This window comes from Psittacula echo (assembly GCF_963264785.1).
Source record: "Psittacula echo genome assembly, chromosome: 5".
Lineage (NCBI taxonomy): Eukaryota > Metazoa > Chordata > Aves > Psittaciformes > Psittacidae > Psittacula > Psittacula echo.
In genome coordinates, this window is record NC_137739.1 from 67,022,974 (window position 1) to 67,095,062 (window position 72,089).

Genomic DNA, 72,089 nt, shown 5'->3' on the forward strand with positions numbered 1-72,089 from the left:
ATAGAATAGTTAGGGTTGGAAAGGACCTTGAGATCATCTAGTTTCAACCCCCCTGCCATGGGCAGGGACACCCCACACTAAACCATATCACCCAAGGCCTCATCCAACCTGGCCTTGAACACCACCAAGGATGGAGCATTCACAACCTCCCTTGGGCAACCCATTCCAGTGCCTCACCACCCTCACAGTAAAGAATTTCTTCCTTATATCCAATCTAAACTTCCCCTGTTTAAGTTTGAACCTGTTACCCCTTGTCCTGTCACTACAGTCCCTAATGAATAGTCCATCCCCAGCATCCTTGTAGGCCCCCTTCAGATACTGGAAGGCTGCTCTGAGGTCTCCACGCAGCCTTCTCTTCTCCAGGCTGAACAGCCCCAACTTTCTCAGCCTGTCTCCATATGGGAGGTGCTCCAGTCCCCTGATCATCCTCATGGCCCTCCTCTGGACTTGTTCCAACAGTTCCATCTCCTTTTTATGTTGAGGACACCAGAACTGCACACAGTACTCCAAAATCTACTGTAACACCTGCACTGGTGAACTGTCCAGTGCCACACAGGGCAGTTCTGAGCTAAGTTCTCTAGTGTGAGTAAAAGTAGTAGCAATTAGGAGGGCTATTTCATGCCATCTGTCCTGGGTTCAGCAGTGGCAGTCAGTTTTTTTCTCCTTCTTAGTAGCTGTTGCAGCACTGTGTTTTTGACTTTTGGCCTGGGAACAAAAAACTCATAACACCGATGTTTAGACTGACCAAGGACTTTGTGAGTCTCATGCTCTGCCAGGGAGGAAGAGAAGCCGGGAGGAAGCGGGGACAGGACACCTGACCCAGACTGGCCAAGGAGGTGTTCCATACCACAGCACGTCATGCCAGGGGATGTAACTGGGAGCTACCCGGAAGGGCACGTCCCCTTTTCGGTCGGGCTGTCTTTTCCGGCGGGCGGTATCGTATTCTCTTCCCTTGTTATTTCTCTTGTCGTTGTTATTGTTGGTGGCGGCAGTGATGATTTGTATTATACCTTAGTTGCTGGACTGTCTTTATCTCAACCCGTGGGAGCTGCATTCTTTTGATTCTCCTCCCCGTCCCTCCAGAAGCGGAGGGAAGAAAGGGGGGGGGGGGGGGGAGGGGGGCAGTAGACTGCGTGGTTCTGATTTACAGCTTGGGCTTAAACCACGACACCATCTCATAGCCTAATGCTGCAAACTCATCCAGACTTACAGGACACAGCTGACCCAGCTGCCTACCTGGGACTACATAAGTCACCTCAGGGCTCGGGGCTCAAATAAGTCAGAAACTCTCTAAAATGGGAATTCAGCTGTTCTTCAGTTGTGGAAAAGGTACAAGGAGCCCTCAGAAAAAGCCTCTACATCTATTTGAAGTGCTGACCCAACAGAGGGCAACACCTACACCACAAAGCAGATCCATTTAAGCCAGCTGGAAGAAACAGATGCAAATTGGAGGAGTCCTCTGGCTCACATCACTACCTGTAGGGAAAAATAACCCTATAACTAGCAGCAGCAGATCTCCAAACCCCTTCACTACTCCTCTGGATTCACAGACAGATTCCTACCAGACTCATGTGTCAGCAGGTCATAAAAAGTTTTGAGTTGCCTTTTCTTTTTCCGGCATTCTGGAGGAAGTTGTACTAACAATGAGCCACTGCTTGACAGCTCTGAATCCCAAGCTGTTGGGATACAGTGTGACTTCCAACATATTGCTTCCAGCCCCCACCACCCACAGGGAATGGCCTGGCAGGAGAAGCAGCACAGCCTGTTAGGAGGAGCCTCTAACAAACAGATTCGTTATTCCCTGCTCTCAGCTAAAGGGCAGCACCTACATCAGTCAGTGCAAGGAAGCCAGTTTAGCTTCTGGCAGGCCAAGAGATCAGAAGAGTGGTGATAACTTCATACATTTTTTTTGTCACTGTGTGGCCCAAGTTAAAGGATGCAGAAGGAAAGATACCACATGCAGAAAGGATGGAGGATTTTGTCTTGAACTGCAGCTTCAAACCCATGCAGCAAAGCTAACCCTAGAGGACTGAAGGAGGAGGAAAAGCATTAAACGCCACCAGCTGCTGTCATTGGACCTGGCTTTGCTCCAAGGTCTGTCAGAGCTGAGATTGATTAGGATATATGGTATCCTGGAAACAGTTGGTACCTTCAGCTGGTTATAAAGTCATTTGAATTGTCTCGTTACCACCGTAGCAACCATACTCACAACCACAGCCTCCAGGAGGGAATCTAGGCTGTTGAAGAACAGTCCTGTGCCTATAGACCACATTTGATGATGCTGCAGTGATCCTTGATCTAGTGCCAGAAGGGACCAGATTTGGAGTAGGAAGAAAAACCAGTACTGTAATACATAGCAACTCACTATAGTCACTAACATTAAGCACAATGATTTAAATGAACCTTTGGTGTTACACAGGGAGGCCTCTGTTATGTCAGTCCCTACAGGTCTTATCCCATGAACAACACTTGCAGTGTTGCACACCCATGTGTGGGCTGTACGGGGCCACAGTCTCTGCACGGTGGCAAGGAATGTGGCCTCAAAAGCATGTCAGGGAGTGAAGCTTGAAGGAATGAGGAAAGGGTGTAGGTAGGAGCTCTACAGCCAAGGAAATACAGGTGTTTTAATAAAAAGTTACTCTCCTCTTTCCAGTAAGTTCTTGATATTTAATATCAGAAAGCTCTGTGTGATTCTTTATCACTTTCCCAGCCCAAAGCCGTAACATCTGAAGCCTCTGACTCTCATGCTCAGTGCATGTCAATACACCTTACCTTCTCCAGTGCAACCAATGCCACTGCATGACCAGATTTTCTGACCCAAAAGCCCTTGTACCAGGCAAGAACGGATCCCTTTTGCTGCTCCCTGATTTGTGAGATCTGAGCCTGCCGCTGAGCAGCTTGCCCATGCCTGCTTGGACTGAGGAGCTCCGCTGCTTGCATTTTCCTTCAGCATATGTAGCCATGGGACTTTATGTCTTATGAGATGCTTCACAAAAGCACCTCTTAAAATAATCAAATATCTCCAAATGAATAGGAAACTCTCCTCTCCCCCATCTCTGCAAGGACATTACTCAGTCAAATACAACCAGAAAATTGAAGGACTGAGAATTTTCAATCAGGACTGGAGTGATTAATTGTCTCAGAGCACTCACAAGGTGATCTGCACAACAAAGAAGGTATGACATCTCACGATTCATAGGTGTGCCCGCGAGAGGAGAGAGATGGGAGAAGAAAGGTCAAATTTACAACATTAAATTCAAAGATTAATAAAGCCTAAGCATCATGCATATTTATCTGATCCCTTCACTTCGGCTGAGGTAGCACGTCTGTCCCTGCTTCTGATGTTACTCTGCAACAGAGGCGAAAGAAATTGGCTGATTTTATCTATAGCATTTATGGTTTTGGTAAGACACACCGTTGTATGTATGTTGTGTGGATGGGCAGTTGCCTGTATCAGTGCTCAGCTGGTGCAATAGCTTGTTAAGGCATGAGAGAAAAACAGTATATACACCATGAGGAAGCAAGGTGATAGCTCCATCTGTTGCACAGAGCTCTACAGGAAGATACAGAAGATGCACAAGTATGTGTGCAAGCACTGCTGCAAGCATCCACCCTGTGGAAATGACACATCTAACCTGGGTACCTTTGACCATAAGAACAAGTCAGATTTTGGCAGAGGCTCAGGATAGGGACTTCTGTGATACAACAGTGCTGGCAATGGGGGCTTGTATGTGGTTCTCTCCTGAGAAACTAAGAGATGGCCACATACAGCTAGTGTCACCCAGGGCCTCAGCATCATCACATCTCACCGAGCCTCCTGACCATGGGGTTTTATCTTGACTTAGTGTTCAGGATGAGTGCCCTTTTCACACCAGTCTTACTCCAGATCTGAAAATGCAAACCGGTTCTCTTAGAGCTAAGAATTATTTCCATGGTGTTTATTTAATAAAGGCACCTATTCAATACTTGGGGTCTCCTGGCATAATCAATTATGAAATTAAATTCAGTTTCTTCAGTGTTATTCCTGCAAACTGACTTGATTCAGTTTGCAGGAATAACACTGGCTGACTTGACACTGTTCATCATCTAGAGAGCCTTTGCTGTCCAGCACATTTGAGAAACTGCAGTGGGTTTCAGAAACCACAGTATGGGACTTCCAGGATCCCACTTGAAGGATATCCCATCCACATCTTCTGCTTTCCCAAGTGGTGTCTGGCCAACTTGCCCATTGAGGGAAGTGAATTCCCCACTTGAAGCCCCAAAGGTTGCAAATGGAACTCCAAAGCATCCCTGGAGAGCACCAGGAAGATGTTGGTGGCTTTGTCTGAACATTTTCAGTAGCTGTCATGGACACGTTTTGAGGTCAGAGGCATGGACCATATCACAAGTGTTTCTGTGAGAGAAGAAGAGTCGCGTTTCCTCATCAAATACAGCCAGTGGAGGTACTGCTAAATGAGGATCATCAAACAGCATCTGCAGATTTCTCATGATCCAAAGGGACCTCAACCACCTCCTCTTGTTGCCCGCATCATTCCTCATTATCCCTGCTGCTCTATCTGGGTAGTGTCCTAGCCAGCTGCTCTACAATCACTCTCAGCTAGCAGCTGCCTGTTGCCCAGTGACATCCAAAGAAAGGAAGAGAGCCCTCAACCAGTGCCCAGCCCTCAAAGGCCCTGACATGCTGCTTGGGAGGAAGGACAGAGAGGCTCTGAGCCTACCTCTTACCTGAAAGCCCCTTATGAAGAGGCACAACCGCCCACTTCCACACCACGATCTCTGCAAGGAGCAAGAGCAAAGCCCCACCACATTGCAGGGCACCGTGTAGGCTGAAGGCAGGCAGCACATCCCACAGCACCCACAGGGCTTGGTTCAGCCCGCGTGTGGGAGAGGCATATCTGCCACTCGGGACTATACAGATCCTGTGGTGGAGACAGAAGCTTGTTCTTTTCTTCCTTGTGGCCACAAACAAAAATAAATAGTTGTTTCCTCCAAACTCAAAATAGCTTCAAACCACCTTTTTTTTCCCAGCAGCAGTCAACTGCTGTCCCTGCTCTCCTCCTTGCCTTTGGCAGCTTCTGGTGAAGCAACTCAGGAAAAAGTGTAGGCAGGAACCTGCTTGTGGGTTGTGGAGAGCAGAAGCAGAAGCAGAGGGAAAGTTCTCTCGGTGGTAGTGAACCGTCCCCACCAACCTCCCCACAAGATTCTGGTGCCATTAGACATAGTAGGCAGCCACAGCAGCAACAGTTCATCTGTTTCACTCAGTGGAGCAGTTTGCCCGGCCCCATGGCTGGATCCTGCCATGTCCCAGCCACCACCTGCACTGCACATGATGGGGTACCTAGGCTCCCTAATATCACCCTAAGGTTCTAATCACACGGACACCTTCTTCCTAAAGATATCCTACAGTTCCCAGTGTTATTGGGAAGCCAGGTTTAACATCCACCCTGTTAATCTCCCCTTACAGCTGTTATCCTCAGACAAGAATAACTCACTATTATGAATCTGGGAATAAAACTGCCAGAAACAAATGGCCAGCCCACTGCCATGGCAGAGTTCATTCTCAGAACACTATCATTATACACTGAAAGTATATATTGAATGTATAGGTTTAAACTGGTGGCTACATTTTATGCACACTTGCAAAACGAGCATGTAAAAAGCACACACTGTGTAAAATTCACAGTTCAGGAACAGCTCCTGAAGGAGAGCCGACACAACCAGTTCTTGGGTGATGGTTGAGTTGGGGTAACCCTGACACTGGAAAATACCCAAGTAGACACACTCTGTATAGAGAGTGTGCATACATCTGTATACATCCTTTGGAAGGAGATGCCTTCACTCCCAAATGGGTTCACTGGGCATGGGCCTAGATCCCTCCTGTCCATTGTCCTGGGTGAATGAAGAGCTGAACACAGCTCTGCCACCACTGTCCCACTGCACTCATTCAGTTACCTTTCAGCATTGCTCACAGAAACAGGTGGGTGTCTTGCCTTAAATCACCAGCAGCTGACATTCTTCTCCCCACCAGCCAAGATGAATCACCCTGAAATGGTGACCCAGCTCCTTGTTTCCTGACAACTAGTTAGCCCAAGCAGAGATCAAAGAGGAGGTTCCACATTGCCTCCTCTTCCCGTGCCTGCTGCTGGCTGGGCAGAGGCTCCAGCGCTTGCAGCCGTGCCTCCCCTGGATGCTCCATGTGCCTGCTGCTGTCAGTGCATGCTTGCACTGGTTTTGTAGGACCTCACACAAGCCAAGTGCTGGAAGGGCCTGCCCTGGTTGACATCCATCTCCCCTTTTGTGCTCACACTCCTCTGTCATGCTCTCATGTGTTCATGCTGGAAGCACCGCTCTTGGGAAATGAATGAATGGAAAAGCCTGTTCCAGCAGCCATGTTGCATGTCCCTCCTTAGAGCCCCACTGCCCCTGGGGGCAAGTGAAGACAGGGCCCCTGGGGCTGTGTCTCTACAGGCTGAACCCACATCTCCAATCACTGAATGTGCAGAGGAAGGCAGGTTTTGGCCCCCCTCGCACCTGCACTTGAGGTGTTTCCCAGGTGAATACATAGCAGCAGGGAGGACCATGCTCTTCCATAACAGTCCTCCAGGGCCACATCCCTTCACTGCCACTGCTTCCTGGGCTTTGGCCTCAGTGCCTCACCCCACCGCAGGTATCCTCTGCCTCTTTCCCCGGCATCACAGATACAAGCAGAACTGCAGCTGCTCTCCTGACAACCTCTATCCAGTGGGTATGAAGTGGGATTCTGGCAGCCCTCTGCTACAGAGGAGCCCATTATTACTGCCCCAGCGCTGTGGCCCCTCTGGGCGAGGTGGTGGCGGAATGCTTCTGCGGGAGAGGGATGCAGCTGGGAAACCCATCCTGGGGAGCAGCACCCGCACCCCTCAAAACACCCTCGAAAAATAACCAGAAGTTTGTGCTGCTGAATTCAGCGTTTTCTCAGCAGGGAACGAGCCCCGTGTCATCCACACACCCGTGAGCAAGGCGAGGGGGGAACTGCTCGGGGCACAAAACGCCGGGACGGAGAGGGCTGCGCCCCGCTTTCCCCCCGCGGGGCGGCCGGGGCGCGGCGGGGGGCTGAGCCGTACCGGGGGGCCGTGGCTGCGCGCCGCCCCGCCGGCGCTGCCGGGGGAGTGGTTTCCCCGCGCTGGCAGTGGCGGGGCCGGTCTGCGGGCGGGGAGGTGCCGCGGCGGCGGTGCCAGCGCCCGGCCCGGGAGGATGCGGACGCGCTGACGGAGCTGCTGGCTCCCCTCTGCCGCCGTGCATGGGCGGCGGGAGGCTGCCGCCTCGCCTCGCCTCGCCTCGCCTGCCCCGCCGGTGAGCCGAGCCGGGCCGGGGAGCGGGGGGTCTCCGCCGGGCTCGGGGAGGTACGGGTGGAGGGGCGCGCCTGCGGGTCCGGCGGTAGCCCGGGGAAGAGCCGACACCTGTAAGTCCTCTGCTGGCAGCGCCGCGGAGGCACGAACCCGCTTCCCGGGCCGTGCCACCACCGCGGGGCAGAGCCGCCGTAGCGGAGCCGGAGCCGGGCTGGGCGACGGGAGCGGGGCGCGGGAGAAGGCGCGGCGCGGTGCGGTGCGGGGAGAAGTCACTTCTTCGCCTGGCTAAAGGGGTAACGGGGGAAGAAAAGGCAGAAAGTGAGCCCTAGCCTTGGCTTGTTTCAACAGATTCTTACTCTTCTGAGTGAAGGATGTTCAGGAGAATTCACTGAAAAACTGGTTCTCCTTTAAAAAAACCCAACCCAGCAACAACTTGTTCGGCAGCCGACAGCGCTGTGTGAAGGAATCCTGATGAATGAGCATAGCACTGAGGGAGCTGTTGTTTTGTGGGCTGCGATCGACTCAGCTGTTCATTTATTCCAGTTCTGTTTTTCTTTTTTCCAAGGCAACTTTTGAGGCGAGGAAGCGGGTAGGAAAGCGCAAGTTTAACACAGTGAAGCTTTTGCTTGCAGCCTAGCTGAACTGGGTAAAAGAGCACTGAAATCCTGGTTTTGCCATCAGGTAGCAAATACTACGCATACGATTACTTGTAGAGAAAGAACAACCTTACTTTGCTCTGTAAATGAGGACTGTGTTTCACTCTGGGCAAGGAGTGTGAATATTTTCCATCTGCCAAGTGAACATACCACAGAAATTTTCTTTTCATCTGGGACAGAGCCGTGTTTGTAGATCTCTGAATATGCCTACAGTGACAGAGGGGAGTTAGGTGAGCCTGGATATAGCATTAACCCCTCAAGCCACAATAAGCAATAGACAGAGGGAACATTTGTTTCCATTAATCTTTTCCTGACTGGGATCTTTATTGCAGTTGTATAGGCAGTGCAGCAAAGGAAGCCTTCCCAGCTGTAGGCTCAACTCTTACTGAAGGACCCAGAAGTTGGTGCTCACACCTGTCCTCTAGCCTGGCTCCTGGCACAATGCGTCCTTATGAGTAGCCTGAAATGAAAGTGAAGCAGGGAAATCTGCCTACGCACAACCAGGCTCAAGCCAGTGTTTTCCATCTCTTAGATTTAATGAGCAATCAATTTTGTGCCCAGAAAAGAATCCAGCTCACAGCTCAGGATTTCGGTAATTAATATCCCATTTACAAAACAATATTTTCAGAGTCAACATTATTATTACAGAAAGAAAACAAGCAAACAGGGAATGGCTTGACCTGGTTTCCTTGCTTTCCCAATCTAGACTGACAATTTGTCAATCAAGTGGAATTTTCTCCAGCGTCTCTGGCACATTACTTTAGCAGAAGAAATGAATGTGCAAACATAGTTGCTACTTTCCCTCCTTTCTCACAATGATCTCTTTGTATTAAGCAACAGGCTTTTGCATAGATCAGGTATCAACCCCACAGTGTTACAGGCTGAAATTGCTCCTTCTCCCTCATTTCTGAAATTACACCCCTGCATTTGAGCCTATTTAACCACATCTGTCTATTTTGGAGGGGTTGGTCAGAGAAGCCTTGATCCGGGATGGATCCTGTGTCATGTAAGGCAGGAGGCACCCTGTCAGGACTTCAAGGAGACCAGCATCTGCCTCAGCAAGAGCCCTTCCCTTTGCTCCTCAGACATGCATACATTCTCCAGAAAAATCTGTAAATGAATCCATTTCCTGCATTTCCATCTTCAAATGAAGGCTTTAGTGCAAACCCCAGGAAAACTGCCAACCAATAGCTACCGGGTAGAATGAAAAAGACCAATTGATACCAACAGGTCCTTCAAACCTTGTCTCAGCCCCCTGTTTCAGCCTTTGTCTCTCTTTGATCACAAGTCCTTAGGGACTGGGATCACCTCTCCTTCATAGTTTGGAGAGAGCGTGACCACTGCCATTCTCTGCAGAGCAGAGAGATACCAGTACTGGAAGAAGCTGTGGTCCAGCAGGACAATCCTCTGCTCTCATCAAGGTGCATTGACTGATTCCACAGTGTTTTGCCCCATAGCGCTGTGTCCCTGTAGGACTAGGAGAAAATAGTCCAAGTCCAGCTCCACTGCTGAGACCACTGCAACTTCTGTAAGATGTAACCTGGATTTTCATCTGAATTCTGTCCCTTCTGTGCAAATATTTAGGAGACCTCTAGATCCAGAAGGTGCATATTAATTGGTTGGCAGGAGGACTCATAGCCCTATTAATGCATATCTGCTTATCTGCTTTCAGCATTAATGACTCATTAAAAAAGCAAACATACTGCATTTTTTTTTCATCATTTCATTATTTTTAGCTGTGTGTTGTCCTCGCCCTCTGTCGTGCCCCTTCCTACTGCGACAGCACGCGCTGTTCTCATATCCTCCATCTCAGGCTGAACCTCCCATACTTGGAAATTCAATTATGGTGACAGACTTTTAATTCCTAGAAAAAAACAGCGCCGGGTTGTGATGTCATGACACCTGCGGTTATGCCCTTAACTACCAACAGGGGACATTAAAAGTCTCTTCTTTGTCTTTGTACTCTTAGGAGTGTCTTTTGGGTTTTCGTTTGCTTGTATTTTAAATCTAACACTTTTGCTGTGTTGGCTTTACTAAGTTCTCTACTAAATGCTCAATATTGCATCATATTACAGCACTAATAGCACCATATTCTAATTTTCCCAAAGCTACAAGGGAAGAACTAGTTTAGCTTTTAAATAAATATTGTTCCACCTGACAGTACCTAACCTCTTATCTTACTCTGTTACCTAGAAATAAGCCCAGGTGTAGACTATCTGGAGTATTCTTTCACAGCACCAGAAAGACATTAGACATTTCACAATCCATTTCCCATGGCATTTCAATGTAAGAATCTCCTAGTCTGTGTTGATGCTCTAAGATAACCTTTTTTCCCCACTTATTTTCTGAATTCAGGACCTTCCAGAAATACCTAGGGAATAGCAGATAGAGCACAGGAAGCTAATTTTTGATCTGTCACCAATTCCGGGATTACAGATGTAATGATGAGAGACAATTGTGGCAGGAAATATGAGGAATGGGAGAATCGTGATCTTCCAGAAACAAAACCATTTATATCTGAGACCCTTTAGTAACAAACAGTTGCTCTGCATTAGAAGGAAGGATATACTGATTTGTAAGGTGCTGACTTCATAAGGTTGTTTTGAGAAACTGAAACCAATGCAAGACTCACTGTGTGAGTAGAGCTCAAAAGTACTGCGCTTGGCACAGGCACATTCTATCCCAAAAACAAGTTCTCAAATGACAGAGTATTTGCACAGCAAAGATACCTCTAAAAACATTTAACAGCTTGTTGAGGCTTATCTCTAATTTCGATGGGGCTGTTTTCTCAATGAGGTTCTCTCACATCAATTAGCTGCTGAATAGGATGTTAAGAAAAATAAATCCAACTTTCTCTTGGCACATGGTTCCATGAGGACTCTGTGGAGATTTCCATGATACCAAGGTCTACCAGCATTCAGAGGAGTTGGCTTAGTCATTCTTCCCATCTGCTATGTTTCTTCCTCCCTCTGCTGCTCTGCACATGCTTCCTGGCTAGCTACTCCTCATCCCTACCCCTGAGCATCCTGGCTGGCTGCCCTACTCTTCTCCCTTGTCGTACCTATCCCTTGTGGCATCTTCCACGAGGAAGTTCAGGTAGTTTACTGCTGAGATCAAAGAGCTGAAATAAATTAGCTTCTCTAAAGCAGCCAGGAGAAAGAAAAAGTTTCCATCAAGGAAACACCCATAGCAAGCATCATCGCAAACATAATTTGAAAAAAACTGAGTTAAATCATGCCCAAATCATGAGATTACTTTAAAAACTGTGGTAGTTAAATGCAGGTACATTTTAGTTCTTTTTCCTTCTTTGACCATTTATGAGTGAAGTTTCTAGCTCCTTTTTGCAAACAGGGTCGGTAGGAACTCGGACAACTACAACAAACGGAATTTGAGGCTTGTGTGTAGTCATGGTGCTCCAGGAGCTGGGGATATCAGAACAACGGTTTCCCAATGTCTCTCTGTGCAACATGAGGCATCAAGGAGGCCGAGTTAGAGTGACCTGCCAAGTGACTGTGGCCTCTGCAAGCCTGTGTTTCCTAGTGTTGGTAGTCTGCAGATGAGTGTTTGAGAAATTCCCCAGGGTGATATTTACCCCAGGAGCTACTTTGGAGCAGGAACAGTAAAAACTGCACTCACTGCGAAGTTAGCCGTGAGAGGCAGCACGATCTGGAAATAGCAGCCTCCTACCCCTTTTCACTCTCCCAAACTACGTGCTGTGTCTCGTGGTGAAATGCCTGCTCCTCCGCATTGAGAGTCATTTCATCTCGCTGCTTCCTGAGAGAGATCGGCATCTTCTGCAGAGCACATGCTGCTGAGGAGAGGAAGGCAGTTTTGGCCTGCAGAGAGCAGAACTCAAGTACTGCGTGGGTGGCCAAAGACAAGAGCTTCTGAGATGAGGGAACAGAACAGATCTCTAATCTCCAGACTCTGACACATATCGCACTTCTCTCAGTTGCTTAGGGAAGAGATTTGCATCCAAAAAGAAGTGGGAGGTTTAAATAGCAGTTCATACACACACACATTTATCTTCTGTGGTCCATGCGGTAATCTACATTTCACTAGTCCCATGGAATCCACAACACTTCATAAAGTGCATCCATTACAGATGTGCAACCAGTAGAAACAAAGAAGCCGTCCAAGTTCCTATCTGCAGTGTCCAAAAGCTGAGCTCAGTAGGCAGTCATGGAAATTGGAGGCTGAAGGGTATCACTGAGGTAAGTGCTTACTCTGCGTTGTGCCAAGATGCTGAAGCTAGTGTCCCACCTTCAGCTGAGCTACTGGGCATGGTCCTATCTATCTATGCATGGCCCAGGACACCTGTGTGTCCTGAAGCACTGTAGGGCCTAAGCTGTAGTTCCATCCTCCTGAGTAATATGAGACTGAGACATAAAAGAGTTGGATCCACAGAAGAACCTGGCCCTAGAAAATGCCAGCTGACATTTCCTTGCAGGGATGTGCACCTTCTGGTACCGTGTGAGCAGCCACTTCATAGCTTCATCCACCACAACAACTGTAGCTCTGTCCTAGATGGCCCACTCATCCACCCCAGCCGAACCCAATCTGCTCCAGCAGAATGGCCCAAATAAGGCATCCTTTCTTCTTCTGGGTGGAAGAAGCCCTTGGACCTGTTTGTTTATTGGGAATTGCTGAGCAGGGTTTAATGTGGCACATCAAAATTTTCCACTTTGCAAAAATCAAGCAGTAGACCATCGCTTCTCTTGCCCAGCACCATTCTTATGCATGCTCTGTCCCAGTCTTCCTTGTAATCAATAGCAGGGGTTTCTTTTTGTAGCACACACAAAGACTAAACTCCTTGAATGAAGAAAAGTTTGCATTTATCCAGAGGCTTTACTGGGGTAAAGAGGGGGGACCGGATGCCCAGGGCTGAACTCCTGGTTTGTTTGAGGTGCTATCTGAAATCAGTGGGAATCACGTGTGCATTGAGATTGCATGGGTGAGCTCCCAGATCTCGGTCTTTACAGTCCCCCCGCACAAGGCTGAGCCTGTGAAGCCTCATGGGGAATGTCTCTCCAGCACAATAAACATGGGTCTGGTAAAGCCCTTCAACTGTCCCATTGAAATAAGAACAGGAGGGCTCCCATTCCTGCAGTGCCAGAAAAATGATAAATTTGAACACAGAACAAATTTTTCAAGGCCAGTTCAAGGCCAGTTTCTGCTGCCTATCTGCACTGAGTTGTTAAAAAGTGCACCTTCAATGTGGTATTGTTAGGCTGTTATCGTCATAGTTCCATGAGTGCTCAGTGGGGGAACGGTTAACACGGGAAGTCCATGAGGGGAGGAGGCTGTCTCACAGCCCCTGCTAATCTCGCAGCAGCCCTAGCACTCTGTGGTCAGGTCTCACTCTGCCAGTTGTCTCTATCACTGGGGCAGCTGGGGAGGAGGGGTGATCCTTTCAGAGTAGGAGGCATCTCTAAATAAAAGTGACCCGATGCTGGAGGTGCTGCTGCCTCCCAGGGAAGCATTTGTGGCTCAGCACCTCTCAAACACAGGGCTGCTTTATCAAGCGACCGATCTGTGGGCTGCCAGGGTTGCAGTCTGTGGCCTGTTCCTATTTCTGTTTGCCTGATGAAACGCACTTGCCTTAAAAACATGTACTCTGCAATTCACAGTCAATTTACCCCAAAGAAAGTCTTTGCCTGCTGTGGAAGTCCTCTCCCTGCATGGGAAAGCCAGGCAACATCTTGCTTCTCCTCCCTAGCACTAGTTGTTCTCCTGTGGGTGGTGAGACCACCCCACCAGGAAGGACCGTGTCCTTGTGGTGTAGAAATTCCAAACACACAATGTGTCCCAGATGCTTTCCAAAGTGGGAGAGAAGGCACCTTTTGGTGCCTGGGCTTTTGGCCCATGCCAAGCAGCACAAGTGGATATCCATCTGTTTGTGTGGGATGGTAGGCTGAGGGCCCTTGACCTGGGCAAAGGGGCCACCACGGAAGCATTGCTTGGTTTCACTGGTGAAACCAGCTCTCTTATCATTCCCTTGGTAGCATCTCCTCACATTTTGCATAGTTGCTAAGGTTGCTATGGCTCCTAAAGAGGCAGAACAGACCAGCTCTTTGGAATAGCCACTGAATCAACTGTTCTTTATTGGGAGGTGTAGCAGAGCTCTCCAAACCCAGAGTCACTGGTGTCTCAGATCTGAGGCTTCTTGGTCACTGGTAATAGCAGCACAGCTGTATTGATACTCCTGAAGCCAGGGAAGAAGATGGTTATCAAGCTGAGGCAAAGGAGGGCAAGTTATTCTGAGGGCAGAAGTGGAGTAGATTGGGAGAGGATGCCTTGAGCAAATGGGCTCCAAGCCGGACTAATCAGCAAAGTAGCTGTAAAGCTGGGTAAAAATAAGAAGGGACAAGAAGAGATAAGCAGAGAAGGGTTTTGCTTGAGTTATTTCCAGACTGCTTCCATTGCAGTAAAGGTTCGTCGCACAGTTTCAGCAGCCATGCCTGGTTTTTGAAAGATTAAGCAGTATCATAGAAGGAAGGATATTAGTTTGTGTTTCCTCTACTTTCAGCCAAAGAAGGTAATCACATCGATTATGTAGCTAAAGCGAATATTTCCTCTTCAGAGAATAAATGCGTTCTGGTAGGTTTATACACTGGAAGCACTTAACTCTTCAACAGTCTTGACTTGGAAGAAGCTTTTCTGTTTTTAAATAAGACTGTGGGGCTGGGAGAAGGGATTTCTTCCACACTGCAGTTCCTACAAGATTTTTTTATTACAGCTTTGAAGTAGCTGACTCCTAGGGGCTGACATCTCCTCTCAAACATGGCATTTGGCATAGGACAGAGTTGCCCAAAACACTGGAGGGGAGATTGGTCTTGAGTCAGTTCAGTCCAGAAGTCCTTTGCTGAGACTGGAAAAGCAGTGGATGTTGGTTTAATTCATTCAGTACTCTGTGGATCCTTATATGCTGCTAGCCAGGTATCTGAAGATACCTCTAAATAGCGAGTGGCCTGGTTTGAATTCCAGCCAGTGGCCATGTGGTGCCTGGCTTGTCAGCTCTTACACCATTTTGTCTCTCACTGACAGATAACTTAGTGCAGTAACGGTTCTTATTAAACACAGCCTTTTCTAAAGAAGAGATTGAAGGTAGGCAAGTTTGTGCTGAATTTTCATAGGTTTAATAGCAGTGGTTTTTTAACGGGTAGTGGAATAAAAATATTCCCAGTGTAGATAGCATGGTACTGGATGCTCTCTGGTTGCCGTCAAGAGACAAGCACTGAGTGTAGTCATTAATTTTTAAGGTACAAAACATTAGTCTCTGAAGTTGGTTTGATTGTTGGTTAGGAAGGAAAATTGCCAGACAAGAATTAAATCTTCTGAATTGAATCCTGGGGATGGAGATGTGATTTCCTGCTTCCCTAGTTTGTAATAGGCATGGCTTATGGCTTGTGAAGAAACTCCAGGATGCAATGCAGTTTTTTCACTGTCACTCTTTTTGAATAAAATCAGTGTGCTGTTAGTCCAGTGTTATAAATCTTGGTAGGAAGGCTTCCAGAGCAGGTAGATTTGTTAAATCACTTGGGCTGGAATCCAAAACACTGGAAGATACAAAATATATACACTAGTGCTATTCACTTCACTGAAAACACTTTTTTCCTGTCCAAGGAAATAGCTGTGACTGGCATGAATATATATTTGGCAAGCTGTAGGGCTAAACAAATTTCTCAGAAAATCATCTTTGGCCAAGATACTGACTATATTTCAGCACTGTAACTCCTCAAGCTCTTAGCAGCTAAGACGTCCTGATAGAGAAGTCATCAGAAATAAGTGATTCACACTTTGAAATGATGCAATCCTTACCTCTGCTCACAAGGATTCCTATCCTGATATCAGTCAAAGTATTACCTTCAGTTTAAAGTGGACCTTTGCAAAAATCACTTCTGTGACATCTGAAAGAAACATGGTAATGTAATCCTAAGGTATCCTTCTTTCAGCGTATTTCATCTTCTTTGTGTCTTGCCCAGTAGCTTCTTGAGCAAGAATCTCTTTCTTTGCTGTTTTGAATTGTTTCTCACTAAGCACACTTATCCTGCCAAATAAGTGTATGCATTTTTATTTTCTGATTTTCCAACTATCATAAAAATTCCTGTATGGGAGAATTTCAGAGTGTCCCAGTTTCAGCAGTTTTTATGTAGTTTACACTAAGGAATAAGGTTTAGCATCACAAAGAGTCTGATTGCAAGGTATTTCAGCTAAGAGATTTGGGTGCTTTTGGAACATTAATTGCCTTTGTAATTCACAAGGTACACTACCAGCTGCATCCTTAGTGAGATCACATCCCATCTGGCATAGAAAATGATACAGACCTTCACAGTACGAGTTTCTGCAGCAAGTTTTCAGCAGTACTCTTTCACACTGGTCACTGCCAGCGTTCTCACTTTGGTTGCATGCTCTGACTCTTGTATCATCTCTTTCAGGCACTTTAAGGATTTGACAAGAGTTCACACAACACTTTGTCAGCGACGTGAACTCCTGCAGCAAGGACAGTTTATGAAACTGGCATCCATTGATGTGATTGAAGGTAACATGCTCTCTTCCGTCATTGCCCTCCACTTGCCACTTATCCCCTGCAAAGCCTCATGCCCTGGCCGGGTGGCCCCTTTTGCTGCCTGTCCTGGCTGGTGAGGTGAGAGCAGGATCAGGCTTCAGTTTGGTGCATGTCTGAGTATCCTCCATGTTTATCCTTGCTTCAGGTAATAGCTCTTACTAACCATGACTCAGCCAGTCCCATAAAATGTGGATTTGCCCCTCTTCTGAACGAAATCTTTGCTTGCCTCATGCAACCTGCCTGTTTTCCATAGCCACGTAAGTACTTCATGTTCTTGAATCCTGAAGCTGGTCTTCGTTCAAATACTGTTTTGCCACCAGGAATTTCACAGGTCAGTCCTGCCCTCTGCTCAGAAGCTAAAATAAAAGTGTGTGCATTGTTTCTGAGCACTTTCTCATGGTAAATGGCTTAGCACTTATCAACCTATATATTGCTCTGTCACTGACCTTGTTAGTGCCATCACAAATAGCAGAAAGTGAGATGTGTGTTCGCTCCATGCCTCTGGAAAAGATCAGTATGGTGTGGTCCTGCAACTGCAGCAGTTGCATTTAAGACAATTTTCTCTAAAAGTAGTTTTCTCACAGAAAAGCAAGCACAATTTTTTTTTTCCCCACCCTTAATTGATATCTTTGTGCTTCATTAAATCTAGGGGAAGTAAATGCATCTCTGAATTCACTGGTTCAGAGTAGGTGACTCATCCACCAGAACAAAATTTATTCTTTGTTTGTAAATGCTATTTATTCCTTGTTTTGCATCACTATGGCTACTGTATGTCATTGGTGATATCAGCATCTACCATGCATAAGGTGAATGCAAGATCGAATTTAAGAGATATAGTTCTTACAATAATCTGCTTCTATCAGCCATTTTTCTGATGTATGTTAATAGGTCTCACATAAAAGCAGCACCAAAAGTGGCTCAATATTTTTCCATCAAAACTGGCTGGAAAATAAAAAATTCTCCTTCACATAAATTGTATCAGAATTAAAAAAACCCTAAGCAGCCACCAACCCCCCTTTTCAGATTCTGTGGCTTTTTAAACAACTCAGCGATGTCTTAGAGGTGATTTTAAAGTTTCAGGTGAACAGATTTGCAGTGGAATTCCCAATTTTACATCTAGTTATTTTTAGAGTTAAATACCTAGTTAAGCTTGTTAGAAGCATCACTGCTTTCACAGCCAATATGTTTTTTACTAAGTGGAGACTGAGAACAATTAATCTATTCCAGTTAAAGCCTAATTCCTTTGCCAATTGCATGGACCCATGTTCTTCTTTGAAACACATCAAGTACAATCACTTCTGCCATCCTATTCAATCAAAGCCTTCAGTTGCACAGATTTTGCGAAATGGCCTGGGCTTCAACAGCTTGGGAGCTGATTCAGTGAGGCATCTGCTGTAACTCTGGAAAGACTGTCACCATTTTCCTAGCCAGAATCATTTGTCTTTGTCATTTAGAAATAATCTGCAGGGTATAATGTGGTCTTAGGGGAGCACGGAGCCCATTATTGCTCAATAATAGAATTTCATGAGGTCTTAACAACTTCTTTGAGCTCATACGGCACATTTGACAGTGCATGTGTGAATGTGTATCTCTAATGTCCTGTGGAACAAGGATAGAGAAGGGTTTTAAACACTTGGTACTTATTGAAAGGCTGCTAAAATAAACCAGCCAGCTGCGGGCAACTGCAGAAGCCTGCTGCTGACTGGTGGGGACCAGCCCCCAGGCCACACAGCAGTGGGACATGTCTTCTCCATGGTAGCCAAGCCCAAGACTTCATAAATTCCATTCCCCACCCAAAGCCTCCAAGATTATTTCTACCCAAACACACACTTTCTCATTTCCTTTTCTCTGCAGTCCAGGGCAGCTGGGAATTGGGCACTGAATTCCAGAAAGGAACCAAAAAGAAAGATGTTTGTCTTGGATATGGTCAGAGCAGTGGGCCCTTGCTCCCTCAGGCTCATGGCTGGATCCGAACCACAGGCAGTGTGATAGCCTCCAGACCAACTCTTCCCAAATAGCTGGGATGAGAGAGCAGGGTCCTACTAAGGCCCAGCGTGGTCATCTGCAGGGGCACTGCTGGAGGAGCAGTAGGGAGGATGCAGAAGGGTCCCTCTAGGACTGAGGAAAAGACCAGGACAGGGAAAAAGGGCAAGAACTGCATGAGCATCAAGGGGGGGGATCAGAAGGAGGATGCAGTGGAGGGAGTGCTGCTTTCCTTTTGGCAAGGGAGGATACAAGGGCATGTCTGTGTCCTTTTAAGTGCTGTCTTGGGTGGCAGGAAAAGCTCCGGGAAAGAGTCTCACATTTCCAGATCACCACTCCCTCAGTGCTGTTGTCCATGGGTGTCCAGCGCCATGGTGTCCATGGCCTGCTGGATGCTGCAAGACTAAAAGCATGTGTCCAGAAAATAGATATATTTTACTGAGTAGGTGGTTTGTGGTGTTCTGATGTGGGTCCCTGGGGAGGGTACAGGTCTAAGAAAGGGTAGGGAGCTCAAAACTCATTTCCCAGCAGGACCAGAATTAATGGCAGCATTTAGTTGTGCCTAAAGGGGTGCTTGCTGTGGCAGGTGGCAGGATGGTGTAATTGATGATGCTTACACTCTGTGTGCTGCAGGAGGCTTCAGCAGCCATTAGCTGCTGTACCTGACAAATGCCAGCTAGGAAGAGTGAAATGCCTGGTGCAAAACCCACCAGGGGTTGATGTATTTCCATCCAAAATGAAGGTGGCCCCTTCAGTTTGTAGGTCAAATAGAGTGGTTCAGGCTCTGTCTGCTCCTACATGCTTAATATGCGCTATGAAGTTTTCAAACATCCTCAATTTTCCAGTAGAATGCTGTATCTATAAATCTCAAATGTGAGGAAAATCCTAATGCCATAGGAACATGCTGCTACCCAGCCATGGGCTGCGCTGAGCTCCCTGCAGCAAGGGCTGCAGCCAGATCTCATCCTTCTGCTCCAGGGTGCCCAGCAGAGCAAGGAGAGTTCAAGGACCAGCGCTGTAGGGCTTTGGGTGCCAAACAGCACAGGGGGATACTTAATGGGCACGTAAACAGCTTAGGTTCCTAAGTCGTTGGTTTAAATGAGATTTAGGTGCCAAACCTTCCCTCATGCATTTGAAAATGCCACTCAACACCTCTCTGAACACTCAGGCAAGTAAAGACTACTGCAAATCTGGCCCTTAGACACCAATACAGCTGGTGTGTCTGGAATTAACAGTTTAAAAAGAAGTGCTGGCTCATGACTAAATGGAAGAGACATTTGGGAAGAGCAAATATTGAAGACGCTATAAAGAATCAGAATAAGAATTTAATTCAAGGCTGATAATTCTATGAACAACTTGTTCATGAGAAAATGCCATTTCTGAGCTCATATATCAGTAATAAACTGTTTTCTGATAACACTGGAGGACTCAGACTTCTGAGACTCTGTGGGGGTCCTCTGTGCTGTTCGGGGGGTAGCTGGGTTTGATGCCTTGCTCTGCATCAGAGCATGCACCTGTAGCAGTTAGCTTGGGGGGGCAAGGAAACACTTAGTGGGCTGTTTAGAAAGGATAGTCTGCAACATATTTATTTTAATAAATATGAAAAGTCAATGTTTTTGTTAAATTAACTGTGGGGTCAAAGCTCAGAGCTGAGTTTCACCATTCTGCTTTAATATTTGCAGCATGACAGAGGTGATGAACACACGGGAACCGGTGATGGAGGAATTTGCGCTCAGCCAGACTCCTGAGGAAGAAGGAGGCCCTTCAAGTCAGGTAACTCTATCAAAAAGTGAAAAGTATCCTGAGTTGCTTTTCAAAAGCAATTTAGTGCAACCAATAACTGTCATATACGTAGATGCTGAATTGCAGAGCACAGCTGCCAGAAGAACAAGCCCTGAAATACATGTGTGAACCTACTTAGGGTTTATTTTTAAAAGGTAAGAGTTCTGACAGGAGATATTTGTCAAGTTCCAGGTCTTGGTGGCATGGTGACAGCAGTGCCTGGCTTCTGTGGGGATGCAGGCAAAGAGGCCATCACCAAAAGTTCAGATCTGAGCAACCATCATGTGATAGAGATGTCCAGTCAATACTGTACCACAGCTTTTCTACAGCCACCTTTGTGATGAGCTGAGTTTCCTCAGACTCAGAGGGAGCTCCTTTTCTAGAAAAGAAACCATTTGAAATGATTGTGTAATTCACTTAAATGGCTGTGGCATCGTAGCAGCAGCACTGGCCAGGGCCATTTGCTGGCAGGTGCAAGAACATTTTCAGTCCCCAGGCAGTCTCCTGCACCCACTCACCGACCCGCCTGTGGAACTGATTCCAGCAGGAGACATCACGATGCCCTGAGACCCCTTGTGACAGCTCCCGTGCTGTGGTTGTGCTCGTGACTCTCATTATCACTGCCAGGGACAAACCGCCTAAAAACGTGTCCTGGTGGAGCCAAGCTGTCTCTTGGCATAAGGTGTATTATTGCAAGCAGACTCTGAAAGGCACCGGAGCAGCCTGTTTCAGGTTCAAATCAAGCACCTGGAAGCCAGGGAAGTCAGAACTGAAATTTTGCAAACTCCTTTCAGATCACTTGTGCGTGTAATGAAAGGCTGTGTGCAGTTAGAGAGTGTACCATAAGCTTTCCCATGCCTCATTGACCACACTGGATAGATGCTGCTCATTCACATTTTCAATATTCTCTTTTCCCTTTTTTATCTAGTCCCAGGTTTTCATTACTGTGTTAGTGTAGACTGCCCAGACTCTGCCAGCTCCAACTTGACTTATGCATTTAGGGCAGTTCTATGGTGTCCCTGGTCATATATTCTAGAGGTTTTTCCCCCAGCTCCTTTACCCTTTTCCTCTGGGAGAAGGCAGTCCCATCCACATGTTAGTGATGGCCACCTGAGGCAAAAAAGCAAACAGAAATGAGAGGTAACCCAAAGTCAGTGACTCAGTGGGAAAATTACGCTTCTTCTAGCAACTTCCAGGCACTCTGTCCAGGAGACCGGTCTTTCTCTTCCTGCAGTCTCCTGCCCACTCGTCACACACTCCAGCTTCCGCAGCAAAACACAGCGAGGCCCTACAGGCAGCTCTGCTTCCTGCCAGTCCTGACTCATTCCTGGCGAGATGTGGTAAATACTGGGCTCCGGTGGAAAAAAACATTATGTGATTGGTGTGAGAAAAGTCCATATGAGAAAGACACAAATAAAAACAGCCAAGCTGAGGTTGCATAGGTGCCTTGCCTGAGTTCTGTTTCAGCCTTAATAATCTGTTCTTAGCGTATTTTTAGATCAGTGTGTGTCATTTCCTGAGGCTTCAGAAAGCAAATGAAAAACCAGACATTTCATTGCATTGGATCCCCCATCCAGGGGTTGCCAGCAGGCTCGGGGACAGGGTGGCTGTCACGCAGCCCTCTTACCGCCCAAGCAGGCTGAGCAGCACTTCATATGCAGCCCTGGGAGGAAGTAAGGCAATTTGCCCACTATTTCATGGCTATTTTCTGCCACTGAGGCATGAGGCTCAGGGAGGTGAGCTCTACCGTGGGTCTGAAGAAGAGCTCTCTGCAGCTCACAGGTGTCTCTGAAGCTGTCCTGGCCAAGATTTTACTTTGTCTGACATTTGGAAAAAGCAGGAGTGTATTAGCAGCTTCTTAAAAATTCCTCCCAGTCAAGACAGCTGCCATGGAAATGTCTTTCCAAATTATAAACAGCTCAGGAGGAGGCTGTGTAATGGGAAGTTTGGGGGAACTTTTCTGATAGGCAGCATGAGCAGCATTGCTTGATCAGGACAAGCTAAACCCTTGTGGGTGCAGCTCAGGGAGGCATTAGAAAGGTTTACCTTCAGGGATTCTCTTGGTCTAGTTGCAGTGAAGGGCTTTCTCACAAAATAAATGTCTTCTTAATTGTGTCTCCTTTTGCAACACAAATAATAACATACAGCGTTTTTCATCTTTGTGTAGATTTGCAAAGAGTAATGAATCCTTGAAACACTACCATAGGGAGTGAGGGTATGAGGATGAGAGTTACTGTCCTTCCCCGTCTTCAGAAGTCAGATACAGGCATAGCAGCAATGATAAAAATGTGCTTAGTGCTTCACAGACACATAGGAAGAGAATTGCCCTTCCTAAGGTCTTGCCGCCCCCTACCAGCTCTGATGCCAAGTTGGGACAACTGAACCCTAAGCTCTTAGAGATAGCAGCTACTGGAATGAAGGAAGGCTGCAAAAGCCATGGAGCAAACACCTCCAAGTGGGTTATGACAGCCTCGGGTCCCCGGCAATGCCCTTCGGGATATGCTCAGCTTTATGGTAGTTAGGGAATATCTGTGTGTTTCTGCCTGTGCTCATAGCGGGAGCTGTGTTGAGACTGGCTTACACAAGCAGCAGCACTCGATCTAGGCAGAGACCCTGATTCAATAGTGAATGTGTTGCAGGTGTATACAGTGGTTCCCACCTGCACACAGCAAACCAGTGTTAAATTCCAGGCATTGCCTGGACTTTAATGTAAGTGGAATAAACCAAAACAAAATAAGATAAACTCCACCACCATGGAGAAATTTACAGCCCATTAGTGCAGGTATATGGAAGAAGCCTGGAGATAAGACTTCAGTGAAGCAACAACAGTTTGTCTTACATTAACATCCTGAAGGAGCTGGAATGATTTTTCCTAAAAAAACCCCCAACAACCCAAAACCAAACTAACAAAACCAAAGAAAACCCAAACAGAAAAAAACCCCAATCCAAAACAAAGTACTCTCTTGTACTGAGAGATTTAAATGAACCAGCGATGTTGAAAACAAGAAAGCACTTCTATGTGCTGCACTATCCTTCACTAAAAAGACCTAGTTCAGCTTCAAGCTGTAACTGCTGCACAGTGTTTGACCTGCATCTTCAGAGTGACAAATTAAAATAGTAGCTTGAACCATCCTCTGTGTAAAGGTGATCTCTGGGGCTACCTGTTCTGCATGAATGCATCATAAAATACAGTGTTTCACATTACAGAAAGTAGCTCTGCACAATGGTGGCTTCTTAATAAACTGTCACTTCAAGAAAACATGAATCTAATCTCAGAGTAAAAAACCAGTAGCTAGAAAGGCTGCAGCCGTTTAGCTTATGACACAGCAACAACCTTTGTGTCCTAAAACCCCACCAGAACTGAGACATGAGTATTTGGCAGCATATTGAATTTGTCACCTAAGTCTCCATTTTCACTATGTGCATCACATCACACAAGTCAAGGCAATCGTCTGCCTGACACACTGGAGAGCAAAGTTGGTTCTTTGCCCAGGAAGGGACAGCATGTGCAGAGGAGAGTGTGCTGAGACCTACAGCCCCTCCATGCCCACACTTGGACAGCAAGAAGCTGGATTCAGCTTTTCTTGAAATCCTCCCTGTGCAGGACTGTTGCCCTGCACCAGTTTGAAGGGGCCTTTTAATAGATCTGGGAGTGCATGTCAAATGCAGAAGGGATGCTAAGATGGAGCAGGTACTCTGCTCTGAACATGCAACCCTGGGCAACACTTGACAGATGTGTCCCCAAATGTCTCACCAGGCCTTCCCAGACTCACGTGAGAAGTACCCCAAGCTGTCCAAAAGACTGCCATCGATTGTAGTGGAGCCGACCGAGTCCGGGGACGTGGAGAGCGGGGAGCTGCGCTGGCCTCCTGATGACCTGAAATCAGCAGAGGACAAAGGTCTTCACGGTGACCAAAGAGTCTGTGTCCAGCAGCAGCAGCAGCAGATGGATCTGGAAGGTCTGAATGAGTAATTTTCATCCCAGTTCCCCATAGGAAAATAGCAGTTTCAGGCCATGCCGTGCACTGAAGTTAATAGTGTACCAAAGAGCAGTAGGTGCTTGAGGGTGCCCAGGAACACTTGCACTGGAGAGGGAGTCCTGTGAACTGAAAATTTCCTTGTAGCTTTTGGGCGCATGGTGTTTTCATCTGCATCAAGCTCAGTGCTGGCCACTTGCATGGCCAACAGGCTGTTCACTGTACGCCACCAGTTCACCCTAGAAAACTGTAAACCTGCTGAATAGTATTTATCTATCTCCCTATCTCCTTGCCTAGAAACAAAGTGTTTAATAGCTGCATGTTTGTAAATCATCATGGTGTTCCAGGAGCACATTAGTGTAGCAGGAGCTCACAAATGTGTAGATATCAGTAGTGATGTCACTGTGGGGTAATTATGGCTAAAAGTAAGAGCTTGTTCGAGTGTAGCTGGCACGGGGGGTGGGGTGACGGTGGTGGTGATGGTGGTTAACTGCTAGTTTGCAAGTAGAGAAAATTGCTCATGTCAGGTCGGATCACCCTAAAGAATCAACTTACTGATGGAGCAGGGAATCAAAGACTGTTGTAGCTGTATGAGGAAAGAAATACTGAAGCGCCATTTCTCTGCAGATACTTCAGCACACCCAGCTCAAGAAGTGGAAGGCAGTACAGATACTCTGGAAGGCAGAACTGAAGAGGATGAGTAGAAACTCTGTGGCCTCAGAAGTGAAACTTCAAGTTGTGAATGTTGTTGGAAAGCTAACACACTTTGAAGACATGTCAAAGTAACCTGTATTTAAATCTGCAAGAGTTTTATTTAGTTAGTACCTGGTAAGAAGCATCTGGGCTTTAGAACTGTTCTTTTAAACATCTTGATTTTTAGGCTGGGATTCATATAATTTGTTTAATTTTTCCTTGGGAAAGAGTGGGGCATGTTAAGAAATACAAGATTATCAAGGAAAAAATGCTCCTAATTTCAATTAGCACATTTCATTGGTTTTACCTTTTTCAAGCAAGGCTGCTTTCAGGTATCAACAGCAGGACAAAGGGGTTACATTTCTATAGGAGGGATGTCTTAAACCTAAAACCTTTCTTGATTTTAGCCATTTAAAACTAGCACTGTGATATTATGGACAATAGATGTAATATAATGTCACCATTTGGTTTTGTAACTTTTGTATAGATATGCAAGTGTAAGATTTGCCTCCAGGCTGCCTTTCCAGGGGAGCCCAGAGCAGATCTCTCCCTTTGGCTAACCTGTGCAAATTTGGATGAACCAGCCTTTTCTTAGCCGCCTTTTCAGAAGCGCTTTCTTGCTGTACATTGACGAAGCAGATAGCTAGTCGCTGGTGTTTGTGGAGTGAGGCTGTCTGTGGTAGGTTTGGTCAGGTGGATTGTGCTGTTTGTGTGCATTTCAGGACCAGGTCCAGCTGTGGCGTGTGGTGTGTGAGTTCCCCACCCTTGAAGCCAGCAAGGTGGCTCCCGCTTTCGCCAGGGTTGGATTGGTCCCATCTTATTAATAGAACTTGTTGTGACAATTCTCCTTTTGGTATGTTTTGTGTATGCCATAGGTGCAGAGCCCCAACTGTTTCTCTTTTAACCCAAGCCTGGCAGTGGTTGGGGGTGGGTGACAGGAGCTCAATAGGACAGCCCAAACCTACCCTCCATTGTGCATGACACCAGGTCCCACCCAAGCCACCTGCAGTAGGAGAAGGGTGGAGAAAGGCTGAGGTGGTAGGACACACATCACCTCCCTCTTGCACAAGCGGTGCTGCCAAGGGGAGTGCATGTGCCAGGGTCTGCCCTCACCCATGGCATGGGCCATTTGGCTTTGGACGCACAGCCACCATGGAGACCAGAGCTCATGGTGGGACAAGCTGTCTCTGGACACTTCTGGTCTCCAGTGGATTTTCCTTGGGCATTTGGGGGGCATTTTGACAGTGGTGAACCCCTTCCTGAATGGTGACCTCCCAGAGACTTGCTCCCACCACTCCAGGAGGAACACTGGTCTCAGCCCAAAACACTACTTTTTAGACAGTGTTGGTGGAGACAGATAATGCGTGTACTCAGAAGGGTTTGACTGTGTCAGTGACAAGTATCCCATAAGCTACAAAGTTGGCTTTCTCCATCTCTGCAGGGCTGGCTAGGGCTCTGTACTTCCAATTAATGTCGCAGCCGGAAGAAGCCTCTAGCTGTAGGTGGAATGAAATAACAGGATTTCTTCCAGCATTAACTCCTAAGTTGACTTCCAAGTGCTTTCTTTTCTCTAGGATTAATTTTCTCTAATGGCAACTTTTAATTGTGTGATGGTGGATAAAATTTACTGGCCAGATGTATCAATAAGATAAGTTTATACCTTCTTAGCAACCAAATTTAATATATTTACTTACAAAGAATTCTGTGCGATGAATGTTTAATACAAAGGAAAGAGACTATTTTACTTCAAAGCAACATTAATTTATGTACGAAACTATAGCTCATTATTTGGGGTGTTTGGGATCTAGGACCCTTTTTATAAGCAGTGTAGTATAGTATAATGTGATACTTAAGTTAAATTTTGCTCTCTTAACCTATCTAACAATCTGTTTTGCCTTCCTGATGTAGACTTTCTTACCTACACTGTCACAGAATTATTTTGTTGGATGAGTGGGGTTCTGGTGAGAGCACTGAATTCCACCAGAGTAACTGAACGTTTCGAGAGCACCTCCTAAATATGATTGCTCTTCCTGTCGCCCCCTTCCCTGGGGACAGTTTCCCGGTAAAGCCAATGAATCAAGAACAAGCTCAAGCTATGTGTTTGGGTGGCCCATGAGCATGAGAGGAGGTCCTGTCTGCAGCTGGTTGTGGCAGGAGGAGAGCCGCGCTGGTGAGGTGGCCGGGCAAATGCGAGGTGCTCTTTAAACGCTGCTGTTCATTGACCATCAAGAGGTTTTACAAAGCTCTAAGGGGAAAACAACAACGGTGACGACATATTTTTAGCTATGTGATTTCCTTTCGATCTGCATCTGCCCAGCTCCATGAGGAATGACGTTAGATGTATCACTTAATTTGCTTTTCACTTTATAAAAGGAAAAACAGTTGCTTGAACACTTCCCCCAATTTTATGTGCTCTCTATCTACTTTCAGACTCTCCCTCCCTTCCTGCTCTGGATGGCCCTTATCCTATTTCCACCTGAGGTCAATGGCACTTCCCTAAATAAGTTTTCCAAAGAAACAACAAAATTCTACATACACCATGAAAAAACTCCACACAGCACTACTTTTTTTATCCTACTACGTAAAGCTACAGCCCATACAGAAATCTCAGATTTCCTCCTCCCAGCTTAATTACTCCTCTTTTTCCTTTTCCCTCTTTTTCACTGCTCCCTTTAAGTATTTTACCTGAAGCAAATGGATGCTTCAAACTAAAGCTTTCTCCTAAAGCCATGTGGCCTCAGTTTAACAACCACGCAAAGCCAGACTCCTCCTCCCATTTTTATTGTTCTGAACATCAGCCAGAGGCCCTAAACTAGGAGAGCAAGATATATAGAGAAAATTGTTTTATACAGACAAGCCCTATTTATTCTACTTGCAGGTCTATGAATGTCCACTTACTTTGTCTGTGTGCAAGTGTTGTCTCTCTAATAAACTCAATTAGTTGTTTTGTATTTTTCTGGATTAAAAGCTTTGTAGAAACTAAAAAGGGAAAAAAAGACATTCAGTCATATTTTTCTAGTCGAGCTTGTAGAATATTTCATGTAGTGCAGAAAGGAGGTTTTATGGAGTAAGACATCGTTGGATTTTGCTCTATTTCAGTTCTTTCTAATTTTATAAAATGCCACCTGTACATAATACTCAACTAATGTATGTCCTGTAGATGTATTACACCATTTAGCCTATTAAATGCCTATATTGGACCTACTCAAAAAAGCAGTATCCTCAGAGCTTCTTGGTTTAAAAAAATGCGAAGGGTTATTTGTGGTGGTGTGCAACTCCTGTCCTACCACTAATACTGTCAATACAGGGGAACAAAGCTTGCTCTAAGCTTGCCTTTGCCCTGTGGCATGCAAATACTCATGTTGGCCCTCCATCACACATGCTCCTACACAGATAAATTCAGATTTATGTCAACAGCAGTTGTCATCTCTGTCTCTTTCCTTCGAGCACTTCCTAGACCAGGCTGCTCAACGCTCACTGATTCTATCTTGGGATTTTCTTGCTCCCCCTTGCCCTGGGTGGTACTATGCCTTGTGTGCTGTGCTAGCGGCGAGCCAGTTGGCTCATCTTCATTCACCTTTAATGCGATGCACATTTTTAACATTTTCTGGAAAGGCTATTGTGGAGCCCAGCAGGAACTCACATTACTAGAAACCTATACCCTGTGCAAGGAGAGCGGGGTCATGTGGCAGAGAAGATGAGAAGCAGAGATAATCTGCCATGGAACAACCAATTTTATCCCAAAATGTCAAGTTACCAAAAAGCAAAGGATCAGATAACTGGAGGGTGAGACTCCCTCTTCCTTTCCCAGTTCAAAAGCAGCTGCGTGCTGTTTGCTGAGATGAATATATCAGCATGGCAAAAAGCATTGCTTGGGGTCAAAGCCAGTTTTTTCCTTGCCTGCCACTGCAGGTCTGTGCCTGGTGGGCCATGGTGCCATGGTTAGGGACATTTTCTGTGTCCCAGGCTGGAGGCAACGAGCCCAGCTTTGGCACCGCAGCGCTTGCAAACCTGATGCTTAATGTCACTCAGTACTGGAGTTTCCATGAACCATGCATGGAAAATCTCATGTCCAGGCATATATTACCCTGGGGGTGGGGTGGTAGAAGGACTGACACTGCCTACTTCTCATCTCCCTGGGAGCCATCCCTTCCTTCTAGGGTTTTCCTGTGTGGTGTATGGTGTTCAGCCATGTAAGGATGCAACAGGTACTACCTGATGGCTCCAGGGGCTACAATTTCAACTAGTGCCAGTTTTATGTACCGTGGTATCAGTACTGAGTCCTGGCCATTCTCTTTCCTTGATTCTGAAGGCAGGGGGAGATTATCTGCAATTAATCTTATAGGATGAGGATGGCAACACCATTGCCTTGCTCTTCTATTTTACATTGACATCCACAGGATCCTTAGGTTCATTTAATGTTATCCCATTGACAAATTATGAGACATTTTCATTTATCTTTAATCAGACATGTGCTCAGTAGCTTTTTCTTTCAGATGTATTCTGCTTCACACTCCTGTCTAAAGGAGCAAATAACATTTTCAGTGCAATTACCCTTTATTTAAACCACCAGTAAGAGACGGAAACTGGCTTTTATGACGTTAAGCTGAAAAATGTCACATCTAAAGCAAATCAATCCTAATTTGTGTTTTTACCATTTTTTTTTTCTCTCTCTCTTTTTTCTTTCCAAATCCAATATTTGTATGAACTCTTTTGTGGAGAAAGGTGATCGCTGGCAGCTACAGGGAGCCATGACTCCCACAACAAACAGCACATCCCTCACATTCACATTATAAAAACTGTTATTCATATGCGCTGCTTCTACCACAAATTAGAGCAGGGCACCCTTCTTCCCCTTGTCTTTGAAACACACTGTGGCTGCCATTTTGGAGACAATAACCTTCCACAGTTTAAACACACTCAGTTCTAGAAATCTAGGATTTTAACAAAGTTTCTGTTTTTCTCTCTTTAGGAAAAAACAACCACAAACAACAAACTCAAACCCAAATAACCAAACAAACCAAACCAAAACAACAACAACAACAAAAACAATCTCCCTGAAACATCAGAAAGTTGCAATTTTCCTTTAAGAAAGTGGATAAAATATTTCCTTCCATTTTCTCTAACATTTCTTCCATACAGTCCAAAAATTTCACATCTAACATTAGACTTCTGTTCTGCAGACCCCCCTGAGCCCAGCTGGGAGGATAGGCAGGAGTAGAGGAGCAGGGGCCTTGAGGGAGGTGAGGACATAGATCAGGAGCTATTCTCCTCACACTTAGCTTTCAGACCCCACACTTACAGTATGAAGGACAAGAATCTTTTCATTCTGCCTGACAATTCATACCCACACACCAAAGCAGATCTGTTTAAAATGCCTGTGATTGCAGTGAGTCCAGCCGTTAAATGAATGTTTGCAATCAAGCCAGCATTCAGCTTCAGCATGGCTCTGGGCGTGTGACAAATCCTCTTTATAAATTAGTCATTTAATTTATGAAACATAGGTTGGTTATTGTCACATACCCACGTGTCCTCTGTACCTCTGACAACTGTACCCCCACGCACTTACTATTCAGTAGGCAATGAAGCCATGAAAACCCCTGGGACTGGGATGCTGCTGGGACATACAGCCAGACCCAGAAGGTGGTGAAAGCTTCAGATACCATAGAGCTGGAAACCTAAGAATAATTTATTGCGGCTGTTAGCTATTAACAGATGATGATTCGAGCAGGAATAAATAGCACAGGTACCTATCTCCTCAATCCAGCCTTCCCTTGGCATCCCCGTATATCCTCCTGGATTAGGTTTCAGGCTGGTGAGGTCTTGCAAGCAGAGAACTGCAACTGAAAACACAGGGGTAGAACAAAATAAACTGAACATGGGATCAAAACCAGCAACTCAGGTGCTATTTCACTGGTACGGATCTTTAACTTCTAGCTCAGGTGTGTGTGGCAAGCTTTTTATCCCCACACTCACAACAGAGGCAGAACAAAGTGAACTGGACACAGATTTGGTCTGCATGCAGCTGTGGAGTGCATCAGCTCTGGAAGCAGGATGGTTAATGCTTTAATTCTCAATGGCCATCTCTAGCCACTAGCCCTCTTGTTACCCAGCAGGACACATATGTGTCTGAGGTGGCTCATTCTCCTCCTCCTCATGAACTTGAGGGCTGGGACATGCTGCAGAAGAGGCTTAAGTGGGAACAAGACTGAAAATAAGATGGGGTTTGGGATTCTAAACACCAGGAGGATTTGGTACTTGAAGCACAACCAGAAAACATGAGCAAAGGCAAAGCAGCCATTTGGCTCCTCATGGCCCCAGCAGCCTCCTTCTAGCTCAGTGTCTCTCTCTGGACCAGATACAATGTCCTTGGTTACCTTGAATGACCCTTTAGTGTAGGGACACTTCTCACAAAGAAGATGCGTCTCTCAGGTGTGACCTAAGTAAGGAGACACATCTGAATTCCCTAGTTCACATAGAGGCTAAGGTGCTGCTTCCTATTTATAGCTGGCTGGGTTAAATAAAGTGCTTTATTCATCCCTAAGGTTTTACACAAATTCCAGAGAGGACGAAGGGCCTTGTGTCTTTTTCCCCACCTTTCTATTTTCTCTTTTTTTTTTTTGGCCTAGTTTGTACATGCAGAGCTAAGACTTGTTCCAAGAGTGAGTCAAAATAAGACTAGAGAATTATTTGCTGGCTCAGCATGAAACATCATCCTGCTAGAAATCATCTCTATGATTTTCATATGCATTCTGAGAAAAGAAGCTATTAAAATAATACAAAGTTTTGATACGTTTATACAAACCCTGCTTGCAGATCCACTGATAAAAATCCTCTAAATTTGCTGGCATTGCTTTGGGTCCACTGCAGCTGAGGGATGACTTTGGGTACTGAGGCAGAGAAAAAAAGGCATAAAATTGAGGGCATTTTAAACTCCCACTTTATAGAAATGCTCACTAATATATTGAAATATGCAGAGCAAGAGATGGTGCTTATCATGCTAAGCTGCCGACCCAAGGAAGTCCAGCTGTCTGAGTCAATGTGGATTTTATTGTATTCTTCAAAGTTTTTCTGATTTCTAACAGTGATGTGTGTCCTTCTCTCCATGTAGAGAGACAGTGCGTTTGGGTGCTACTGTTTGAACAATGCAGCAAACTACATTGCTTAGGTGCTTGCATTTAATTTCAGCAAATAAGAAAGAACTGATTCAACTCTCAAATAACTCAGACATGCAATTACCTGGTTTCTGCAATAGGTGATTCTGTCACGACCTAGCATCTGGCTCCAGTCATGATAAACCACTAATGTATTCGAGCCAAAGCTTTCCTTCCAAGCGATTCAATTTTAAGCTCTTCAGGGTAGCAACTGCCTTTTGGCTGCTTTGCATTGGAAATACCTGCACAGCGCCTACAGCAGTGGGATCTTGTCTGCAAGCGGGAGAGTCCCCTGTGGTGGGAAGAAGCCGGCAGGAAATACCTGAGTTGCTTGTACCCGCACAGAGGTGCCTGATCCGTACCCTGCCTGAGGCTGGAGCTGTGCGTGCCCTGCTTTGGGGCAGCTTTTGGCATACGGCCCTTCTCCCTAGCAGGCTAACCAGAGAAGGGGCTGCCAGCAGAGCCCAGCTGGGTGGGTGAGCTGGCTCCAGCAAGGACAAAACTGGCAGGGTTTTGCTGTGTTCTCCACGACAGGTGCCTGGGGCCAAACTGAGAGTGTGTTAAGACCAAAGGAGGCAGGTGAAATGATCCAAAAGCTGCCCAACACATTTGTCTAAATGTCAAATGAAAGCATCAGCTCTGAGTCTCTCCAGTTATCTTTCCTGAATACTCTTGAGTTGCCAGGAAAACCATAGACAAATTAACTTATTTGTTCCTTTTTTTTTTTTCTCCAGAGAAGCTCACATGCATTTATATGAAGACATAAAGTGATTCTTCCATGCAGAACTCTGCCAAGAGCTGTGCTTGTTATTCCAGATTTACAATAAAAAGTATTGTGCAAATGACCTAGATACATACAGTACAGCACTTAAGTACAGATTTGGATAAATCCAGCACACATATCTAATCAGAAAACATATACAGGCTTGGGAAACACTGTGGTATGATGTTACAGAGTCTTAATATATAGGTGTGTATAGGTTCCAGAGGAAGAGACAGGCAACACTGCATTAATGCTGTAAACTATCTTTTGTATTGGTTTGTAACATCTGCTGGCCAAAGGAAAGAACTAGGAGCATCTTGAGATGTAAATCAACCTGATCCACCAACTCAGTGCCTGAACTGAAGTCATTTGACCTTGTGTGTCTCAGTCTTAGAGAACAGGATAAATGACTGATTCCCAAAATGAAAACCAGATGCTGCAACATTTTAGCAAAATCTTCCTTCTTGTGGAACTATTCCTAATTAGGAGGAAATTTCCACGCTTTTTTATGCCTTAAACACAAGAGGATGCGGCCTTTTAGCAGAAGCATGACTGCAGATGGAAGGATAAGGCCCAAGCTTTACACCAGAGCAGAATACAGCTATCACTATACAGCTATCACTATAATGTGGTCACGCCTGAAGTGTTCATAAACAGCAGAGCAACATATGCTATAGGTGATGCATCGCAGTAGGTAGGTTTGTAAGTACTGTACCACTGCAGAATAGTTAATTTATAAAAGTTAAACTTACACAAACCAAATGAGACATACTGGCACAGAGCATATGATGCTAAATATCAAATACTACATGTTCCTAGAGTGACCATCAGCTCTGCTCCAGAGACAGATTTCAGAAGAAACTGGAAGACCTCATTTCCACTCCAAGTTTACTGTGATTAGCACTGCACTCAAGATACTTATTTTGATATTTCAGGCTTTACAAGGCACCACTATTTATTCGGCTTTACAATGTCACCTTCCTTTTCAGTGCTTTTTACGAAACTTTAAGATCATGACTAGAATTCACAAGATGAATTTTATCAGGACTATGCCAGCACTAACTCAGAAAACTTGCATATACCAGTCTTTCTACTGGCTACTAGGAACAGATAACACTCTGTACACTGAATTAACCCACAGTTAAACTAGATCCTCCCTTCATGGATTTATTTTAATTCCTCGAACGATACCATTACCCTCTGAGTAATTGTTTGCTACCAACTCAAAGCAAAACACTCTGGACACAAACACATGAGAAAGCAGAAATCATAGAATCATAGAATAGTTAGGGTTGGAAAGGACCTTAAGATCATCTAGTTCCAACCCCCCTGCCATGGGCAGGGACACCTCACACTAAACCATGCCATCCAAGGCCTCATCCAACCTGGCCTTGAACACCGCCAAGGATGGAGCATTCACAACCTCCCTTGGGCAACCCATTCCAGTGCCTCACCACCCTCTCAGTAAAGAATTTCTTCCTTAGATCCAATCTAAACTTCCCCTGTTTAAGTTTGAACCCGTTACCCCTTGTCCTATCACTACAGTCCCTGATGAATAGTCCCTCCCCAGCATCCTTATAGCCCCCTTCAGATACTGGAAGGCTGCTATGAGGTCTCCACGCAGCCTTCTCTTCTCCAGGCTGAACAGCCCCAACTTTCTCAGCCTGTCTCCATACAGGAGGTACTCCAGTCCCCTGATCATCCTCGTGGGCCTCCTCTGGACTTGTTCCAACAGTTCCATGTCCTTTCTATGTTGAGGACACCAGAACTGCACACAATACTCCAAGTGAGGTCTCAGGAGAGCAGAGTAGAGGGGCAGGATCACCTCCTTCGACCTGCTGGTCGGCGCACTCAATCCCACTGTCCATGTCAGCGACAAAGATGTTGAACAAGACCGGTCCCAACACCGATCCCTAAGGGACACCACTCGTTACCGGTCTCCAGCTGGACATCGAGCCATTGACCACAACTCTTTGCGTGCGGCCATCCAGCCAGTTCTTTATCCACTGAGTGGTCCACCCATCAAATTGATGTCTCTCCAATTTAGAGACAAGGATGTCATGTGGGACAGTGTCAAAGGCTTTGCACAAATCCAGGTAGATGACGTCAACTGCTCTGCCCCTGTCCATCAGTTCCGTAGCCCCATCATAGAAGGCCACCAGTTTGGTCAGGCAGGATTTCCCCTTAGTGAAGCCATGCTGGCTGTCACCAAGCACCTTGTTGTTTTTCATGTGCCTTAGCATGCCTTCCAGGAGAATCTGCTCCAAGAGTTTGCCAGGCACAGAGCTGAGACTGATTGGTCTGTAATTCCCCGGGTCATCCATTTTCCCCTTCTTGAAAATGGGGGTTATATTTCCCTTCTTCCAGTTGTTGGGAACTTCACCTGACTGCCATGACTTTTCAAATATGATGGCCAGTGGCTTAGCAACTTCATTTGCCAGCTCCTTCAGGACCCGCGGATGGATTTCATCAGGTCCCATGGACTTGTGTACGTTTAGTTTTTTAAGATGGTCTCGAATCAGATCCTCTCCTACAGTGGGCCTAGGGTCTTCATTCTCACAGTCCCTGTGTCTGCCTTCCAAGACTTGGGTGGTGAGGTCAGAGACTTTGCCAGTGAAGACTGAGGCAAAGAAGTCATTAAGAACCTCAGCCTTCTCCAAATCCAGGGTAGCCAGTTCTCCTGATATCTTCCGAAGGGGGCCTACATTGTCCCTAGTCTGTCTTTTACTCACTACGTACCTATAGAATCCCTTCCTGTTATCCTTAACATCCCTAGCCAAGTTCAATTCTAACTGGGCCTTAGCTTTCCTCACCAAATCCCCAATGTCTAATGTGAAAATAGCTGATGAGTATACTCAGCTTTCATCATAAAGGTATAAACCAACCCCAGCAGTGCCATGCTGCTAGGCTAGGTCTGATGAAGTTGCACTTATGCACAGTCATTGCTCTGGTCAACTTGTGCTCAACCTCAAACCCAATGCTCCTCTGAGATCAGATGTGTACAGAGGTAATTCCTTTGACTTTGTGGGCCTGCTTCTAGGGCCCACAAATTTGGGCATTTAGACTGTTGTTGGAGCTTACTTTTGAAGTGTTTGTGCCTCTGTTCATTTGGTGTGCTTTTCTTGGCAGCTTTGCTGAGCCTCCACTGAGCACTTTCCTTATGTGTCTTCCTGGAGAGATCGGGTACTTCAAAAAAAGGAAGCATTAAAGAACACGGGATGGGATCCCTTATAGTGCTGATGTGTTTCCCACTTCTTTTTGGAAAAAATTTGCCAAAGGACATGTAGCCCAAGCTAGTGTCTTCTGCACTGGGGGCTGATGGATTTGGCCTACAGCCTGGAGTAGAAGTCAGCTAATATGTCCCATCTTTGCTAAGCAGCTCATTTTCTCTCTTTGAATTCCTACATGACAAACACACAAAAAGCATATTAAAGATTAATGCAAAAGGCCCTGAAGATGGGAGCTCCTGAAAGGCATCGTGCAGCAGGTCTTTGTTAGCACATGAGAGCAAATGGACACACCACCAGGGGGGTGACAGCACATGCAACGCCTCTCCACACTTTCTTCTCCAGCCTAATGCCTCTGAACTTCATAAGCAGCCTCAAAAGACCCATAAATGATTCAGAAGAAGAGGGATTAACCAGTAAAAGTGTCACTTGCTGCATTGTAGGAGTCCCTAGGCCTCTGTTCTGGTTCTTGTTTCACCACAAACATACATACAGCCCATTCTTCTATCTGAGCTGTAGTCACACAAGGAGATTTATATGTTAAATCCCCAATTTTTCAATCCCCCATCTTTACTCTCCTGGGATTATCTCTTTTCTCACTTTTATTATGACTTTCCTCAGTAAAGTGCTCTGCATTCTTACGTCTGACATCCACAGTCACATACACCTGTGGGATTCCCAAACTTTCTCATCTGCAGGATCGGTCCAGGAGACAGTGCCACTGCAAGGTAGATTTGGCTGTCTCTTTTCAGGGCAGGAGGAAGGTTGCTGAGCAGTTGTTAAGTGTTCCCCATTAAGAGCATGGCATCGAGATGTTACACCAGTTAAAAGCAGTGACACTCTTCTTTTCCCTTTGTACCCCAAACTTAAAAGCAGCAATTTAATTACCTGACATTTCAGAAATGTTGAAAATTAAAAAAGACTACCAAATAATGCTTATAATACCCACATTGAATGCTGCTGCTTTCCAAATTCGACAAGAATCATTATATGTGGTATCAAAACATGAGTATAACAACAGGGTTTTTTGCTTGCAACTCCTGGAGACAGTAACAGTTTGCATAAAACATATTGGCAAAGTTGGCATGATTTAGGGATTACATCTCAAATTAACGGATGGAAACATGCATGCACTTACCAGAAGCTGTCTTTCTTCAATTCTTGACTTTTCTCCTTTTCGACGTTTGCTTTCATGTTGCATTTCTGGTGCTGATGTTGAGCTTAATACACAAAAACCAAAATAGCTCGAATATTCTATGTTTCTACCAGCAGTTGCCTGATGTTGCTACACCCCTCCCCAGGACACAGCTGCCTCTGTTGGATGCAAACAGCCATGAGAGATCTGAGGAGCCAAACCTGTGTCTGAAGCAATGGTCAGCCAAACTCTGATGCTGGCACTAACCTTGCTACCTGCCCCAAATGTTAGTGCTCAGCCCTCCCCAGGTGCCACCAAGCTAACACCTACAGAGCTGTTGCCTTTTTGCAGCCTACATGTACCCAGCACCTTTCTGCTCTGCCTTCTCTTCCTCCCCATCTGCCAAAGGGGCTGACACAAAGGCAGTCATCTGCCACCAGAGTCATTAGCAGATGCTTCCAATAACCCTGGGGCTGGCTTTGGTCATTGTTCCAGATCACAGAGAAGAGGGACAGGCAGCAAACCTGTCATCAGAGCTATCAGTGGGACCTGTCTCTTAGCTCCATGTCCTGTGCTTTAATGCTGACATTTGCTCCATATGGCACTCAGCATTGGCACTGCCCAGCACCTTGCGTGATGCCACAAGCTTTCCATCCTTCTGCTCTGTGACAGTTCATCAGAGATGCAAACTCAGGCAATGCCTGATTGTTTTCTGAACTTGCATCCAGTTTTGTGGCAACTTGCTAGACAATCATCCAGCCACACAATTTAGCCCACAGCCTGTGGCATCATGTAACTGAATTTTTAGGATCAAATATTCAAAAGGGAACTTCTTTGCAAAATAACATGTTTCAAAACATCTAATGATCTCTACTTCAGCACAATGTTTCCAAGTGGAGGGGAAAGAGCCGCCTAGCCCAGCTTCCAAAAACACTCTTCACCATAGAAACTATAAACTAAAACATCCCTACTAGTGATTGCAGCTGACTGGAGCATTTTAGCTAATAGGTCGTTTGAGTAAGAGGGATATTTGCAAAACATCACTGCTAATCCTGCCATTTGCTGTATGTGGAAGGGCTCCAGCCAATTTTAGTGAAAATCCACCCATGCAGCAGGACAAGGGACACAATGAGTTCTTGCCTTTTCCACCAAAATAACCCATCAGCAGCCATGTTTCAATGTAAACTAACCAAGAATGAACAAGGAATTGTTTCTCCATAGCAGTTTAATGGGATTTTTTGCTCTCTGTCCCAGCAGAGCAGTTCAGGATTTGCTTTCATACCAGCTATCCTGGATAACCATCATTGGTTGTGGGATAGTCAAGGCTGGGTGTGAGTCATGGGGTAACCAGCCTCTTGTGCTATCCCAGACCAACTTATTCTGCTCTTTTCCCTGGTCAGTACTGTGAAAACCTCTGTCTTTCTTGGCACAGCTGGAAAATTACAGGAGTGCTCCAAGCAAGGCTCTTCATCCTGCTTCCTCGCCGCAAGCTGACTCTGCTCCTACTCACACCAGCACACCTGGCTGGAAGTGCCACCAAACTCATGCCAGAGGATCTTGTACGTGCAGATGTATGAAGTGATAACACTGGGTTTGAGCTCAGCTTAATTCCACAACAAAGAACACGTTCTTTGCACCAGATTCCTCTTTCTGAAGCCATTCCATTTAGCGCAGGTTGATTTATACTTACCCATCCCGTTTCCCATGAGAAGTCACAAGCTGAGTTTTTAAGGCAAAGCCATAAATTTCCCGTACAAGTGCTTCAAAAATCATCCCCTTTTTGATTCACTGTACTTGAAAGTCTTTCTGAGCCAGAAAATGCAGACCTCTCTGGGAGGTTGAACAAAGGACTGAGGCATCACTTAGGAAGTCTGTTCAACAGTCTAGAAGTTGAGCAACCCAAATACGCAACTGCATACGTTATCTTCCTTCTGTCTGAGTGACAGCAGCCTCTCCATCACACAGACAAAAAGCATATGAATACTCCAAGAGCCCAGTGATTCGGAATGTGAATGTTCAAGGTATCAAGTGCCTGTTTCGAGAAACTGAAACAGCTTTTGCAAAATACATCACAAATTGAAGACACATGTATCTGTGCAGAACTTTGCAAAGGCTGGCTGGCCTAAGCACAAGGACCTCTGTGCTGTAGGACTGTCAGCTCCAAGTTTTCAAAAGTCCTATGACTGGTTTAAAATGACAAGATTTAAAATGTGTGGATCTGGGCTCCCCAGTTGGTTTTTGCAGCAGGGGAAGAGGAGAGGTACTGTGTTTGCAGTAATTTCTTTGTAGCACAAAGGGTTAGGAACATCCTTTAGAAAATCCCAAACCGAGATTATCCAGTAGTGTCATAACTCCAAGTGCTGGATTTCCAGAGAGAGAATGAAAGAACGTGATCTAGTGAGCAGTAAAGCCTAAGTCAGTGACATTGCCTTGGAAGACCACGTTCCACCACCATTTCAAACCTACTCTGTGATGCTGGGCTGGTTGTTGGGTCCCTCTATGCTAAACCCACGTAACGACATCAGCCTCAGGGATGCTCTCCTGTGCATCCTGCAAACTGGTAGACTCACCAAAGGAGACATGGAGGCTCCCTAGGAGGCGCATGGGAAGACATGGCACCTGGAAACAGGACTCACTACAGCCAGCCTGGTATGCATGGGGATGCCCAAGTTACGCTGCAGGAAAGCCTGAGGTGGGTCAAGTTCCACCTCTCCCAGCAACTTAAACACTGGTGTCAAGGGGTGTCTGCCTCTGCTCAGTGCTTGCAGCCAGAAGCCTTCTTGGGGCCACCCCAGCCTTCCTCTTCCTCCAGCCTGACAGAGGGGCACCTCCTGACATCAGGAAAGGTTTTTCAGGGCCTTCCCTCTGGCAGATTATATGGAAAGAGCACAGCACAGGAGCTGGTATCTGGGGGGATGTGGGGACAAGGGAGAGCGGGACTCCAGGATTTCAACCCTTGCTCTAGTGAATCCTCACTCCAAAAAAAAACCAGTTTAATTCATACTTATCTTCCAGCTGGCTGCCCTAAGTAGAGCCTACGGGGTATTCATCTTCCCATCTCAGCTGCTTGATGTTGCATTCAAAGTGCAGTAGGTTTTTTCTTTTTAAGGTGCTGGAAATAAACTGCAGCCTTACAGGTCCCTAGTGCTTTACACACCAATCACTTCCTAGGCAGAAAACATGGTCAAATCACTCAGGCAGACATGAAAACTCCTGAGGCTTCCCCACATCCCACTGTGTGCACCAGGCAGCTGAGCCCCCGGGTCTGAAAGTGATGGCTTCTTCCTGATGCTGCCGCCTGGGGACAGCACTCATAAAACCTGCAGAATAATTTAGACCGGAAGGGATGCATTGACTTCATTTGGTCCAACCCCTTCTCAAAGAATGGCCACCTTTGCCAATAGAGCAGGCTGCTCTTGGAGAAGTTTTTTCTTTATGTCCTATCCTTTGCTGCAATATGTGACTGTTTCCTCCTGCTCTTTCACTGTGCGCACCTGAGAAAAGTTTGTCTCTTCTCCATAACCACCCACTGGTCATTAGCCAAGAGAAGCCATAAAGGAGATCTCCCTTTAGCCTTCTGATAATTGGAAAGGTGGACTTAATGGAAGATGAGCCTTTGGCCCAGGCCTGGTGCTCAGAACATCTTGACATAGTGACTCACTCCAACAGCAGCCTCCCTGATACCACTGGTAGGTAATCAGAGGAATGTGGCTCTTCTTAAACGTCCAGCTATCACCTAAACAGCTCCCCTGTGTTCCTAGAGGAGTTCAATTTCTCACTGCTATCATCTGGACACTTTGGAGCAGGATTTTTCCATGTCGTGATCACCTGCCATGCAGATCACACTTGAAAATACAGGTGTTTCTTTGACACATAAAAAGCAATTCTTAAAAACTATGCTGGATGTGATAGGTGTGGAGCAGATGGTCTGTGAGGTCTCTGTGCCATAAATAGGACATTATAAGACTTCCTTTCTCTTACTTTTATCTGCCTTCTCCAGGGACATTTTCGAGGCAAGGGCTGTCTTTCCTGAGACCGTACATTGTTTAGCTGAAGGAAACTCTGGTTCTGTTTGGGTTCTGTATGACATAAACCATAGAAAGTCAGAAGCTGCGACTTTCCATGGTTATTGCTGTAGTAGTGCTACCAGTGACTCACACATCAGCACGCTCCACTTCCACCGGGCTTTTCATGGGCAAAGGAGGTGTTTCCACAACACAGATGTGAAGGAAGCCAGGATGACAGTGTGTGTAGGAGTTGCGCTCTGCAGGCACCTCAGCTGCTCCTTGTCACACCAACCACATTGTGCACTGGCATTGCTAAAAAGTGGTGGAGGACAATAGCTATTGCCATTTTCCCCTGTTGGGACAAGTATCCCCTTGTTTAAAAACCCACACCTCTAAGCACACCTACACAATACTCCAAATCATTGCAATATGTGGACTGAGATGATATGAATAATATAAATATGGCTCTGTACTCTCTAAGAGATTTAAGCTCTCCCCTCCACACACCCACCCATGTGTGCCTCTATATATCTGATAATACAGGGTTACAAAACAGTGCTGTTATTCCTGTGGGTTTTGATTATTTAACATTGTGCTGAGCAAAGTTATCAGAACGATCCCAATGGACCAAAATAACTCTTTGTTTCTGATGTGGTGTTTGCAAAATGGGAGCCAAAAATAGCTGTTGGCTGGCTGACTTGAAATATTGCTGACCTTTCAGCACACCCAGCAGAATCTGCCAGCATAGAAATCCCTCTGCTCTGGGTGTGCAAAGCAAAGCACCCTTCACTCATCTCTTCCATTTCAATCCTACTAAACTTGGGTCCAGTCCAGTCTGCTCTGAGTCCCCTTGGTTCTCTTTGCCTTCTCCTGGAAGGCATGCTAAGGCACATGAAAAACAACAAGGTGCTTGGTGACAGCCAGCATGGCTTCACTAAGGGGAAATCCTGCCTGACCAAACTGGTGGCCCTCTATGATGGGGCTATGAAACTGATGGACAGGGGCAGAGCAGTTGACGTCATCTACCTGGATTTGTGCAAAGCCTTTGACACTGTCCCACATGACATCCTTGTCTCTAAATTGGAGAGACATCAATTTGATGGGTGGACCACTCGGTGGATAAAGAACTGGCTGGATGGCCGCACGCAAAGAGTTGTGGTCAATGGCTCGATGTCCAGCTGGAGACTGGTAACGAGTGGTGTCCCTCAGGGATCGGTGTTGGGACCGGTCTTGTTCAACATCTTTGTCGCTGACATGGACAGTGGGATTGAGTGCGCCCTCAGCAAGTTTGCCGATGACACCAAGCTGTGTGGTTCGGTTGGTACACAGGAGGGAAGGGATGCCATCCAGAGGGACCTCGACACGCTTGTAAGGTGGGCTGATGCCAGCCTTATGATGTTTAACCATGCCAAGTGCAAGGTCCTACACCTGGGTCGGAGCAATCCCAGGCACAGCTACAGGTTGGGCAGAGAAGAGATTCAGAGCAGCCCTGCAGAGAAGGACTTGGGGGTGTTGGTTAATGAGAAAATGAACATGAGCCAGCAGTGTGCACTCGCAGCCCAGAAAGCCAACCATATCCTGGGCTGCATCAAAAGGAGTGTGACCAGCAGGTCGAAGGAGGTGATCCTGCCCCTCTACTCTGCTCTCGTGAGACCTCACTTGGAGTATTGTGTGCAGTTCTGGTGTCCTCAACATAAAAAGGACATGGAACTGTTGGAACAAGTCCAGAGGAGGCCCACGAGGATGATCAGGGGACTGGAGCACCTCCCGTATGGAGACAGGCTGAGAAAGTTGGGGCTGTTCAGCCTGGAGAAGAGAAGGCTGCGTGGAGACCTCAGAGCAGTCTTCCAGTATCTGAAGGGGGCCTACAAGGATGCTGGGGATGGACTATTCATCAGGGACTGTAGTGACAGGACAAGGGGTAACGGGTTCAAACTTAAACAGGGGAAGTTTAGATTGGATATAAGGAAGAAATTCTTTACTGTGAGGGTGGTGAGGCACTGGAATGGGTTGCCCAAGGGAGGTTGTGAATGCTCCATCCTTGGCAGTGTTCAAGGCCAGGTTGGATGAGGCCTTGGGTGGCATGGTTTAGTGTGAGGTGTCCCTGCCCATGGCAGGGGGGTTGGAACTAGATGATCCTAAGGTCCTTTCCAACCCTAACTATTCTATGATTCTATGATTCTATGGTTTGTGTGCTGAGGGGGAGATAGATGTCCGCAGTACCTTGGAAGATTGTCTTCCGGGAGAATAGAGGTCTGTAAGAACATACTACCCCATGCCCCATTTCTGTGACCATTTTAGGTGACTCAGAGCCAGCCACAACTGTAAATGTCTTTTGAACTGTTTCTTCCTCCACACACAGAGGCAAACCTGGACCTGGATGCCAAATGGGAGCCAGGAGAGCATTCCCAGTTCTTCTCGGGCAGGATGTCCAGCTTTCTAACCTGTTTCCCTTTTCCTCCCTGGTTTGTATATCTCCATCCTGCTCACTGTTTTCCCAGCCAACCGTCACAAAAAAATGAGTGGTTTAGAGTCACTCAGAGAATCACCATCAAAGGTATTAGCAAGAATATTTTTAATAAAGATTTGCAAAAGCGTGACTTGACAGAGTTTGATGGCAAAGTTCACTCTATTACTTACCACACGGATGAAACACACGAAGGTAAAACCAAGCTAAAATGTTTGATACAGCGAACAAAGACACAAAAGGGTAAGGGAGACCCTCCCATTAGTTCAAGATATCAACAGGCACTTGGTACCTTGAGCAAGGTTCAGAACGGACCCCCTTGCTTTCTAAACTCCTGATGGAGCCTAGGTGCAGCTGAGTTCAATCTTAGTCTCAGTCTTGGACAACAGTTTATGTCTAATGGAAGAAACACAGAAATAAGGAAATCCTCCCATTGAGTGACAAGAAAACCCCTTTGTTTTTTAAACTCCTGGTGGAGTCAAGGTGGAGGTTTAGTCTCAGTCTCAGAGTTGGTCAACAGTTTATATCTAAAGGTTTACAAGCATACTAATTCACCACAGACAGGGTTTTTACAAGGCTTTTATCTAGCAGCAATCTACAGTTTTAAGGTGTATCTTAACGTTTACAAAGTGAGTCAACAAGATTTACTATACTCCCTATAGCAATTTATACACACGTATGCACAGACACAAAGACATATAAAAGTATACCTGTTAGAAATGTCCTTCAAGTTTAGTGAAATTCTCACTTCAAATGTCTTGACATTTCCAATTGGGCAAGGGTTGAGCCTTGAGGGGTGAAGGGTCTTCAGCCCAGGTCCCATAGATAGATAGCTTTTGGTGACAGTCTTCCGATTATCACAAACTTGAAAGTTTATGAGTTCTGAGAGACATCCCATGCAGAGGGAGATGCTTGTTGCTGCCTGCTGCAGTCAAGAAGAGCTCAAAGGGCCTCACTTCACACCATTATTTATAGGATTGCGAGGTTTTAGTCATTAGTAAGTTCCTATCCTGGTCAAAAGCTGAGCCAGTAACTAGTAGAAGTTTTTCAAAACTCCAGTAACATTGGTACCGTTCAATTCAAGCTATGATCAAGGGAAGGAATGTTCCAAGGATGTCAGGAGATGACTGATAAACCCCACTCTTGCTTCCCACCTTAGCCAGGCAACAAGAGTCCCTGCGACCTACCTTAGTCATGTAAGAGCTCCCTGTACAGTCAAGGAACACTTCACCTCCCAACTCATTACACAAAGGCCAATTCCTGACAGGAATTCCTGAGACCATAGAGCAGCCTAGAGGATGGGGGTGCAGGATGCACCACCACAGTAATGCACTGATAAGCACCTTGTACCCCTGAAGAGGCGTGTTAAGCGTTTGTCAAAGCTTAGTCCCATGAAACCCCAGTCCCTGCAAATAATTTTTTCCTGTATAACCAACCCTCCAACTCATCTGTTTCCCTTGTGGTTTAACACCCTCCTTTGATCAGGGATCATTTCATCTTCTGTCTCACACCGAACCTACAGTCCCATACTAAAGATCAAGGACTTAAGATGATTCCTGCATCGGTCTCATGCCCTCTTCAGCCAAGCAGATGACTGTGAGAGGTGCCTTCTGCTTATCTCTACTTCTTCTCATAGTGTCTCCTGTTCATCATTACTCCTTCTCACCCTTCTTTCATCTCCTTAGATGAGAGAAAAAACCCAGGGCACACAGGAATGTACACCTCAATAATCAGGGAGCCAACTGAATGTACAGAGACGTCAGACACAAGTTCAGGCAATAGCCAGAGAAAGGGGGATATGTGCTCCTTGTCAAGGAGTCTGTTCCTACCCATGGGACCACCAGTGGGAAAGTCGAAGTAGGAGGGAAGGCCATGCTGAACTGACTGAGTCACACTCAGAGAGAAGCAATGTGAGAAGCAGCTCCAGTTTTTCCCTAATCACCCTCCCTTGACTGGCCACAAGGCACTCCACTTGGTCTGCAGGATACAAAGTGAAAATCTCTTTGCTGCCCATGTCTGAAGAGACCATCTGCTCCTGCTGGATCTTGAGGGAAGCTTCAGCCAATGCAGACTGGACCCAGAGCTCTGGGATGTGCAGAAGTGGCTGCAGGGAACAGGCAGTGTAATGCTGCTTTGACAGTTCCAAGGCAACCTTCTCTGCAGTGCACAGATATCATGGAAAGGAGAGGCTCTCTAGGAATTCAGCTGTGAAATTTCTGCAAGCCTGTCCTGTGCAAACTGTGATTATTTTGAAGGCTTGCACATTTAGCTGCATTGAGGGGAATTTTCACATAGAAAGGCTGCCTTGATACAACACACCCATCAAATTTCACATCACTCTTGCAATTGTTTCATAAAATGGGCAAAACAATACACTTCTTATGCTTTATTCTTAGAAACTGATACTTTAGGTTAACACTTTTACATAGACAGTAAATACCAAATTACCTGGCTCAGTCAGAATGTTCTTAATGTTACATTTCTGCCCAAGCAGGAAAAGGCTGCACACCAAACAAAAGGGAAGAAAGAGTCTTATCAGAAGCATCAGGCAAGCAGCTGAATTAAAAGGTAGCATTAGCTGATGGGCCTTTCCAAAGATGATGCTGTCTGCAAAGGTATTCCTAAGCGTGCTGTATGAGTACAAGAGAAACAGCAAAAAGGAGGAAACCGAAAATATTAATAAATTCTACTGACATGGATAATATTTACGCTTCCTGTAATAGTGCAAGAAGTGCACAAATACTGGTCAGATACCATGAAGAATACCTTACAGCGAGCCTGCTGGGAAGGGACTATACCTACTTTTTAATTAGTTTCTAATGGTGTTGGGATCAGACTGGTTATTTAAGGGATGTTCCTTGCCAGCAACACCCTCACTAGGCTGCCTCAAATTTGATTTTATGTAAATGAGACAAAACCTGGGAAAAGAGAGGGTGAAAGTAGAAAAGGATCAGCAACTAAACTTTGAAGCTCAGACAGTTTTAAACCTGTTTTGTTTCACATCTGTGCTGTGGATCACCATGGCAAAGTCATTACTCCCTACCTGACACCCCTGCTGACACCAGTAGGTCTTTTGATTGCAAAATATGAGGAGGAAAGTGCAGCAGATAGATACTTCATTGCAGACTGGATCTTCCATTAACCCTTTCAGTGGTTATGACAAATTCTTGCTTTACTGCTTTGATCGCAAATTGTTTTCAGGAATTATCTGCAGCAGAATCTGGCTCAGGCAGCATTGATCTCAGATTTGACCTGCTTGTCTTTTGTTGTTCCACATCCTTATTTTATCATTCTTCAGCGACAAGTGTATTTTCTCTGTAAGAAGAACGTCACATACAGGGTTAGCATACAAAGGGCAGATTACTGGAGAATCAAGAGCAAAGCCCTTTGGGACACTTGTGCAAATTGCAGCTGAAGCAGATGGTATTTAAACAGAAAGACTGGCCACAATTAATGGGGGAAGAGGAAGCCACAGAGGACCTGGAAGGCAGACTGACAAGATCTCGTAGCCTTGGTAACACCTTCTCCTGATTGCCCACATCAAATGCAGAGGATAGTGCATGAAGGAGGTTGCTAATCAAGTAACATCTTTGACAATCTTCTTCATCTCTGCTGTTCAGCTCTGAAGGGATCCTGACTTTCCCCAAGCCCATGGAGCAGTGGTGCAAATTTGCCTGGAGGAGCAGTGATCAGCTTAACTGCAAGAATAAATAGCTCAGGACCTCCAAGGAGCTGTATGAAATCATGCCGATGGCAGGGCAGAAATATAAAAGACACACACAAAAAGGTTTCCAGATGTAACTGTGGTAAGGAAGGGCCTTCCCCCTGCACCCCTTGTTTGCTTGCTCCCTGAGCCCTGCTGACATGCATTGGCAGCAATCTGGTAGTTGGCCATTGTTTGAGCTGGAACCAGCAGGGCCCGTAGCTAGCCATGCAATGCACCAGCAGCTGAGAAGAGAGGCTGTTGCTGGACCCTCTGCTCAGGCATCCACAGGATGGAAAGCTGGAAATAACAAACCGGCATGAGCTTTGCCTTTAGCAACTGCGTACAGAGGGACAGAAATAGGCTACTGAAGGTCTCAGGCCTTATTATCTCCAAGCACATTCAAACACAGTGATTTCCCAAGAGAAATGGCCCCAGAACACACACACAGCAAAGTAGAGTCAACTTCTCTTTAGTGCCTTTGGTAAAACTAGTGGTGATGCGGAGCAAGCTCTTGTAAAGCAGGTAAAGAGAAGTCCAGAAAGGGCAGATGTCTGGGCAAGCAGGCAGGATCCATGCATTAATTTCAACGCTTTACACACTCCAAGCTATTCCACTTGTAGTCATTGGAGGAAAGCAGACATTTCTAGAGGAAGATCCATCTCATCCTTGAGTAGATGTTTAAAATGAAGGGAAACAAAGAGGTTCACCACGTAAGATACAAAGAAAATTACATGCAAAACTTATGACATTGAGATTTCCAAGAAAAGTGAAAAGAACACAGAAATATTTTCTCTCTACCTTCTCTGGCATAATCACCTTGGGCATTACATGGAAAAATATTCATTTAGATGACAGAAGGATGCCATTTTTAACTTGACATCTCTAAATTTCAGAATAAAACTTTCTGCATCACCTGCCAACTTACCTAAGATGTGCAGCTTCAGTATTTTACCTACAAAAGTGTTTCTAATGCTTTGTCTGCTAAAGAAAGCAGAGGATAAACAACCTGAAATCTAATGTAAGCAGTTCTTACTACCCTGGGATTGCAGGAGGAGTAAATAAATAAGGAATACCTACTGCAAGGGCAAGCATTTGGGGAAAAAGGGTAAATAAAGAGCTAAAATATCAGAGAGGGAAGGAGAGGAACTGGTTCTTTTCAAAATCCTCCTGATCTTACACAAACCAATTGATAGGGATGTGGATTCAGGTCCCTTTTTCAGGCTGCAGTCGCTGCAGGACCAAGCAGCAACTGCTCTCCACCTCTGCTCTGGTACATATGGTCCAGAACCTTCTGGCCAGCACAAGGATAAACCTTTTGCATGAATTTTCCCCATACATTTGTCTTTCCTCCTTCAGTAATATCTGCCCTTATCTGCTCCTCTTCCTCCATAATCAACACTTTGTCAGCAGCATAGATGAGCCCATTTTGCCTTCCACAAGAAGTCCTAAACTAAGAGCTCTGGCCTGCACTAACACTTTGGTCTCACTATTTAGGACTCCTCTGCTGCTCAGTTTTACATGTGCCTTGCAGTGGCTGGGGAATGCTCTGAGCACACCTGCACACAAAGACACTCCCCCCATCCCCAATATTTTAATGCTGGAGCCATGCACAGCTTCAAACAAAGCCTTTAAACCTTTTCTTAGAGCCAGTATGGTTGTAAACAACTCTTTTCTCCACCCGTTATGGACTATTAACACAGCTGTTTTCTTTCACTGCTCAGCCTATAAAGCAGAGTATAATTTCAACATGAAAAGAACATTAATAAATTTTTCTCCACTCCTCACTAAACTGCTCTCCCATGTTAATGATCTGCAGTGTTGGATTTGAACAACTGTCAGAGCTTGCAGCATCTGGAGCTTGGAGGATGCAGGGATCCCTCCACAGACAGCAAGGAAGGTGATGTGCAGGATGGCATGGGGGCAAAGGCAGAGGAAGGAAGGCTGGGAACACCTCCTGTAGCTCAGGGTCTGGCTGTACACACCTTTGCATGGCTTAAAACCTGGGGGCGAACTGAGGAGTTGTGGGAGCAGACACTTAGTCCCTGTGTCCAGCTTGGCTCGGGAGGTCAGCTTCCTCCCTCGCAATGATCTGGGGCCATCTATGTGGAAACGGGATAAGGACATGAGCAGCATCAAAAAAAGTGCTTTGTTAACAAGAGGAGTTGACACAGACCTATGCTGAAGCAGCAAGCCAGGCACCTCACAGCTGAGGGTTACTTCGGTGAGGCCAAGCGGCACCTCTGTTTGTGCAGATGGAGGAACCAAGAGGCCCCATACATAGCACTCTGCCTTCCCATACCCCACGGCTCCCTGGCAGAGAGCATCCTTTCATTCCCTGGGCACCTGCACTGCCGTACCCATCTGTGTACCTGTCCCCCAAGCAGGGTGACACCCTGGATGCCCTGGCAGCAGGAGCAGGGCTGAGCCATCACTGTTTTCAGGACATCTTATCAGACTCTTTATTTTCAGAATAGGAGAATAATATTTCTCTTTGCCTGTGTCGGTATCATTCTGGGTGGGTTTGCATCACTGCTTCTGGGAGAGTATCCAACGTCCTCTGCCGTGTTTGGAAAGGGTGGCTCCCGCCTCACAGCCAGGCCTGCTGTTGATGACATTGGCAGCTGTGGCAGATCTGGCCCATGGACCTTGCTCTTCTGGCTGGTTTTCACCCCATCTCATGTGTTTTTTCCACCCGGTCTCCTCTCTCCAGGACTCTCTGGCTGCTCCTTGTGGTTGTCCTCATCCCCACCAGCAGCAGGTGCCACACATGGGTTGCTGGGTGCTAGCAGAGTCACTGGAGCCACCAGCAGCCAGCCAGACATGGGATGCAGCCTCAAACCCCACAGGAGGCTCACACCTCTTCCCATCCCTTTCTAGCCAGGAGTCGCTGTTTTTTAACAGCTTTCTGCGCCGTGGCAATGTGAAGGTAATGAACAGCCTCTCCCCAGCCCAGAAGTGGTCCAGGATCCCACATCTCTGGTTATAATAGCGTCAAAATACTGATTAACTGAAGGCTCACAGCAGCAAGAGCAGTCCCATCCAGACGGTGGGAAAGCATCCCTAGGGCTCTGGAAAGAGGCAGACACCAGGCACTGGTAAAACGACCTGCAGCCTGCATGGGACAAAGAGCAGTGGGGAAGGATGGGGATGTGCTCTCTTCAGGCACACTGCAGTGAGGAAAACCGGAAAAGATGGGTTAGCTCCTACACCAGTGGCTCTGTGAGCTTCCCCATCAGAGGATGAATATCCTGCCTCCCCAGGGGACTGACACTGTGCCCCAGCAAGCACAGGGTGTCCAGATGAGCCCAAAGCACATCCTTGCTGGTGGCAGAAGTGCCCTTGCAGTCTGGCTGCTCATGGGGCTCCTGGACCCCTGGAGCATAGCAGTTCCCACTGATGCCTCTTGTGGCAGCCCTGCCTGGAGTCAGATGAAACCTCCAGGGACCTGCCTGAACCTTTTCCACACCCTGAGCTCTTCAAATAAACAACATTCAGCAGCCAGGTTTTGTAGGCAGAAGACAACAAAGAACCCTTTGGCTCAGAGAAGAGTCAAAATTAGCCAGAATTAAAGCAAATGGTGTTTGTAATTCTGCAAAGATGGTTTTCTTCCGCAGGTTTCCCCAGCAGCTGTGTCTCCCTGCACAGAGACCAGATCTTTCTGGGGCCCAGCTCTGTCTCTCCCAATCACTTCAAGGCTGGGCTGGGCTGTGTGCCATCTCTTCCTGTACCAAGCAAACAGAAAGCTTTCTGCTCTGTGTTATCCCTCATAGTCTTTATAGGAATATAGCACAGTTACAGACAACTCCCTGTGAAAACACCATAAATCATCAGTCATATCTTTGCTGCACCTCAGCACAGATTTAGCCCGATGCCTGCTGGGGGCTGAGCTCCCTCACCAGCAAAAGCAGTTACCTGTGTTATCTGCTGCTGTAAAAACATCTAATTCTCAGACATTTGCATTTCTCATGATAGCAAACTCAGTCTCCTTCTTTCCCTGGTTTCGCGCTCAAACCTGCACTGCTATATAGTACAAAGAGGTGAAATCAGCACTTCTGTGCCCCTCTCTTAGGCAGCCACTTCTTGCACCTTCCAGATGATGCACCATTGATGTGACCACAACTGCTGGGAGCAGCTCAGCACCTCCAGCTCATTCCCGTCTGATGCGCAACATCAGCAACACCAAAAGTCCCAAATCTGTCCTTCAGAATCATGGAGGTGGCTTAAAAATCACTGGGTATGATTCAGAAATACATTTAAGTTCTTTTTAATTTGATGTTTGTGTTTCTGTGTGGTTAAGAGCAGTGCTTTGTATGTTATACAATGCTGACATCTGGAAACTTCTTTTTCGTTTAAACAGAAGTAAAGTTTCTGCATCTGGGAGCTGAAGTTTTAAGAAAACAACAAATATGAAAATCACAAGACTAAGCAATACTCTCATTAGGAACAACCATTTTCTGAGAACACCAAATGGTTGCGTAGCCAAACACCAGGTTGTGAGGTTTGTGCAATGAAGGCGTCACCCTGCTCACAAAACCACTTCTTTTATAATTCCTTTTTGTGTGCCAGTTGGAAGAATGCTCTTGTAAGGAAGACACTTACCTGCCTTGCTCAGCGTTTTATTGCCAGCTCTGCAGCAGATTTTCTCCTTGAGCTCAGGAAACTGATGTTTAAACTCTCTCTGCTTCAGTTTTCCCATTTGAAAACTAAGGAAACCAGTGAAACTCTCACAATGGCTAAGAATCTTAAACTGTCTTGTTTTATACAAGTTTCCAGAGAACTTAGAAAAAATGTCACATAGGCAGAACTCTGAATTACAAAACGTTATTTTTCATATGAACTTTGTATTGAACTGAACTCTCCCCTTTGACTCACCATCCTCAACTGACACTGGCATGCTCCTTCCTTCATGCCTTTAATTGCTTCAATATTTCATAACTATGAGACTTATAAAATTTAATTAAAACATAAATTAAATGATAACTTGCGGGAAGATTGCAATTACCATGATTTCATCTCTCACTGTTTCATCCCATGGTACCAACAGGTCTGTGCAACAGGTATGGCAATTAGTAGCAGGCAATAGAGATGTCTGCAGTCGCTTACCTCTCTGTGCTTCAGGTTATTCAGTAAATGCCTTGTGCTATTACTAATCAAGTATGTGCTGAGCTTCCAGCTCCATCACACTGAGACGTGAGAGAATGAGATCTTCATTCAGCAAGAAAAAAATAAGAGAAACATGCCCCTACCACTGTACAAACCTTTAAGAAACTCTTCAGATTATTTCCCACATGGCTGCTGGGATAGTTAAATGAAGCAGTGTATTTAAAGTTTTATTTTGTCACCATGCCTTTGCCTTGGTCTAGCTGAGAGTGGATTGGCCTTTCCATTATATCTGTGTATTTAGAGCTGATGAGTTCAACATGTCTTTGGGCTGAAATTACCAAGTATCAAAAGGAATGGCTGTAATTAACTTGATTATACCAAATCTGAAGACAGATTTGGGGGAGTCATGTTTTTTCTTGCTTACCTAGGAATGAAAATTAAAACACTTCCAAGAGGGATATGAAAATAAAGTCACCATGGCATTTCCAATGACTCTGAAATACGAGCCGTTTATCGACAGTCCTTATAAAACCCATCAGTCTCTTGAAAAAAGGTGGTGGAAACTCAAGTTGTTTAACATTAGAAGATCCCAGAGCTTGTGATCTTCACTGTCTGAGAAGCCAGAGGGACAGTCACAGCATTGGCAGCATGCTTTCAGCAGGGCGTTAGCCACAGCAAAGGGGAACATTTCCACACAGAGCTGGCACTGGGGTTTCTGGAACCACTCAGGATGGGTGAGGGTGGCAGAGACCTTTGGAGACCATCTGTCCAGCCCCCTGTGCAGCGCAGGCTCACCGAAAGTGGGTTGCTCAGGGTTACTCAGATTTTGAGTATCTCCAGGGACTGAGACACCACAACCTCCCAGAATAACCTCTTCTGATGTTCAGTCACAGTCAAGGCTGAGCTTAGGAGGGAGTGGGCAGAAACAGACACCTAATGTGCAAAGCATCTTTTAGTAGAAATGTACAAATATAGAGTTAAAATTTCCTGCCTGTGGCATGTGGGGAAATGGAGGTTCTAACTGTGACAGGAGCACTGAAGGAAACTCAGTATCCTGGACATGAAGTAGTGAAATTACAGGAGGTGAAGGTATGGCTTCTGGTCATGCTGTGAAAGACTGCAGAGAAGTAAGCAGGAAGTATATGCAACAGAGTAAAAACTGGTTGAGCCATATTTTAGGGAATGATGGTCTACTATCTACAGGACTGTGTGAGGACCCTACTGCAAACTCATCTGGTCATGAACAAATATTGCTATAATGATACCAAGCAAGAGACACACTGGAAAAGTCATATCAATATGGGAGGCTGTACTACCCCAGCAGCAGCCTGGAAAGTAAACGCAACTGCTGGTGATATTTCTGATGGTCGTGGGTCAGAAACCAGTGAGAAATGCCAAGAATCAGGCTGAGTGAAACCTTATACAGGAAACAATAATACAGAGGTTCAGGTTTATAAATTAAAGAAGAAGGACAGAGGTGTTCTGTCATGTGGTGAGAGCTCGGTAGATTAAAGGTAACTGAGGTATTTCCCCAAAACCAAGCAAATGTTTTGCTTGAGTGAGAATATTAATGCTGAAATCATACCTGAAGGTAATCATATCTAAAGTAAAATCATACCTAAAGTAAAAGCATAAACCTAAGATGTTGTTCTGTTAGAGTCAGCAGCTGTAGTGGGAAGAATTGACAGAACAAATATTCTCTGCTGGAGCCTTCTTGCATGTGAAATCATTGTCCTAGCAGAAATGCTTCTCAGGGAAGTCAGGGCAGTCACACCTGACTAGGCAATAGCAAATATAGCACATATGTGCCAGGAGACCAGAAATGAGTGGTGTCCCTCAGGGATCGGTGTTGGGACCGGTCTTGTTCAACATCTTTGTCGGTGACATGGACAGTGGGATTGAGTGCGCCCTCAGCAAGTTTGCCAATGACACCAAGCTATGTGGTTCGGTTGGTACACAGGAGGGAAGGGATGCCATCCAGAGGGACCTCGACACGCTTGTGAGGTGGGCTGATGCCAACCTGATGAAGTTTAACCATGCCAAGTGCAAGGTCCTGCACCTGGGTGGGAGCAATCCCAGGCACAGCTACAGGTTGGGCAGAGAAGAGATTCAGAGCAGCCCTGCAGAGAAGGACTTGGGGGTGTTGGTCGATGAGAAAATGAACATGAGCCAGCTGCAGTGTGCGCTCGCAGCCCAGAAAGCCAACCTTACCCTAGGCTGCATCAAAAGGAGCGTGACCAGCAGGTCAAAGGAGGTGATCCTGCCCCTCTACTCTGCTCTCGTGGGACCTCACTTGGAGTATTGTGTGCAGTTCTGGTGTCCTCAACATAAAAAGGACATGGAACTGTTGGAACAAGTCCAGAGGAGGGCCACGAGGATAATCAGGGGACTGGAGCACCTCCCGTATGGAGACAGGCTGAGAAAGTTGGGGCTGTTCAGCCTGGAGAAGAGAAGGCTGCGTGGAGACTTCATAGCAGTCTTCCAGTATCTGAAGGGGGCCTACAAGGATGCTGGGGATGGACTCTTCATCAGGGACTGTAGTGACAGGACAAGGGGTAACGGGTTCAAACTTAAACAGGGGAAGTTTAGATTGGATATAAGGAAGAAATTCTTTACTGAGAGGGTGGTGAGGCACTGGAATGGGTTGCCCAAGGAAGTTGTGAATGCTCCATCCTTGGCGGTGTTCAAGGCCAGGTTGGATGAGGCCTTGGGTGACATGGTTTAGTGTGAGGTGTCCCTGCCCATGGCAGGGGGGTTGGAATCTGAGGATCTTAAGGTCCTTTCCAACCCTAACTATTCTATGATTCTATGATTCTATGCTGGGAAAAAGGTACAAAAGACTTTATAACACATTCTGCAAAGAGGAGCAGTTAAATACATGGATAAAATGGGGCAAAAATGGAATTAGTTTACACAACACCGGGACAGACTAACCTGACCATTCGTGTAAGATTTTCCAGCTGTACATTTCATCAGCCTAGAAAGCAGCAAAATGTTCTTACAGAATCATGCAGAAAATACAGAAAATATTTAGGGCAGACAGAAATCAGCAGAAGAAAAGAAAGGCCTTTTTTCTTGAAAGATGGTTCTTTCCAGACTTTGGCAGCCCAATACAGACACAATCCCCGCTTCTAAAACTGCCTGAAAATTTACTTTATTCATATTTCCTGTACTATTCTAGAGTAACAGCATTAGTGTAGTGCCCTGGATCCCACTGCCCAGGTTTGCAGGAGAATTGGAAAAGAGGAAGATGCTTCTTTGTGGGCATTTATGTGAGCACCTCACAAATGAGAGGCCAGCATCAGTGATGCACCTCTTGAAAGAGAAAGGGCACCAGCTTTCTTCCCTTGAGGGCTATGAAAGACCCTGAAAGAGAAGCCAGGCAGGTCAGGTGCAGTAGCATGGAGAAAAGGGAGGCATGGGAAGGATGACAAGGGAGTGGCACTCAAAGCAATGGTGAGGACGGTGATCACAAATGGATCAGGACATGGCCATGGACTGTTTGTCCAGATCAAGCAGAAGAAGCAAAACAGGAAACAACATGTGTCTGGGCAGAAGCTTTGGCTCTAGCATGGCTAGATGGAACCTCTATAGAGATGTAACATGAGAAGAAATCCAGAGGACTTAGTCATGACATGGATGCTGGGGCCATAAGAGATCATCAGCAGATATGATGCCCTCTCAGTCATGGCCTGTGTGAAGGCAGGATGTTAGAGAGATTGCTAAAGTGACTTAGCCAAGTACTTTGTAAAGCACTGGAGAACAAATGAAGCTAACCTAGGTAGGCACACATCTCAGCTAGGCAGTTATTTCAAGTGGTGAGAAAGTGAAGAGGCCTCTCAAGAACAGTGGCTGGATTGTGATTTACACCAGTGTAAATAACAGCAAGATTTGCCCAAGTAGGACCATTTATTATCATCTTTTATCTGTCTCTGTATAGAACATTTTTGCTGTGAATTGAAATTGAAAGCTTTGGTGCAATAAGCTTTCACTGATTTCTTTATTTGGTACTGGGGAAGAGGATGAAGATGAAAGTACAAATAGGCTCATAAGATGCAGTAGCCAGTCTCAACAAACAGCTTGTTCAAACATCATAAAACCTGGTCTGCCTTCCCCTGCTGCACTGAGCTGCCAGAGCAGTACCAGAGCACTCCAGAGCCATTTACTGTTGTGCTTCCACTGCATAGAATAGCTCTGTGTAAGAGCACTAAAGGGCTCAACAGGACATACCACTTATGGTAAGGTGCTAATGTGAAAAGACACAGTATTAGCAGAAATCATGGTTGGGAAATACAACTGGAAACTCAGAGAGCACATAACAAGGAATGCATTTTCATCCATCAGGAGACTGGAGCTCCTTGGTTTCCTTTTTTGAAGAGCATAGAAAGGCCTTATTTCAAACCAGCACAGATTTCAGGGAAGCTTGTGATGTAGCTTCTCAGTTCAGATCTTTCTTTACTATTTAACCAGAAAATGTTTCCAGATAAAATACCCTCAAAACAGCAAGTAAGAATGGAAAAATGAGACAAATAACACATAAATAGCTTCTGACAGAGCCTGTGGTGAGAGGATGGTGACACAGAAAAGTACTCCTGAGAGACACCATCCTTAGAAATCAGGATTTACCACAGTGCAGCCCATACCACTGTGCTGCACTGGTGCAAACTGGGACTTTGCAAAGTCTAACTTCTGTTTCAAGGTGGCAAGGTGGGGCCCTGAAATTCTGCCACCCCTACAGTCATCCTTGCAGCTTGGGCAGCATGGTGGGTGCTCCTTGTGGAACATAGGCTGTTGTTCAGCTGCAACCTTTAGTGCATGATACACAGGCAGCTCTGGCCACATTTCCAGCAGGTTTCCCAGAATAAAGCCTTGCTGTCTCTGGGCACATGCATCCACATGTGGAAAAATCAGCATTTGTGCCATGCTGCTATCTATGTATGCTGCAATTTGCCCGGTTCCTCCAGTCAAACAAGCCTATTTTTGTAGAACTGCTGAAAACATGGTGTCCTGGGTTCAGCAGCAGCAGTCAGTTTTTCTCCTTCTTAGTAGTTGGTGCAGTGCTGTGGTTTTGACTTTTGGCCTGGGAATAATGCTGATAAAGCCAATGTTTTCAGTTGCTGGTCAGAATGTTTACCCTGACCAAGGACTTTGTGAGTCTCATGCTCTGCCAGGGAGGAAGAGAAGCCGGGAGGAAGCAGGGACAGGACACCTGACCCAAACTAGCCAAAGAGGTATTCCATACCACAGCACGTCATGCCGGGGGATGTAACTGGGAGCTACCCGGAAGGGCACGTCCTCTTCTCTGTCGGGCTCATTTCCGGAGAGTGGTATCATATTCTCTTCCCTTGTTATTTCTCTTATCATTATTATTATTGGTGGTAACAGTAGTGATTTGTGTTATACCGTAGTTACTGGACTGTTTTTATCTCAACCCATGGGAGTTACATTCTTTCGATTCTCCTCTGGGAAGTAGACTGCGTGGTTCTAATTTACAGCCTGGGCTTAAACCACAACAGTTCTTTTTGGCGCCCAATGTGGGGCCCGAAGGGTTGAGATAATGACAAAATCTAGCCTTGCAAAATAACAGCAGGACCAATCAGCCTTCATCCGAGGTTTTGAGAAAGGGAGGAAAATAACCCAAATCCTGCTGAAAGCTGGTTTTGCCATAAAACGGAGTAAGGTCAAGGGACCTGCACAGGAGATTCAATTTTTGGGAATAAAATGGCAAGATGGACGTCGCCAGATCCCTACAGATGTGATCAACAAAATAACAGCAATGTCTCCACCAACTAGTAAGAAAGAAACACAAGCTTTCTTGGGTGCTGTGGGGTTCTGGAGAATGCACACCCCAAATTACAGTTCAATTGTAAGCCCTCTCCATCATGTGACCCAGAAGAAGAATGATTTTAAATGGGGCCCTGAGCAACAACAAGCCTTTGAGCAAATTAAACGTGAGATAGTTCATGCAGTAGCCCTTGGACCAGTCCGGACTGGGCCAGATGTAAAAAATGTACTCTACACCGCAGCTGGGGAGAATGGTCCTACCTGGAGCCTTTGGTAGAAAGCTCCAGGGGAGACTCAAGGTCAACCCCTCGGCTTTTGGAGTCAGGGATACAAAGGATCTGAGGCCAGCTATACCCCAACTGAGAAAGAGATACTGGCAGCCTATGAAGGGGTTCGAGCTGCTTCGGAGGTGATTGGCACTGAAGCACAGCTCCTCCTGGCACCCTGTTTGCCCGTGCTGGGCTGGATGTTCAAAGGCAGGGTCTCCTCTACACATCATGCAACCGATGCGACATGGAGTAAATGAGCTGCACTAATTACACAACGAGCTCGAATAGGAAATCCCAGTCATCCAGGCATTCTAGAAGTCATCATGGACTGGCCAGAGGGCAAAGATTTTGGAATGTCACCAGAGGAGGAGGTGATGCGTGCTGAAGAGGCCCCACCATATAATAAACTCTCAGAAAGTGAAAAGCAGTATGCCTTGTTTACTGATGGGTCCTGCCGTATTGTGGGAAAGCATTGGAGATGGAAAGCAGCCGTATGGAGTCCTCAACGACAAGTTGCAGAAACTGCTGAAGGAGAGGGTGAATCGAGTCAGTTTGCCGAGGTGAAAGCCATCCAGCTGGCCCTGGACATTGCTGAACGAGAAAAGTGGCCAGTACTTTATCTCTATACTGACTCATGGATGGTGGCAAATGCCCTGTGGGGGTGGTTGCAGCAATGGAAGCAGAACAACTGGCAACGCAGAGGTAAACCCATCTGGGCTGCTGCACTGTGGCAAGATATCGCTGCCTGGGTGCAGAAACTGGTGGTGAAGGTACGCCATGTAGACGCCCATGTAGAATCATAGAATCATAGAATAGTTAGGGTTGGAAAGGACCTTGAGATCATCTAGTTCCAACCCCCCTGCCATGGGCAGGGACACCTCACACTAAACCATGACACCCAAGGCCTCATCCAGCCTGGCCTTGAACACCACCAAGGATGGAGCATTCACAACTTCCTTGGGCAACCCATTCCAGTGCCTCACCACCCTCTCAGTAAAGAACTTCTTCCTTATATCCAATCTAAACTTCCCCTGTTTAAGTTTGAACCTGTTACCCCTTGTCATGTCACTACAGTCCCTGATGAAGAGTCCATCCCCAGCATCCTTGTAGGCCCCCTTCAGATACTGGACGACTGCTCTGAGGTCTCCACGCAGCCTTCTCTTCTCCAGGCTGAACAGCCCCAACTTTCTCAGCCTGTCTTCATACGGGAGGTGCTCCAGTCCCCTGATCATCCTCGTGGCCCTCCTCTGGACTTGCTCCAACAGTTCCATGTCCTTTTTATGTTGAGGACACCAGAACTGCACACAATACTCCAAGTGAGGTCTCATGAGAGCAGAGCAGAGGGGCAGGATCACCTCCTTTGACCTGCTGGTCACGCTCCTTTTGATGCAGCCCAGGGTACGGTTGGCTTTCTGGGCTGCGAGTGCACACTGCAGCTGGCTCAGGTTCATTTTCTGATCAACCAACACCCCCAAGTCCTTCTCCGCAGGGCTGCTCTGAATCTCTTCTCTGCCCAACCTGTAGCTGTGCCTGGGATTGCTCCCACCCAGGTGTAGGACCTTGCACTTGGCATGGTTTAACTTCATAAGGTTGGCATCAGCCCACCTCACAAGCGTGTCAAGGTCCCTCTGGATGGCATCCCTTCCCTCCAGCGTATCAACCGAACCACACAGCTTGGTGTCATTGGCAAACTTGCTGAGGGTGCACTCAATCCCACTGTCCATGTCAGCGACAAAGATGTTGAACAAGACCAGTCCCAACACCGATCCCTGAGGGACACCACTCGTTACCGGTCTCCAGCCGGACATTGAGCCATTGACCACAACTCTTTGCGTGCGGCCATCCAGCCAGTTCTTTATCCACCGAGTGGTCCACCCATCAAATTGATGTCTCTCCAATTTAGAGACAAGGATGTCGTGTGGGACAGTGTCGAACGCTTTGCACAAATCCAGGTAGATGACGTCAACTGCTCTGCCCCTGTCCATCAGTTCCGTAGCCCCATCATAGAAGGCCACCAGTTTGGTGAGGCAGGATTTCCCCTTAGTGAAGCCATGCTGGCTGCCACCAAGCACCTTGTTGTTTTTCATGTGCCTTAGCATGCCTTCCAGGAGAATCTGCTCCAAGAGTTTGCCAGGCACAAAGGTGAGACTGACTGGTCTGTAATTCCCCGGGTCATCCATTTGCCTCTTCTTGAAAATGGGGGTTATATTTACCTTTTTCCAGTCTTCGGGAATTTCACCTGACTGCCATGATTTTTCAAATATGATGGCCAGTGGCTTAGCAACTTCATTTGCCAGCTCCTTCAGGACCCGCGGATGGATTCCATCAGGTCCCATGGACTTGTGTACATTTAGGTTTTTAAGATGGTCTCGAACCAGATCCTCTCCTACAGTGGGCCTAGGGTCTTCATTCTCACAGTCCCAGTGTTCGTCTTCCAAGACTTGGGTGGTGCGGTCAGAGACTTCGCCAGTGAAGACTGAGGCAAAGATGTCATTAAGAACCTTATCTGCATCGCTTCGAGCATTTATTGTAGGTGTACCCAAGATTCGGGCCACTGAGGAACACCAGAACAACCAACAAGTGGATAAAGCTGCTAAGACTGAAGTGGCTCAGATGGACTTAGATTGGCAACATAAAGGTGAATTATTTTTGGCCCGGTGGGCCCATGACACTTCAGGTCATCAGGGCAGAGATGCAACATATAGATGGGCCCGTGATCGAGAGGTGGACTTAACAATGGACACTATTGCCCAGGTTATTCATGAGTGTGAAACGTGCTGCAATTAAACAAGCCAAACGGTTAAAGCCTCTTTGGTATGGAGGACGATGGCTGAAGTATAAATATGGGGAGGCCTGGCAGATTGATTATATCACACTCCCACCAACCCGCCAAGGCAAGCGCCATGTGCTCACCATGGTGGAAGCAACCACCGGATGGCTGGAAACATACGCTGTGCCCCACGCCACTGCCCGGAACACTATCCTGGGCCTTGAGAACCAGATTTTGTGGCGACACGGCACCCAGAGAGAATTGAATCAGACAATGGGACTCATTTCCGGAATAACCTTATAGACACTTGGGCCAAAGAGCATGGCATTGAGTGGGTATATCCCATCCCCTACCGTGCACCAGCCTCCGGGAAAATCGAACGGTACAATGGGCTGTTAAAAACTACACTGAGAGCAATGGGTGGGGGAACTTTCAAGCATTGGGATACACACTTACCAAAGGCCACCTGGTTGGTCAACACCAGAGGATCTGCCAACAGGGCTGGCCCAGCCCAGTCAGAACTTTTACATACTGTAGAGGGGGACAAAGTTCCTGTGGTGCACATGAAGAATTTGCTGGGGAAGACAGTCTGGGTTATTCCTGCTTCAAGTAAAGGCAAACCCACTCGTGGGATTGCTTTTGCTCAGGGACCCAGATATACTTGGTGGGTAATGCGGGAAGATGGGGAAGTCCGATGTATACCTCAAGGGGATTTGATTTTAGGGGAAAACAGCCAATGAACTCAATTGTATGCTGTTGCCTGCTATGTAATACTTTTATAGCCCATCAACTAGAAGTCTGCAGGGCACGAGCGACTGGCCCTGACTTCCCTCCGACCATCATCCCAACAGAGAATGAACTTTGATAGAACCGGACGAGTTCTACAGTAAAGGAACGATCAGCATCAGCAGGCAACGATCCAACACTGCACACAGCCTCTCCTGCCCTGAAAGACTGTTACAAGAGATGGAGCCCAACATCATGGACCGAATGGACTCAGCAGCTTTATAGGAATTGGTCCACGCACTAAGAGAACAGTGCACTGAGATGAGAGTGAGGATATATGGAAAATGTGGGATCTGAGCATGACGTGAATGGTATGGAATAAGGGGTGGATACTGTCCTGGGTTCAGCAGCAGCAGCCAGTTTTTCTCCTTAGTAGCTGGTGCAGTGCTGTGGTTTTGACTTCTGGCCTGGGGATAATACTGATAACACCGATGTTTTCAGTTGCTGGTCAGAATGTTTACTCTGACCAAGGACTTTGTGAGTCTCATGCTCTGCCAGGGAGGAGGAGAAGCTGGGAGGAAGCAGAGACAGGACACCTGACCCAAACTAGCCAAAGAGGTATTCCATACCACAGCACGTCATGCCCAGGATGTAGAACTGAGAGTTCCCGGAAGGGCTGGATCACTGCTGGGTGGGGGTGAGGTATCGGTCAGTGAGGTGTTGTATTCTCTTCCCCTGTTATTTTCCTTATCATTATTATTACTGGTGGTAGCAGTAGTGATTTGTGTTATACCTTAGTTACTAAACTGTTCTTATCTCAACCCGTGGGAGCATTATTTCGATTCTCCTCCCTATCCCTCCAGGAGCGGGGGGAAGAAAGCGGGGGGGGGGGGAAGGAGACTCTGTGGTTCTAATTTACGGCCTGGGCTTAAACCACAAGCAAAGGAAGGGGGAGAGAGGGGTGAATATCAACCCTTTTCAAATTGTGAATGTATTTACACATTGCCATGTCAGAGCATAACACAACCCTCTCCCTCCCCCACCAATAACTGCATTTTGCTTTTGCACTGCTTTCCCTTCTTCTCCATTGCTTCCTCTTGGCCACAAAGTGACATTGTTATTTTTTTCTTAACTTGAACAGTCCTACTTGTGTCCCTGCACAAGAATGGCTCCACACATGTCCTAGAAAAATCAGCATTTTTGGTTTCACAGTTCTGGGTTTTTTTTCCATTCTCTAACTTCTACAAATTGAAGTTTTGAAAGGTTAGACAGTGGAAAAAGGAATATTTGGAAAGAATATGTGAACATTGTACTTTCCCTGGCAAGCAGATGGAGGGAAAAGCTGAGGGGAGGTGGTGATGAGAGCTGGGAGTGGAAAAGAAAAACCAGACTGAAAGGAAAAAAAACCAAATATTTTGAAAATTGTCAAGTGGAGACAAAAAAAAAAAAAAAATCAATATTTTCACGTTTCTCAAAATTTCTCATGAAAATTGCTCTTTTGCCAAAAATGAAACCTTCCCATGACATCCCTCCCTCTTGTCATAGTGTATTCCCATTGGAAAAAAATGTATGTGTTGAATTCAGGAAGAATAACGTAATGCCGAAGCATTACGCCCAAGGAAGCGGTGGATACAGGGGCAGCTGGGCTACTGCTGTGCCCAGAGGAGAGCTGACCAGCACAGCAGGCACATGGCTTGCCAGGTCAGTGGTGCTGGAATCCAGGAGACACCCACACTGGGGAACAGTCTGCAGTAACTACAGCTATAATTCAGGAGTACAATAGATCTCAGTGACTGTAGTCAACTATACTCAGTAATCTGTCACTCACAGTGGGACTGGAGTTACTTACAGCCCAAAGGACATATTTACAAGGGCCTGCATCCTACAGTGTCTTCAGCACTAATGTTAATAATGGGATAGAAAAGATGCTTACACATTTATAAATATATTCAGCATGGGGCAGGCTGCTCTGTGCTGGATCACAAGTGAATATATATTCTGAAAAAAAGGTAAGATAGAAATTAAATGAGAACAAATTCAAGGTCCCAACTGTAGGGAAGAGCAGGCCTTCATGTTTATGGGAGATAAGAAGCTAGTTTGGTGTCAGCTGAGTAGGAAATGATATGAAGGTTTTAGTAGGTCACAACTTGATGGAAAATCAACATTCCTGTTGGCAAAAGTCAAATACCTTACTGTGACATACAAACAGGTTTGCTGCTGATAACACACATGTAATTCTAGTCCATCCGACACTGGCAAGATTTTAACTTGAGTTACTGCCTTCAGTTTTGAGGCAATTTAAGAAGGTCTTGAGCTTGCTGGAGGGAGTTTAGAGAAGACAAAAGCTGGGTGAGTGTCCTGGGTTCAGCAGTAGCAGTCATTTTTTTTCTCCTTCTTAGTAGCTGATGCAGTGCTGTGGTTTTGACTTTCAGCCTGTGAACAGCACTGATAACACCGATGTTTTTAGTTGCTGCTCAGTAATGTTTAGTCTGACCAAGGACTTTGTGAGTCTCATGCTCTGCCAGGGAGGAGGGGAAGCCGGGAGGAAGCAGGGACAGGACACCTGACCCAAACTAGCCAAAGAGCAATTCCATACCATAGCACGTCATGCCCAGGATGTAGAACTGGGGGCAGTTACCTGGAAGTGCTAGATCACTGCTCAGGTCAGGCTGGGTATCGGTTGGTGGGTGGTGAGCAGTTGTATTCTCTTCCCTTGTTATTTCCTTTATCATTATCATTATTGGTAGTAGCAGTAGTGGTTTGTGTTATGCCTTAGTTACTGAACTGTTCTTATCTCAACCCGTGGGAGTTACATTCTTTTGATTCTTCTCCCCATCCCTCTGGGAGTGGGGCGGGGGGAAAGGGGGGGAATGAGAGAGAGACTGCGTGGTTCTGATTTATGGCTGGGCTTAAACTGCAACTGTGAGCAACAGCACAGAAACAGAACTTGCATGGGAAGGTCAGAAGTGGGTCTGTTCTGCCTGGAGGAGAGAGGATGAATTCAAAGGAAATAAAGAAAAGCAGAAATATATTTTTCCCCCTTTTCTACTGTGGGTAGGACAAAAGTTATGTGTGCATGTTACAGTGAGGTAGATTCAGATGAAACCCAGCAGAGTTTTGGGTCAGAGGGAGTAGCAAAGCACTACAGTTGCTGAGTCAAATTTTCTTTAAAGAGATTGGACAAGTACCTTGAGAAATGGCACAGGTATGTCACCCAAGATACCACCTTGTCAGTGCCCTTCCACCCAGTTTCCTGTGATTTTTATGACTGGTGTCATAACAATTCAGCAAGTGATGATTTTTTAAAATAGCTCCTGAAAGGTTTGGAGCTTTCTGAAGATAGCCAAACCCTCTCTTTCTGCAAGCTTTTCCTACTGCCTTGGGCTTCAGCGAAAAGAGGGCTTGCTGGCTGCAGCTCTTGGACCACATCAATGACTGCTCACAGTGAAACATTTAATTTACCTCCCAGCCACACTGGGAGACTCTGGAGTGAGCAGCTATTTTTAAAGCCGCCATCCTGCCACACTGGAACATTTGCTCGGCAGTAGAAAGTGTGCTCGAAGAAATAATGACTGCCTTTTTATCCAAAGACTATTCTAGCTAATGTTTCAAGTTCACTAAAAACCATGTTTCTGTATATTAATATGGAAGGTATATTTAAGGCAAACCTCCCTTAAACTCTACTCAATAAGCAAAGAGCACACGGCAACACTCCACTCCTGACATTTTAAAAAGCCTTCTGATGTTCTTTTCTTCCTTTAACAATGGGGCCAATTTTTCCTTTCCTGGCTGCCAGCCTGCCCATTCTTTTTCTTTTAGCATATCTTGAAATTACCTTGACCTCACCTTTAAGCTAAGCATACTCTTCTCCAGGACACTGAGCTCAGATGTGGTGGGAGGTGTTGCTGATGGAGGAATGAAAGATCAGACATTAGCGTAAGGGTGAGAACATTATCAGCAATCTGTTTTCTCTAATGAGGACCCAGCAACCCCCTGGAGCCACTATTAATATTGATCATGGGCTTTGCCTCTGCCTTGTCCCTTCCCAAGGCTGCAAATCTTTGATGCTTTCTGGCCATTGTTCTCCACAAAGGACGGACTGACTGCCGCACATGAGAGGGGAAAGCAAATGGACATGGTTCAGTCTAAGAGACAGATGTTGACTGCTGCTGCCACACACTCATCCTCACCAGACCAGAGGTAGCTGCCTGTCACAGCTGGAAAATAAGCAGTTTTCTCATTTAGAGGTTTAATAACCACCGGGGAAAAAAAAAGATCCTCCCCCTGCTAAAACCAGAAATGTCATCTACCAAGAGGAGCCCAAAACTGTGAACGTGTCTGTGCTGGAGGGATCGCATTCCCAATTCATAGACACAGGGCCAACACAGATCTCTACTCTTTCTTACTTTAGGACAGGTCTGATACAGATTTGTCACTGCCCAGGAACATCCAGGTGATGGACCAGGAGATGGGCTTTCGGACCAGAAGCAAACAGCTGTGCTGTACCCATGGTTGCTTCAGTAAATCACCGCAATGAGGTCATGGGCTCAGGAGTAATCCCTGCCTCATCTAAAAAAAGAGAAAAAAATTTGGCTTCTGAAAAAATAACATAGCCTTGAAGCTGGTGAAAGACTTCTCTGTCACCATCAGTGTGAATGAAATCCTCTATTTATCTTTTCTGACACTAAACACCACTGATTCAACCCTGTCAGCACAGCTCAGTTCCCTGCCAGCAAAGGCTTCCCTCTGGGGCAACGGTCTTTCCTGGCTCCATAGCTCCTGGCCTGACTTTTGGGCCACACCTATACTTGAAAGGCAAATCAGATTCAAGTAGGGTGTTAATTGTAAGTGCAATCCCCATTCTTAAATATCTCAACTCATCCAAAATGCATTATGCTGAAACAGAAAAAGACATTCAACCTAGATTAAAATGGATCATGCATAAAGCCAGATACCTGCTCTGGCAAAAGCTTGGAAAATAGCACATTTGTGAGGTGTTGGCCAGAAAAGAGATCCAGACCATATTCACTAGTCTCAATGTTTGTAGGCCTGGAGGAAAAAGGCTCTGCATCCTGTTAGCAAGCAGTCAGCGTGCCCGTGTGAGCACCCTTCTGAAGGTAATGACCAACTCCCACCTTGCCAAGACTCAGACAAATAGGTTTGGGTTTCTTTAACATCATGGCCCTACTGAAGAATACCCTCGTGACATTGCCTGCAGACACATCTTACAGTTGGGTCATGATGGGGTGCTTCCTCACCACCAAACACAGTAAAACATTAACTGAACATGCTAACGAAGCCCTACCTGCACATTTTGCAGTAGGTGACTCACCCTCCAAGGCAAGCCCCACACGTTGCCCCAGGACCCAGCAGCCTCTCTTCTGGCTCCTTGCAGCATGAGCGATGGCACAGTCTGAATTACAGATAACTTCAAATTGCAGAGGGAAGAAAAATATTTAGCAAAATTATGTAACTGAAGTTCAAAAATAGCCTATTGCCATCTGCTTGTGCTATTTTGAAGACCAAAAACCCCTGAAGTCTTTTTAGAGCTAGCTACACTGTTTGCAAACTCAGCCAAATTTTTCACAACATCCCCAATTTCGCATGCCTGATTTACCTCCGGAGTTTCTGGAAGCAGCTTTGCCTGCGCACAAGCTATACTCAGTCATACAGCTTTGCTCCACATCTGCCACGTGTGCTTTAAAAGCCCAGTCACATACATTCCTGTGAAAGCAAGTACACAACATCAGGAGACTGCAGAAGAAGCTAAAATAAAACATAAAATAAAGTGTAAAGTAAAATATAAAATGCAAACTCCTCAAACACTATGGATTAATCCCCAACCCACTGTCCTGCTTCCTTCAGGCATCAGGAGATGGCTATTTTAACAGCCTGAGCTGCAAGGAAAACACCATGCCCCAGCTGTTACTTTTGCTAAAGCAGCTGGGAACTGCAGATAGCCTGAAAGTGTGGGGACATGACCTTCCTCATAAAACAGAAAACTCTGTGCCATTTGCACCCGGTTGAAATGTCAGCATGAAAGGGAGCATTGCTCTGAAACCCCTCCAGGCTCACAGCTCACCACCACAGGGACTGAGCCGAGCACCCAGCGGTGTAACAACATGCCAGGAGGTGAGCTTATCTAGCCACACATCATCACTTCTTAGGTCTAGCATTCAACTATCGCTATTGACTGCTAACCTTATCAACAAATCCCAAGAAACCACCTTCTCACAACTGCAATTGAATCTCAAAGGTTATGCATTAGTGAGAGCGACTTGTATGGAAACCTTTAGCATTCAATACTGGTTATGTATCAGTCTCCAGTTTTCAAGAAAAAAAAATAAATATAAACAGCAATGCTTTTAAATGGATTCTAACATCATCTTGCCTGAACCTGGCCCCTGCAACAGGGATTAGGGCAGCACCTACCTGCTCTGCTCTTGGATTTACCACCACAGCACTAAGCTAATGACTTCCACAGCCAGTGTACCAGGGAAAGACTGTTTCCCTTCAGCAGCTTTATGTGCATTGCCTTTCAGCCTCATTACATAAGGTTAATTATCTCTGACTTGCTTCCTCTGTACAGGTTCGCAACACATGCCCATTGCTTGCCCTGATACTTTGCAATCCCGACCCCTTTTCACACTTGCCTTCCAAGACAGGGACATGGGGAGTCTCTTGGCATAGACCTTCATCACCTCTGGGTACATCATCTGCCTCCACTAATGCTCACAGATGTGCAAACCTGAAGGAAAATCTGGCTTGAAACAAAGCCTGAGACAACCCAATTTATCTCCAGGTTGAAGTGCTCCTTCAGGAACCACAGTCATGGAACTGCACACTCAGTTGTAAGTAAAAGCTGAAAGCAAGCTATTTGACAGCATTATTATAGTCTTGGAGTGAACTATTAGCTAATACTTAGGACTTCCTAGAGTTATTTCTTCACTGGAAAAATTGAGAATGCAATTAAGATGTGTCCCAGGTGCAATTCTGTGTATTTATAGTGACTGAGTACAAAGCCTAGTTTCGTCAAGTGTGGAAGAACAAAAAAGAGCAGTTTTCTTGCTCCCATTTGCCAAAGGTGTCATTTTCCATAGTAGCTTGTAGCTTTCTAAATGGAGGCTGCTGTCACCCTGCCTGCCCCCATCCTTGCTCCCTCGCTGGGCAGAGCTGCCCTCTTTCTCTAGGAGATGTAGGATCTGATCACACTGCTAAAAGGTCGTGAAAGAGGTGGAAAGGATGCCAGGATGCCATATGAGTATCAGCTTCAGCTGTCCAAAGTTCCACTCCATTAGCAGGTCTGAGTTTCCAATGAGCTCTCTCTCTGACAGAAAGCAGTATTTCTTCTGCTTTCTTTCTCAACCACAAGAGGCTATGATTAATTAATCCTTCTGACCTCACGATTACAATCCCAAAGAAAAGCCCTGCCACTCACTGCTCCCCTTGATGAGGCTCCTGCTGACCTGGGCTTGACTTGCAAGGCCAGGCTTGCTAGTCATGTTGGCCGTCAATTGCAGCCCCTGGCTGTGCCAGGATCTCAGAGGAGAAAGAGGTGCTCAGCACATCTGTCACCCCTACCAGCCTGTGGATAGAGATCAAAGTCCTCCTTGACTGCAGCCATTATAAGTCCTGCAGTGTGGTGTTTTTTCAGCTTCATTTTCCACATCTCCTTGGCAGCCCAATGCCCTGCTCTTTGCACCTGCCTCACTACTGCTCAAGGAGCCAGCTATCAGCAGCAACATGCTGGCTTGTTTTCTCCTCGGGCTGTCACAGTTAATTGGAAAAGCCAATAAAGTATAAGCACTTCAAGTCAATTTTCTGAAGAGCCACTATTTAGCCTCTGTCAACACTGAATTTCATCCGAGTCTTATTTGGTCCCTTACTAATGTAGGAGCAGAGCTTTGCCAGCCATCCTTGCCCTCCCTTGAAGGTCACTCATAAAGGTGATGAACATGAGCTCAGGAGGCACACACTCTCACCACACTGTCCTGGCAGCATGCTGTGCTTTGCTGCACTCTCATCCTGATCATCCCATGGGCAGGGCTGCCTTGATAGCTCCTTAGTCAGTGAAGGCCAGAAAAACATTGTTCCATGAATTGCCAGTTTGACATATTGTGCTGCTCCAAACAAAAGCATGCTGAGTTCAAGTTGACAGTTCCAGCTGAAAAGAGTACTTAAAAATACCCTAAACCAGCATTTCTGAGGAAAAAAAAATTGTCTAAATGGAATTTTTAGTTTGAAAATTACTGTTTTTCTTTAAAACAGAAAGTCAGCAGGTGAAGAACCACATGGCCAGGCAGAAGTTGCCCTCCATCTGTCTCCATATCACTCAGTCTTTGCAGTAAATCACCCTACAGGAGGGACAGGGGAGAATCTGAGTTACCAATTCAAAAAATTACTAAAAAAAAAATAAATAAATCAAAAACTTACAGGGCACTCAATGTGCATATGAAACATTGACTTCCCTGAAAAAGCTTCACGGGTGGTTGTGGCTATTGAAGTTCTTGAGGAAGTTGCTCTTTCAGTCCAGAAGAGAATTTGCCATTAAAGCCAGACAGCTGTGTGACAAACCCACATTTAAGACACTGTTGGCAAGGAAAAGCTGTAACCAGGATATTACCTGGTATTCATTGAGCTGACTTGTCTCACAGCTTTGCAAGCCCCCCTGTCTTTAGAGAACTTGATTTTATTTCAGAAGGGAATCATATTTTCATTCTGGTTTCAGGCTAGATCCAGTGCATGTCAACTCCATACTCCGTAACCACTACGTGCATCACTTCACCCTCTGTAAGGCACCATTATCTATCTCTTCTGCTTGTTATTAAGACAGATGAGTGGCAGTTAACAGTGCAGAGGTTAATGGCAATTCAATTCACAGCACACCATGAGCAGCGCAATTGTGAGTGGATGGATGTAGCCACATACTCACCCGTTACCTCCTCCACCAAGCAGCCTGCTCTCACTGAAGGTGTATGTGCTGTGTGATGCTGTCTTACCTTAAGTGCTCCAAGTGCTTTGGCTTAGGCACCAAGCTGGGTGCCCCTGCCAGAGCCATGCCTGACCTGAACCTCTCAGGAGTGAGCAGGTGGGACCAGCTCCTCCAACTTCACCAGCTATACAAGGCAACCCTGTTCCTACCTGTGAACCCATAGTTTGGTGCCCAATATTAGGCAGGATGATCCCAGGCCATACACAAGGCTCCTATCTTTCCGCTGTTCCCCACTCGAACATCCGTGGCAGGTCAGACAGATCAGAAAACCCAGGCACAGAGGGGCTGGGTGCAGCATTCAAACTGCATCTGCATCAGCACTGAACACAGAGGAAACACAATCTCACCACTCCCACTCACTGTCTGCTTTATGCACCAGAGAATTGGCTTAGCTCTCAGTTATCAGTACAGCATGCACCCTCTTATTGCTCATTATCATCTTCCCCTCCGCATCTCCAGCAGCCTTCAGAAATGATGGTCTCCCTGAAACCCCATCCTATGCAATAAGCCTGGTCCCAGCTCCTTGCTTCTGGATGAGATGGTGCCTCTATTTGGCTGTGCTGACAGCTAATACACCAAAAGGTTGCACTTAGCATCAAGGTCCTGTTCATGAGTTACCACTGTCCCAGTGTCTACATCTGCAAGCTGTCAAGGTTTTCTTTGCAAGCTAGTCAGAAAGTCCAATAGGGCAAGGCAAAGCTTCAGAACTATCCTCCTAATGTAGTTGCTGACATGATTTCCAGTGAATAGTAAACTCAGAAAGGCAGCAGTCACCATCTCCAACCTGCAAACTGGAGCTTCAGAGAAAGCACTTCTGGAGAGGAGCTCTTTGGACACCCTTTGTGATGGGGAAGAAGGGTTCTACCACTGGTGTAGCTGTCAGTGACTGGGAGATTTTTCACCCGTGCTTCCTCAAGTACTGAAAATTCTATTAGGATTTCAGTGGTTAGGTTGCAAGCCCTAGAGTGGCATCTGAGTTGTTCTGGGACAGGTATGGG

General features: G+C 46.1%; 1 protein-coding gene across 2 annotated transcripts; it reads left to right on the forward strand.

Annotated features, from left to right (window-relative positions):
• Window positions 1-7,187: 7,187 nt before the first annotated feature.
• LBHD2 (LBH domain containing 2) lies at window positions 7,188-28,136 on the forward strand. 2 transcript variants are annotated; one of them, XM_080619215.1, is made up of 6 exons: window positions 7,188-7,332; window positions 16,423-16,526; window positions 16,699-16,810; window positions 20,219-20,309; window positions 24,076-24,277; window positions 24,923-28,136. In XM_080619215.1, exons 3-6 carry the CDS (start codon window positions 16,740-16,742, stop codon window positions 24,997-24,999), a joined length of 441 nt encoding a protein of 146 aa, XP_080475341.1. In that variant the 5' UTR covers window positions 7,188-7,332; window positions 16,423-16,526; window positions 16,699-16,739; the 3' UTR covers window positions 25,000-28,136. The 2 variants fall into 2 exon arrangements, with proteins under 2 accessions (XP_080475341.1, XP_080475342.1); XM_080619216.1 differs by lacking the exon at window positions 16,699-16,810.
• Window positions 28,137-72,089: the final 43,953 nt, after the last annotated feature.

Coding starts and splice junctions, on each gene's coding strand:
- LBHD2 (XM_080619215.1), top strand. CDS start 16,740: ATGTGGATTTGCCCCTCTTCTGAACGAAATCTTTGCTTGCCTCATGCA. Junction 16,811..20,218: donor TGCCTGTTTTCCATAGCCAC/GTAAGTACTTCA, acceptor TAATATTTGCAG/CATGACAGAGGTGATGAACA. Junction 24,278..24,922: donor GCAGCAGATGGATCTGGAAG/GTCTGAATGAGT, acceptor ATTTCTCTGCAG/ATACTTCAGCACACCCAGCT.